Here is a 72,089-nt window from a genome sequence, read left to right as displayed (position 1 = left end):
AAAGGGCTGGAACTATACTGAAAACCACAAAAACTGGGACTTTAATTAAATATGTTGCCCTGGGTGCCAAACCACCATTATGAGAATCCAATCAAGACAAAATGAAGTATAGAAGAAAACAATATTGCAATGCATTGGCTATATGATAGCTTACTTAATATCTAGATGGAAACAAAAAGGTTGTGAGAGATGAAAAAATAAATTACTTTCTAAATACATTACTGGAATGCCAGTCAAAATCAAGTATAAAAAACAAGCAGCACTCAACTCAAACCACTTCTCCTTGCAGTGCAATTCTAATTATAATTTATATTCAGCTTTATAAAAGTACCAAGTAACATGCTGAAAGTAGTAATCTTTGTGATACCCCCACTTGTAAAAATGTCTCCTATCCAAAAAAGACCTGCTGCCTGACAGCAGCTATCTACTTTTTTCATGGGGAAAACATGATCAAAGTAAAAAATGAACAGCAAACAAGAAGCAAGCTCATGATAAATTGCTTAAAGCATTACTGCACATGTTATGGACTACACATGATAGATTGGCATTCTGTTTAGTTTATGGGTAAAGCCTACAAAGATAACTGCTAGTCTCCAACAAATGTAATGAGCTTCTGAAAATACTGTAATCCTGGCTTTTACTACAAATACCGTCATATGCATTTCAATACCAAAGGCTTATACGTTATCTAGTTATGTAAATATTCTCTGCATGGCAACAGCAAAAAAGGCCTTCAATGTTGGTAATTCTTTAACAGTATGCCTATTAAAGCTTACTAGCGTCTTTCAATCTCAGACAAGCGTACCTGATGGTCATTAAAGCATTGCTACTTAAACACAGAGCAACAGACACTGCAACAACCTGCATTTTCTGAATAATACAAATCATAAATCAACAGTATAAAAATATGACAAAAAAACAGAACATTCTGCAAATTCAAGGACAGATGAAAAGCCACTGTATTACATGTGTCTACCTTGGATGGGGGGATACTCTGCACACTTACACTTCATAACTGCTCCTTGCCATGATTGGACACATCCAGAGTCACTACATGGGGGAGTGGGATGCAACAAGTATGGCACAATTTGAAATGTCTCTGGCTGACAGTGATGGCCCCGACACATTTGTCATACCTCTCAACCTCAGAGCAAGAAATCTGGACAAAGCCATAAATAGAAGTGGGACAAAGGCCCAAAAATAAGGACAATTTTTAAATATTGCTCTTATAAACTTACAAAGATAATAGAATAGTAGGTCTTGCATTAGTATGAATTTTCTGAAGGGTATGAAATCTGAACCTCAAATCTTTGTCATTATTTTCTAACTTCAATCTTTTTGCTACTAAGTCACCAGAAAACCACAATTTTATGAAAAACAGACCAAAAATGTGATGCAGAAAAATAAAATAGCCACACAATACAGCTTGGGAACCTGTCAAAGGAGGATCACTTTTTTAATATTAGTACTGTTAAGTTGAGCAGCTGACAAACTAAGAGACTCGACATGCATTTCTGAAATAAAGGTAATCTACAACTCTGATCATTGCAATTATTTGTTAATTGTAAACCCTCCACATTTTCTTCCAAAATTGCTATTTTGCAGAGGGACTAGTGGGGGGACAGCAACATTTTTTTGCCAAACTCAGGGACAGTTGAGAGGTTTGGATATACCTAATTTTATAAAGCAATTTATTTGCATGTACCTCTTAACCTCTTAACACAGGAAATCTGGACAAGGCCAATTATATTAGTGGAACATATGGACAGCACTAAAATTACTCTTGTATAAACTTAGACAGCTAATAGAATAACAGGTCTTGTTTAGTATGTATTTTTCCTGAAGGGTATGAAGTCTGAAACTCAATGTCTGTCATTATTTAGTGACTTCATTCCCAAATGATTTATGAGGAACAAATGAAAAATAAAAAGCAAAAATCTATTCATTCTGCAAAAATCTGGACAGTTGAGAGGTATATTTCAGCTGGGGCTGTCTTTGGGTTTGCCACCTCCCCACCTCACAAAACCATGGTTGAATGGGGCCTCCCCCCTGCAGCCATTCCAATGTCCCATCACTTGCTATTTTGCCCCATTTACCATAAACATTGTAATGTGCATACTGCTTTACTTCTATGATGATTTGGATTTCATTTAAGTTTTATTTTACATTTTACAGTGCAAACACTAATGGATATCTGCTAAACAAAAGCAATGCAGTCTCACAATGAAAATAGACTTAGCATTAAAACTTCTCTGCCCTTGAAACTCGCATTCATTGAAACAACATTGAAACCCATATTCAAAGAAAATACATCTAGCCAGTGGCAGATAAAGATTAACTTTGAGCTGTTTTCAAATCATAGGCCCCTTGCACACAAAACATACATGTGTTCTTTGATACACCTTCCTGATTGTATTAAATTATATTCCTTGTATAATGCAGTAGAGTTGTCAGGGGGCATTTTAAATCTATTGTTTTGAACATTGTACCAGTAAGCAATGAAACAAAATGCATGCACCAATAATGACAAAACTGCCCAATTCAGAACATTTCCATCATAAAAATCTACTCAAATTTCTACAATCTAAAGTATCAGTAAATATGCACAATCTCTGCAGAAGTAAAAGTCATCTGAATAATCCCACATTAAAGAGATCTGTAACAAATGAAGAAGTTGCTGCTAACAAACAATGTTATATTTCATTGCTTCATTTACAAATAAAGTGCCTGTTGCCCTTCAGGAATACATTGCTCATTATAAATTAAAACATGATAAGCTAGTAATATTGCAATAGGGAATGGATGGCAAATTGATAACATATTCATAGTTACAAGGTATCTCCACCAAATAGGACATTTTCTGGATTGCAACATCCACCCCCTTTAAAAGTACAACACAGTACAGTAATGCATGTACATACTGCTTCCTGCAATGAAAGCAAATCCACTACCTGTTGTGCTATTAAGAATGCAAACTGACTCAGCATAAGCAGCATAAACTTATCTTCCCCTGAAGCTCTTAGCTTCTTGTAAAATCCATTCGACACTCAACTGTATCTCTCAACTTTGCAACACACGAGCACAAGAAATCTGGAAAAAGCCAAAATGTATTTGGGGGGGGGGCAAAAACCAGGGACACATTTTAAACATTGCTTGTATAATCTTGGAAAGTTGCTAGAATCAAATGCTGTTACCACTGTGCATTGCACTGCCAAGACTTGAACCTAAGACCCTGTGCACTAGAGTCAGACCAACATACCACTATGCCAAATCAGCTATTTTGTGAAAGACAGGAAGACTGAAACTTAAATGGCTATTATTTAGTGAATTCAGTTCTCACCATAGTTCTCAACCTCTTAGAACAAAACACTTGGACAAAGCCAATAATGGAGAATACAGCCCCCAAACATATTCAGTGAATTCAGTTCTCACCATAGCTCTCAGCCTCTCAGCACAAAAAATCTGGACAATGCCAATAATGGGGGAATACAGCCCCCCCCAAAAATGACACATTTCAAATATTAATCTTATAAACTTAAAATATTGCTAGAATAAAATGTGCTGTGTTACCATGTACTTTCTGAAGAATATGAAGTCTGAAATTCAAATGTCTGTCATTATTTAGTGAATTAAAAATCCAGAAAACCACAGATTTTATGAGGAACAGAACAGAAGGAAAATATGAGGCAAAAATCTGAACACTTTTCACAAGTGGTGGTGGGTAGGGAATTCAAGCTCTTGCTACCTACACCCAAGGTACAGGATCTGAGCCTGAGTTATTCTCTCTAGTCACCAGGTATATTTAACTGGAGCATTTTACACAAACACTGAGAACACATGCTGAATCCAGTCTGCAGTCCAAGCACGCATGCACTAGCTACCATCCGCAGACATTGCAGCCCGATCCCCAATCCCCATCTAGTCTATGCAGTTGTAACTGCATAGACTTCTGGGGCATCTGTAGACTGATGCCTTCTTTCCTAATCTGGACTGGTTAAACAGTAGTCCAGATTCGAGATCCAAGCATGCATGCACAGAGTTCCGGGACTTGCTAATTATTTTTTATTTATTTATTTATTTACAGCTGGGGGGACGCAGTGCTGCAGTCCAATAGCAGCAGGAGCCACCAATGTGGTTTACCATCATGACAGAAGGCCTTGTGTCATTATGTCACACAATGTGATATCTGCATAAGATAAGTTTGTCCCTTTATGTAGCATTAAATTGTTGCTCAGTGTGACATCATAGTGCAGTACCATATCCTCTGGTGTGGCAGTAAGATATTACAGCATAGACTATGTTGTTTAAGACTACCATTTAAAGGCAATGTTGCACTAAGTTGTTGCACTGTGTGACAGCTTAGAATGCTATTGTGACAGCATGTTGCTATAAAGTGATTCATGTCATATACTTTCAGTCTGTTGTCATACCCTAAGGAAATGATGTGATAGAATCCATGTGATACAATGTCACTGGTTGCCCATAATGAGGGAAGAGATGACCCATAAAGCTACAGAAATCATATGAGAAAAAATGGCATACATTATTAAAGCATTCACATACAGGATTAAATGCCTTATGGTATATATATATATATATATATATATATATATATATATATATATATATATATATATATATATATATATATATATATATATATATATATATATAGCATCTTTGTTTGTTGTCATATATACAATAAACAAAATCAAAAGACACCAACATTGTACACCACATTGTATGAGAAATATCTAACTATGTGTATTTTTAAGCATATTTAAGACTTTTTTGAAACTACCTTTTTCATAGTCAGAGTAACATTAATTCTTCAGAGTAAAAATATTTGTCCTCACCTGGATACTGAGATACAGGTACCTAAAATCTCATTTTCACATTGCCTTCTAACATACTTTAGCTTCACTTTATCAATTTATGGTCTCAGACTGAAAAAGATTAAAAAACAGCCAGCTTCAGAGATATAGAGCAATAAACCAGTTAGGACAGTCTAGCTACTACTGGATCATTCATCTTGTATGATACTTAGCCTGCAAGACCTGGAAGCTGTTTCTCTGCCTTCCACCTGACTCTGCCATAGGGGAATTAATGGGCTGATAGGGCTGACTGTGCAGGAATGAATGGGCCATGTGGCTCTCATGTAGCCTGGTGATACCTGTCTCTCTCTCTTCCCCATATAGGGAATGGGCAATAGGGCTGCTAACTAGCCTGGAATTACTAGTCTCTCTTCCCCTCATAACGAATGGGCCATGGGGCTCTCACCACACCTTGTGTTACCTGTCTCTCTCCCCCACATAATGAATGGGCATTGGGGCTCTCACCACACCTCATGCTGCCTGGCTATGGGGCTCTGACCACACCTTGTGTTACCTGTCTCTCTCCCCCTCATAATGAATGGGTCCCGAGGCTCTCACCATACCTGGTGATGACTGCCCCCCACACACACACACACACACACATAACAAATGGGCTGATTTGATACATGGTAATAATACATCAGGCTGGTCCTGTGGAGATAAAAATCATTAAAATACATTTGTTTCTACAGCAGTAGTTGCATTCAAGTATATACAAGGTGAGAGTCTGACAGATGCTAGAGCAGAGTCATAACTAGGGAAGGGTGAAAAAGGCAACTGTGCTAGGTGCAAGCACTGTGGATGTGCAATTGGCAGCTACCAATGGTGTAGTAGTGCAGAAACCTCATTTATTTATGAAGCAACAAGTATATCATAGCTTCATAAATTAATGCTTATACTGTATTTGTGGTCACAACTGAAGTTCTGAAGTGCTCAGTTTGTGACTATGTGAGAGTGTTAACTGCAGCAAGCTGCCTGCTACTTCAACTTGTTTTGCAGGGGAGCTTTGTTTTTCTTTGCTTTTTTTTGTTTTGTTTGCTCTTCAAGTTTAGAAGAATTGTTGCTCTTCAAATTAAGAAGACTGTTTTTTTTTTTTTGCTGCATAAGGCAACACATGATCCAGCTATGGTTCTGAGTCTAAGATGGAGCATAGATTAGGTGCCTTGGGAAAAGTGAGAGATACTGGAAGCAGTTAAAATCCAGCATAATTTTCTGCATGAATTTGTTACTGTGAACTGAATAATGATGCACAAGCAAATAAGCAGCTGTCTATATGGGCACACACACACACACACACACACACACACACACACACACACACACACACACACACACACACACACACAAATACACACAAAGTAGGGTTTTGAAGAACTGCACATTTACCGCATGACTTAGCTCTGACTCTGGGTCTGAAAAGGAGCAGAGATAATGTCGCTGGAGAAAAGTTAGAGGTAGTAGTGTCTAGCAAACACCAACATGATGTTTTCCATTAATTTGTTACTGTGAATTGATGTACAAAGTTGCTGCCAAGGAAACAGTGATGGAAGGGCAGGTATGCAGCTGTCTGTACACATAGATGTATACACACACACACACACACACACACACACACACACACACACACACACACACACACACACACACACACACACACTTACTTGCAAGGCTATCGATCCATGAGTATCTTTAGCAGTCCAGCCATACATTCCCATGAAGTTTTTTAGCCCTTATATTTTAAGTACAAATAACTCGGATATGAGCAGAACATTTGCATGTTACTCTTATCCAAGAGGAAAAAACAAGAGGTGAATTTGCAGTTATACATCCATTCATGCAGATTACATTTAAATAAGGTAAGACAATTATTTGCTTCTGGTGGAAAGGAAGTTGTTTCCAAAAACCGGCATTCTCTGTGATAAATATCCATCCATCTAACATGTTATGTTTATTTTTCAAAAGAGAATAAGATCTGTTGTGTAGGTGTTTATGTCCCAATTGGAAATGTGAATATGCAGCAGATCTATTAGGACAGCGTCTGCTAAGAAGAAATACCCAGGGAATTGTTATGGGTAGGCATGTATAGGCCCTAGGGCTGATAGCCTAGTAACAGCCTATGAACCTATGAACCTATACGACTGTGTATGCATACAGATATTAAATCTCAGTAGCCTGAATAACTCTGAGAAGAGAAGTTTGAAGCTTTGAAATGGAATGCATAGCTGTTTTTGATTTAAGTCACTGATTTTCATAGTAAAAAGTGCTGTCGCCACTGATGTCATGTCAGATGTTTGGAAAAGAGCATCCAGAAAGAGTTGCTACACTCAGTGACCAAGCTGATGAGTTCCAAATTCACTGGAATGATCATATTCCTGGACCTGGATGCCATACCCTTTGTTTTAAGTTATACAATGAAAAACGTTTCTTAAAATAGTGGATACAAGATAATGACATGATAGTTTATTGTGCTGTAGAGGGTCTCAAGTCCCTAAGTACTGGATCAACTTTCAGGGGTATGTCATCAATGTAGGTCTATATTATAACATCAAAGTCTTAAAATGTTGAATGTTATAATATCAAACCCTATGCACCGAAAGCTGAAAATAGCGAAGCTGCAGAATATCGAATACTGTCCTAAGGAAAGTATTCGGTGGGCTGTTTCTTCAGCTTTGTTATTTCCTCGACTGTGGAGCAAAGGTTATGGACCGGGTTAAGGTAAGTGTGCGAACAGATCGGGTTAAGGTGAGTGTGTAATAGTTAGGAACCTTAGGGTTAGGGAGCTGGTAAGGTGAGTGTGCGATAGGGACCTTAGGGTCAGGGAGCGGGTAAGGTGAGTGTGGGATAGGGACCTTAGGGTTAGGAAGTGGGTAAGATGACTGTGAGACAGGGACATTAGACTTAGGGAGTGGGTAAGGTGAGTGTGCGATAGGGACTTTAGGGTTAGGGAGCAGGTAAGGTGAGTGTGCAATAGTTAAGAACCTTAGGTTAGGGAGCTGGTAAGGTGAGTGTGCTGCAGATATGGACCTTAGGGTTAGGGTTGCGTTAAGGTAAATGGATAGCTAATAGTGTATGTATGGTTTAGTGTAGGGTTTTGTGAAGTGTATGTGTGTGGATTATTTATTTTTGTGTGCTTGTGTTGTGTGTATGTTTGCCGGAACAGTGAATTTTTTCCCTTGGAAAAAAAATGTGCTATTCTGAGTGTTCGATGTTATAGTCTTTTGATCGAAATTGTTCAATATTATAACATTTGAAGTTTTAAGACTTCAATGTTATAATATAGACCCCGCAATGTATATCCAAAGTAACTTCTTGCTTGACAAAGGAAACTATTATACATTTCTTGGCAAGTTTTAGTGCATGATTTTGACATCAGCTATTGGTTTGGGAAATGGCCTCTTGGAAAATCTTGACATCGTCTGAGAAGTTAATGATGGCACTAAGTGTACAGTCATCTGTAGACTTGGTGAGCCATAAACCCTTCACAGTAACTTTGACCTCTGAGAAGTAAAAGGAGATCTCTCTCTCACACACACACACACACACACACACACACACACACACACACACACACAGTCTCTTGTTCTCTTTTATAGTTTGATTTCATATTTTTATCATTGGCAAATGTACTGGAGTTGATAGTGACTTCTCTAACTCCTTAGAAAAAGCAAGAAAAGGGCACAAATGGTAAAAGCATAACTCTTCACGTGATTGTTAACCATCTTATCCATGAAGAATATATTTTCACCCAGTTTACCTATATATCATTTCATTGTTTTTTTTTTAATTTGCTAGAGCAAAATAGGCTCCTTTATGTCATTTTTTTAAATTGAATTAGCTTGAAACCTCTGTGTGTATGGTATACAAGCATGAGATTTTCATGAAATAATCAAGTGCCAAATGTGTTATATTTTAATTTCAGCTTATCATATACTTACCAAAATTAAATTAGTCCGTGCACTTTGTGAAACAAAAAAATGCATTATGCAATGACCCCCCCCCCATTAATAGTCTAAAACGTGCACTCTGATTGGTCAGCATGCATGTTGTAAACCAGACTTATACTAATGGAAAAAGGTCTGGTCGCCCGGACATTTTCCATTAGTATAAGTCTTTTTTTACAGCAACGGAGACTGCAAGATCTCCGTTGCACACTGTCTCGCTACGTTAAAGGAGTTTAACATAGCGAGACAGCTTTAAAAAAAGCAATGGAGATCTTGCTTTCTCTGTTGCTTCCACCCACAGCTCTGATGTACTGCGTAAGCATATGCATGCGCAGTACATCAAAACTGCCACAGAATACCAGACAGCTGTGGAAGGGCAGCAAGGAGGCATTATACAATGCCATTATTTAAAAAAAGTAATTTTTTTTTCTTAAATAATGCCATTGTATAATATTTGCCCTTGTGACCAAACCATACCAACAGTGGGTAAATCTAGCATTACCCACACCCAGGCTTGGGTTATTGCTATATTATTGTTTCATTTTTATATCACAGAGCAGTACAGTACCTAGTTGATATTTTATTGCATGGATGTTTTGAAACTACCTTGTTTTCAATCATAAGAATATAATTTTCCCTTAAAAGATGATTGCTATTTTACAGGTTTCAAAGCTCAAATTTATACAGACTGCTTTCTTTGGTTCTTCATATTTCAAAGGGATTGCCCAAAACTTCAAACAATATGAAATAGCAGCTTAAAGAGAAGGCAATGACAGCATTCCCTTGATACAAAAGAATGTGGTTTTTATTTGACACATTTTATGCACATACTTAATCAAAGAATTTCATGAGAAATGAGTCGCTAAATTATTGTACAAACCACTACATGTTAAATATTTTCTTAAGATGGCATGAGAAAATGTAACTGATCTTTTTCAGTGTAATACAAGTTTAAAATAACGAGTTTCGTTTTTCTTCTGAATTTGTAAAGAACTGAAAACTTTGACAGTTTATTCAATAATCTGATATTACATTGTAAAGACAAAATGAATGTGGAACTTAAGAGATAAAACTGGTATAAATATATATATATATATATATATATATATATATATATATATATATATATATATATGTATGTATTTACTTCACTGGGTTCTCATTTGTTCTGCTTTGTAAATGGCAAATCATGTCTCCTCATACCTGTTGAGTTCTTTGAAAGGGTTATTGAGGCTATGGATATGGGACATACAGACTACACTATTATATGGACCAGACCAAAGTCTTTGATACTATCTCCCATGCTGGGAATATGGGATTATTGAAAACTCTCCCAGCTCAAAATGAATGCTGACATAGTTCTGTGGATGGGTAGTAAGCTGTCTGACAGAACCCATACCATTAAGTCCAGGGTATTTGTTCTACAAAGAAAGCATGTCAGCAGGGTATCCTATACGGCTGTCTCTTTGGTCACTGTTCTTTGGAATATAGTTTTTTGATATCAGACCAATTTCAAAGGACTATGACTGACCAAGTTTGCTGACTGTTGCAAACTGGATAGTTACTAAATCCCATTCAGATATTCACATTCTCTAACAAGGGCTGGACCACACCACATCCTTGGAGTATTACTCATGGACTCACCCTCAAAACCAAGTAATACACTAAAGTTTGATTGGACAAATCTAGCATGACTACTGCTCACCATATAAACAACATCCATCTTCAGTTTGATGGGGACTTGGGATCGTACATTGATAGTATGCTCTTCTTTTACCCCCATGTCCCTGGGGTGGTTAGAAAATCCTTCATGTTTGTACAACATACCCTTTGTGATATCTCCTCAATGTCCTAAGAAAATAGAGCCCAGATTTAATTATCCATTATCAAACCCATCTTTGAATATAAAGCACCCTTCAGAATGTATTTTGCTAATTAACTAAACTAGTTTGAAAACGCCTCAACATTTCTTCTTCAAAAAGATATCTAGTCTAATCACCCTTAACTTGACTTGTAGATATAAAGTAGAGTTTTATTGATCTTCTGATAAAAATCTATTAGACAATTATACGCATTACAAAAACTATGGTCAAAGCCTGTACTCACACTGTGTAGCAAAAGTCTGGGAAACAACCCATGCACCATTCAGGACAATAGATAACATTCATTTATTTAAGCCACGACTAAAATAATTCTCAAACTCCTCGCTTTGCACACACTGCTGTCCTGGCTAATAATTTTAGCTTCTGTACCTCTGATACTTGTATGCAACCTGTCTCCTACTGTTCCTTGTTTTATTTCTTTTACGCTTACTCTTATTTCCCTTATTTCTACTTTTCACCTATAACAAATACTTATTCCTCACTCCGTCTTCCCTTCCTCTCCTCTTTCTTATCCACGTTTTGAATGTCATAATATGGCATTTGCTTTCTGAGTGAATAATAAACTTACTCACTTGTAACATGGCAACACATTTCTGTCGTACATATATTGAATTTGCTTGAAATTTCTATATTTATGTTATACAAGCATGACATTTCCATGAAATATTCAAGTGCCAAATTTGTCATATGTTAATTTCAGCTTATAATACACTTATCCAAATTAAATTAGTTCATGCATTAAGTGAAATAAAAATGTATTATTGTTTCATTTTTATATCACGAAACATTATGATAAATGTACTCACTTATAGCATGGCAACACATTTCGGTCCTACATGATATTGTATTTATCTTGCTTTACTGATGACAGTTGTGTGTTATTCTACATGTCAAATGTGCATTAATATTTGTTAATCTGTGCATTTACCCGAAATATAATGTGACGCCCACCACTGGCCCAGTAATCAAGCAACCTCAATCCTCACCACTAGCAGTAGTGGTTACATTGGGAGGATGACAGGGACACACACACAGTATTTCCAAATGCAGCTCTCCGCATCAAGTGGCATGTCCCTTAAGAGAAACAGAAAACACACTCAGTCCAGGGCTATTTTTTCCCTCTTTCTCAAGACCCCCAATAAAACTCCCCACTGTCAAAACTATAGGGCTAAGATCTCAGCTGAGTGGCCAAGCCAAGACCTACAGCACCCTTTCTGTCTAACCAGTGCTTCATGTCCCTGCCCAAATAGCTGACACACACACACACACACACACACACACACACACACACACACACACACACACACACACACACACACACACACACACACACACACATACACACACACACACACACACACACACTTTGAGATTTGATTTATACATGCAAACACACCTGGGAAAGGCTGGCACACATTTACTAGCTATGCCTCCTTCTGCCTAGACTCTAAGGTAGTTATCACTGCCACCAGCCATGTCCTTATCAGCTACTTTAAGGCCCTTAACAAAGGGTGTCCAATCTTACTGAATAATGTTACTATCAATAGAAATGGTAGTTTGACCAACAGTAAGGGTATTAGGAGTGCCCACGGAGTCACTAAATAAATATACAATTATTTCCAAAACTAAAATATGTCTCACAAATACCAGACACAATAAAAGGTTTAAATATATTTAATAATAAACAATAAAAGAACAAAAATACTCAGTATATGATAACAGTAACATCAGAGTCCAACTTCAAAGGAAACATTTAAAACAACATGGCAGTCTTCAATAAATAAAGAAAACATTTAAACTATAATTCACTATATTCCTGACTGAATCTAAGAGAATTACTACACCCTAGTTAACTTACTTACAGAACAAGCAAGACAGATGTGGTGAGTTGGCCTTCCAGCTGATGTTGCCAGGTCAAAGAAAAATACAGAATGCTACCTCTCTCTCTCTCTCTCTCTCTCTCTCTCTATCTCTCTCTCAGATACTTCCCAAATTAATATCCCAAATATTACTGCTGTGATACTTGCAGAATTACATTACTTCTTGCCATCTGACACTATCCCAGTTGAAAAACAACCATTGATGCAGCTGGTAGCATTTTGCATCTACCTGTGAAAATACCTACACAAGGGCTTTTCCTCAAATCTTGGTAGTTGCTGGAATTCATAAAACAATAAAACATTGCAAGACAATACAGAGAACCTCTAGTTCTAGACAATGTGTATGTTACTGCGCTGAAGCTGAAAGATGACATGTTTTTATTATGTGGTCATAAAGTCATTTAAATGTTCAGCTATTTTTCTGAAATTAACCTCCTGTGTTTCAGTTTCCATTGTTAAAATATATACATCTGAACAGTTACTATAGTGTATGTACATTTCTGTTCTGTTCCAGTAGGGTACACTGTGGATACATTTTTAAAGTTCAGTACATTACAGCCCTTCTCAACATACACAATCATGTTACATGAAGCATGTTGATATTTACATATGGCATATCATTATTTACAGAATTACAGATAGCTGGGCTGGCAGTATCTTTTTTCGTGGCATTTCTCCCCACCTCAATGACTCAAGCTAGTTTTTCATGTGACCCATGAGAAACATTGCTTAAGGAAGGTTGAGTCTGCCCTGGAATACCTTACCTGATTCCCTGTCTTGAGATCCCAGCTGCCTTGGCATAGCTGCCCCCCAGTATATTGCTGCACCATCCTAACATAAGCCTGCTACCTTTAGGCTCCACCATAGTAATTTGGGATTTTGCTAATTGGCTCCCTGTAGCCACATATATCCCTCAGACTTCTACTTCCTCCTACTGCCAATATTTAGCCGCAGGTCCTCCCTATCATAGTAAGGCTTCATCATGTTCACATGGTACAGTTTGTGCCCCTGCCTCCTGCCTACCAGTTCTACCATGTAGTTAACATCACTGACCTTCCTTACCACTTTGAAGGATCCCTCCCCAGCTGCCTGCAGCTTATTGTGTCTGACAGGAACGAGAACCATTACCTGCTGCCCTACAGGATACTCTCTAGCTCGAGCATTCCTGTCATTCCAGACCTTTTTCTGCTGTTGGGCTTCTGCCAGGTTCTCCTGGGCCAAGCCAATGAGTTCCCCGAGTCTTGTCCTGAGATGTAGGAGATATGCCACAACAGAATCCTTGTGGGATTCACACTCACCCTCCTACTCATCACAAATCAAATCTAGAGGTCCCCTCACCCTATGCCCATACAGCAACTGAAAGGGTGAAACACCTGTGGATTCCTGGGGCACCTCCCTGTAAGCAAACAAAAGATGTGGCAAATATTTGTCCCACTCCCTCTTAAAGTGGTCTGCAAATGCCTGTAGCATGGTCTTTAGTGTATTGTTTAACCACTCAACTGAACCATTAGTGTGGTGGCAGTAGGTGGTTGTCTTTAGGTGCCTCACCCTACAGTGCTTCCACAGATAAGCTAGCAGGTCTGACATTAAACAAGTACCTCTTTCCGTCAGAATTTCTTTTGGGAAACATTCCCTACTGAAAATCTCTAAAAAGCATTTGTCACCTTTCTGCCTCAATGAAGGACAGAACCACCACCTCAGGGTATGTGGTAACATAATCTACTACCACTAGGATCTACATTTTGCCTGTAGAGCTGGGGGTACTTAGAGCTGCCACAATATCCATAGCTACCCTCTGAAATGGCTCCTTAATGACAGGCAAAAGCATCAAAGGAGCCTTGACCTTGTCTCCTGCCTTGCCTACCTTTTGGCACTGCTCACAGGTCCTATAGTACCCTGTTACATCTCTGGAAATACCAAGCCAATAAAAGTTCTGCATAATATGTCCCTCTGTGCACTTTATGCCCATATGACCTGCAAAGGGAAAGTCATGAGCTATGGCTAGAAGTGCCAGACAGTAGGCTCTTGGTACTTCCAACTGCTGTATTCTCTTACCCTCTATCCCTCCCTCAGGGGTCCACTCTCTACACAGTAACCCTTTGTCCCAGTATATAGATTCCCCCTTTCCTTGAGAATCAGGTGCCTCACAGGCTACCTCCCTCAAGCCTTGAAATGCAGGGTCTGAGAGTTTAACTTGTCTCAACTCTCTCTTTGTAACCCTTTCCAGCTCCCCTTCCACAGGAAGACTGGTATTCTCTGGCAGTGGTGCCTCACTGTCATCCTGGGTACTACTACTCACCTCTGCCCTTGCAGTCATTCTGTACAAGCGAACATCAGTACCCACAAGAAGCTGTGGCTCACCTTAAGTCTGACTGCTAAAGGGTAGCTCCCTCCCTGAAGTAACCAGCACACCAGTCCTGCCTTCAAGTGTGCAGTCTGTCTGGCTCATCCCAGGCTGCCAGACCCACATGTTTGTTTCCAAGCCTGACTGTGTATAACTGCATGCGGACAAGGTACTGCATTATCACAACCATTTCCTAACAGGACATCTGTAGAGATATCCTCAAACACACCTACTTGCTTGCTTCCTTTTCCATGCTCCCAGTCAATGTGAATCCTAGCCAAAGGTATTTGGAATATGGTCCCTCTTAAAGCTCTGACTGGAGTAGATTGCCCAAGCAAGTAGTGCTCCTCTTTAAACATTTCAGGCTTCACAATGGTTATGTCAAAGACTGTTTTCTCTTAGTAATGGCCTGTTTCCCATCCTCTAAGATAAGATATAACACTTGTTGTAGTTTGGTACCCTTGTTGTCTCCAGACAACTTACTGCTGGCATTTTGTCACTCCCACTTACTGGCTGTCCCACCTTTTCTTCCCCACCTTGCATCCATGGACATCTATATGCTACATGACCCCCACTGGTTGCATTTAAAACATTTCACCCTTGGTCCTGGCTGTGTACCTGGACTAGTGGCTTCCCTTGCTCCTGGCAGAATTTGTTGGAGTGGCTTAGACTTCCAATCATGGGTTCCCTTTGACCCATGAGCAGCACTGGGTATCCTTTTGCTGTGAAGTGATGTCCTTCTTGCTAGGTATAGGTCTACTTTTTTCCCTAACTCATCTATGGTATTACATTGTATATCTGCCAACCAGATTTTCATGTCCTCAGGCAAAGTGCTAAGGGATTGTTCCCTCACCAAAAAGTCTGCCAGCCCATCAAAACAGGTGACCTGACACTCACTCACCCATCTATGAAAAATAAGTTCTTAACTCAGCAATATATTCACATAACCTTTCATCTGCTTTGTGTCTATGCTCACAAAACTTTTTTCTATAAGCTTCAGGTGTTAACTTACAACACTCTAATAAACAATTTTTAACATTATAATTTAAGCAATCAGTATCAGACAATTTAGAAGCAGCATTTACAGATTTCCCATGGATTAAGGTGGTCAGGAACCGTACCCAAAGCCCTTGTTCAACATTATACTATTTACATACCCTTTCAAACATATGAATAAAACTGCCAGAATTATCACCCTCTGTAAATTGTGAAAGAAATCTACTGACCATTGTTGATTCTGGAGTTCGGTTATTCCCTTCCACATTGCCTCCATGACCCTGGCGAAGAATCAGCATCTCCTTTTCATGTTGCCTCTGCCTCTCATTCTCCTCAGCTTCCAGACATCTCAGTTTCTCTCTTAGGCCTCCAAGCATCTCCGTCTCTCTGCTGATTCTATTTCCAAATGTTTGGGCTTAGTTCAAGTCTCTATAAATCCACATGGATTCTTAAGTCCTCTGTGGAAAGGTTGAACTGTCCATTTTCTGAGAGTTGTACATCCCCAAAGCCAATCTGATTGTCCTCCTGTTTGCTGGTTTGTGATACACCTGTGACTAAGGCTGCAATCATTTCTGCTTTATTCAGGTTGGCAAACCCCAGTCATTTCGCTTGGCACATCTCAGCCTTGTTAGCTTGCATTATTACTTTACTGACATCCTTGCCTGCTCTCCCTGACTAACTAAGCTAACAAAAAATAAATAAAACTATTGTGATGTGAAACTCTGAATGTTCACTGTGTGACTGATTGAGAGTACAAACAACTTGTTCAGTGACCACGGTTTATAAGCTACAGGAATTCAATATCCACACATCTGAATCCTAATATGTGGATATCCCGCCACTGCCAACCAATATCTGTGATGTGAATATCCCAGCTCTTCCCACCAATATATGTAATGCCTCCCACTGGTTCAGTAATCAAGGCACCTCAATCCTCACCACTAGCACCAGTAGGGGACATACAGTGGGAGGATGACAGGTACACACACAGTATTTCTAGATGCAGCTCTCTGCATCAAGTGCCATGTCCCTTAAGAGAACACAGAGACCACAGCCAGTCTGGGGCTGTTTTTTTTCCCTCTTTCTTTAGATCGCCAATAAGATTCCCTACTGGTACAACTATAGGGTTGAGATCTCAGCTGATTGGCCAAGTCATGACCTCCAGCACCCTCTCTCTCCAACCAGTGCTTCATGTCTCTTTCCAAGTAGCTGACACACACACACACACACACACACACACACACACACACACACACACACACACACACACACACACACAAACAACACACACTTACTTTGAGGTTTGATTTACACACACACACACACACACACACACACACAACACACACCTACTTTGAGGTTTGATTTACACACACACACAAAGACACACACACACACACACACACACACACACACACACACACACACACACACACACACACACACACACACATGCTCACACGCACACACACACACACACACACACACACACACACACACACACACACACACACACACACACACACACCTAGAAAAGGCTGGTGCAGGTTTACTACCTATGCCCCTTCTGCCCAGACTATAAAATAGTTCTCACAGTGACATCCTTATCAGCTACTTTAAGGCCCTTAACAGATGGTGTCCAATCTTACTGTACAATGTTACTATCAATACAAATGGTAGTTTGACCAAGATCAAGGCTATTAGGAGTGGCCCACAGTGTCACCAAATAAATGTGCAAGTATTTCCAAAACTTAAATATGTCTCACAAATATCAGCCACAATGAAAGGTTTAAATATATTTAATAATAAATAATAAAAGAATAAGAAAATGTACAGTATATGATTACAGTAACAGTAGAGTTCAAAAGCACAGGAAATATTTAAAACAACATCGCAGAACAGACTCAAATAAATAAAGAAAACATCTAAACTATACTTCACTTTATCCCTGACTGAATCTAAGAGAATTACGACACCCTAGTTAACTTACTTACAGAACAAGCAAGACAGATGTGGTGAGTAAGCCTTCCAGCTGATGTTGTCAGGTCAAAGAAAAATAGGGAATGCTATCTTTCTCTCTCTCTGTCTCTCTCTCTCTTTCAGATACTTCCCAAATTAATATCCTAAATATTACTGCCTGGATACTTGCAGAATTACATCACTTATTGCCATTTGACACTATCGCAGGTGAAAAACAACCACTGACAGCTGGTAGCCTTTAGCATCTACCTGTGAAAATACATACACAAGGGCTTTTCCTCAAACCTTTGTACTTGCTGGAAGTCATAAAACAATAAAACATTTAGAAGACAATACAGAGAACCACTAGTTCTAGATAATGTGTCTGTTACTGCACTGAAATTGAAAGATAACACCCTTTTATTATGTGGTTATAAAGTAATTTAACTGTTCTGCTATTTTTCTGAAATTAACCTCCTGTGTTCCAGTTTCCATTGTTAAAATATATACATCTAAACAGTTACAATAGTGTATGCACATTTCTGCTCTGTTCCAGAAGGGTACACTCTGAATACAGTTTTAAAGCTCAGTACTTTACAACCCTTTTCCACACACACACTTCTATACCAGCAGTTTGATATACACATAGCATACAGTTCTAATAAGGTTGCAGCACAAGCATCTTACATGAAGCATGTTGATATTCGCAAATAACATATAATTATTTACAAAATTCCAGATAGCTGGGCTGGCAGTATGTCCTTCAATGACAGCTCTACTGAGGGACATACATACTTTAGATGGGTGATTTCTGATTAGGCCTTAGTGCTATTAATATCTTTGTACTGTTTGAGCTCCTTCACCAAAATAGACCCAGTGGTAAAGCATACCTGTTGTAGAGACCCATACCTAGACTATGACATCAATAACACCAGATGGCATGAGAGATACCTAAACAATTTTTTTCCCTATTTCAGGATTAACCTGCCCATTCCTATAAAACAGAGTACATCCATTGCAGCCTTTCAAAATATTTCACTGGGGATATTAGAGGAAAGTCTTTTGAAGTAATTCACTCCAATGGTGCTCAGGACGTTTACACTCTTACTTCCAATGGGCGGAGCCTAAACCTTTAGACAAAATCGAAATATGTCCTCACATTTCAAACAAATGTTCATATTTCCGGAACCATAGGTGTTATGAAAGAAGTATGAATGGCAAACTCTTCAGCACAAACCCTTTTTATAGTGATAGTATTCTTTAGCTTCTATGTTGTAAACTGGATTTTATAAGTCACACTAAACACAGTAGTATTACGTTTATAATATTTTGTAAATAACTTACAATAACTTAGCAACCACTCAAGTTGCACACATATTGTCAGCAGTATATTATTTATGTAGCTGAGAGCTTTCATAAGATGTTAAGGAATTCTGTCTGTGTCACCTGGTTGTTGGGATATGTAGAAAAATGTGAAAATAATATCTATATAAATTAATACAAAAAAAGAACAGTTAATATCCTCCCTTTACCTGCACTAGACAGAGGTCAAATATTAATGCAGTTGAGTTTGCCATTGTGTAAGCTTTAAGATGAAATAATTTAAAAATTGATACATAACATGTTTCTGGAATTATAGATGCAAATATGAACAATTAATATTTGGCACCTAGAGGCATCGATAGGAGTTAACTGCAAATGCATCTAGAGGCATCACTTGAAAATTTAATTGTCTCCCACCAGTATTGGACTATGTGGCTGAGACTGTTGATAGTCTCCTTGAAGCTATGAACCAAGAACCTGTCCTTAGCTGATCTCATTGCATCTGTCTCAAACAACTTCATGAAATGTTTAAATGTTTATATCATTCTGGATAATTGTATTTCAGATTATGTCCCTGTCAGCTATAACTACAATAAACACTAATTCCACCTAAAACGTGGCTTTTCAGTGCTTCTGTGGATCCCTAGTGATATCTGCATTGCTTACTGTACTTATTTCCTTGTTTCACTTGAAAGAAAGTTACTGTTTGTCATTTTTGCATTTAAGTTACCTGTAACACATTGCATTTACATTACCTGGCACTTGCTCACTAAGTCAGCACTAAAAAAGTTAAAAGCACTACACCCTCACAAACTCCCCTTGTGTACCTTGTTCCCCATTGGCCCTTTTTTCAATTATAAAGGAATTCCCAATACTATTCTACCATGTCCAAAGGTCAGTTGTCAATCTCCTCTCTGGTCCAGCTGGTGAATCTGGGAATCTTGAGGCAATGTTACAACTGCCTCATATACACAGACAACCCTCTCCTCCTCCCAACAAATTCCAACACATGTGAGAGATGAAACCATATAGCCAAACTGGAGGCTAAGCTCTCTCATCTCAGTACTGGCGTAACCAGTCAGGAGGAGAAGGAAACCACACTCACTACAATTCCAGTCTCACATCGACCTACCACGACAGCAAACCAAACACATAAACACACAAAAACATACTCGGAGGCTCTAAATAAAAATCTGCCTAAGCAGCAGAGACCTCCAAAGCAGAAAGCCAAGCAACCGCTACCCCAAAACAAAACACGTGCAACACATAGCACACAAAGCCAATGTGCCAAACAGTCACAGCCCTTAAGGCTAAACAACACACCTGATACACTTGTAATAGGTGACTCTATTGTCAGGCACACTGACGTCCTGCTCACCAGGCTGAACAAGGAGAAGGTCATGGTGAGCTGCCTGTCGGGTGCTAGGATCCGCCACATAACACAAGCACTCAGGTCACTCCAAGGCAAGTACAAATATGACTCAGTCATTGTCCATGCTGGTGTGAATGACCTGAGATGTACCTCCCTGGACTACATGAAAAGAGACATAGAGGAGCTCTCTGTGCATGTAGCCCTGGCCAGTATGACACTGACCTTGAGTAGCATCTTACCCTCACCAAGAATGATGCCACAATATGAAGACAAGATGATCAATTTCAACAACTGACTTAAGTATTGGTGTCATTCAAAGGGGTTCCAATGCCTGTCAGCCTGGAATGACATGCTCGACAAGCCACGATGCTTCGCTAGGGACGGCTTGCACCTGTCACCCCTGGGTTTTTGGATATTGGCAAAGGCTCTTGCTACCCCCATAGTGCCTTTTTTTGGTGAGGCTCAAAAGAAAAACCCACCTCCATAGGTATCACAAGGGATAAGAAACTAAGAGTAATGCTACTCAACGCCAGAAGTCTAAACCTCAAGATGCACGCACTCGAAACTCTCCTTAGCATGGAGAACATCGATATCTGGGCAGTAACAGAAACCTGGTTCTAGGCTCCCGAGAGCACCCCAGCACTACCAGGTTATACCTCATACCATGCTTTTCGGCCCCAAAACTTGGACCGAACCACAAAAGGAGGGGGAGTATCAATATTTGTCAAAGATACCCACACCTCCAGGTTGGTGGCACAGCACGAAGCATCAGAGACTATCCATGTGCAACTAACAGTGGGTAAAACTGCCTTTCAGTTTACAGCCTGATACAGACCACCCTCCCAAACCCAGGAACCCCACTCGGCCTTCCTGAGAAAAACACCATTATATTGGGCGACTTCAACTACCCAAACATAGACTGGGAGCATTACTCTAGCTCCAACACCCTAGCCCAAAGGTTCCTACAATTTATAAACTCAAATGATATGGAACAACTTGTTACTACTCCCACAAGAGGGAAAACATACTGGACCTGATCATCACCAACATGGGGACTCTATGCTCCAGACCAGAAGTGTATCCCTCACTGGTAAGATCAGACCATAAACTAATCTCACTGGATATTCACATCCCAACCCCACCCCCTGCCCAGAAAACCACAGTGAAAAACTTCTCTAAAGCAAATTTCACACTCCTCAAAACCGAGGTGGAATCCTTCAAAGCCCCCGGGCCTGTGGAAAATACGGCCCAGACCGCAGAATCCTTTATAAACGCTTTCTATGAACACCTTCAGGAATGCATGGATCATGCAATCCCAAATAAAACCAAGACCCAATCCTCCAAAGGCAGACGTCCTGTCTGGTGGACCCCAGCCATAAACAAACTATACAATAGAAGGAGGAAGCTACTACATGATAGAGCAAAATCCCAAAAAGGGAAGGCATCTCTGATCAGTATTAGCAAAAAACTGCGGGCACTCATAAAATCATCTAAGGCCAGCTTCGACAGAAAAATTGCACAGGACACTAAGGATAATCACAAGGCTTTCTTTAGTTATGTTAGGAACCTGGGTGGGAATTCCCAGATATGCTCAGAATTAGTCCAAAATGACAAAAAATACACCGAACCCACAGACATTGCCAACATCCTAGCTGACAGGTTCAGCGCAAACTTCTCCACCCCTCCCCTCCCCACCAAAAGGGCAAATATCTATCCCAGCAGAGTGCTGCCCCCCTGACATCCCAGATGCTCAGGTAAGAGCCGCCCTCTTCAAAGAAAAAAACACAGCATCAATGGAACCAGACGGTGTCCCGGGCTGTGTCCTACATGAACTCCAAAAAGAACTAAACCCAAACATAAAACTACTGTTCAGTCTCAGCCTTACTACAGGATATGTACCCAAAGAGTGGCGTACAGCAACAGTGGTCCCTCTCTACAAAGGTGGTGCCTCAACGGATCCTTGAAACTATCGCCCCATAAACCTGACTAGCTTGGTCTGCAAAGCTATGGAAAGGATCATCATGGACCTCATAAATAAAGATATTGGGGACCTACAGACACTGGATCCTACCCAGTTTGGCTTTGTTAAGGGCAGATCTTGCCTCTTAAACCTGGCTGATTTCTTTAAAACAGTCACCAAGGCCATTGACGAGGGGAAGGTGGTCCACACAGCCTACCTGGACCTCGCAAAAGCCTTCGATACAATTCCCCACTCAGGCATTATAGATAAGCTCACCAGCTTAAATATAAACCCCTATGTCACTAGATGAGTTGCAAACTGGCTCAAGGACAGAACCCACATGGTTAGAATTGCTGGAACCATGTCAGACTCCAAACCAGTTACAAGTGGTGTCCCACAAAGCTCAGTCCTGGGACCTCTCTTGTTCGGTATATATTTCTCGGAGGTACAGGCCAACACAGAAGGACTGTGGCTGACCAAGTTCGCAGATGACTGCAAACTGGGCACCATAATCGACTCTCCAGCCGACACAAGCATCCTCCAAAAGGGCCTCATAGAAACAGATAACTGGTGCCAGAGCCATGGCCTTAAGCTAAATGCCAAAAAGTGTATAGTCATCCCCTTTGGCAAAAACAAAGTGCCCACAAATTACCACATAGGTGGTAATCCATTAAGTACAGAAGAAGTAATTAGGGACCTGGGGACCCAAGTTGATAGCAATCTCTCATTTGACAACCACGTGGCCAAAGTGGTTAGAAAAACATTTTATATAGCCCACCTAATCATGAAGGGATTCACATCTAGATCAGGGGAGGTCATCGTGCCTCTTTACTCATCCCTCATCAGGCCCATAATTGAGTACAATGCCCCTTTTGGGATGTACCTTACCAGACACCTGCAGCAACTGGAAAGACCCCAAAAGTACCTCACCAAGAGGATCAAAGGGCTCAAACAGATGCCATACGCTGCCCGGTTAAAGAAACTCCAGCTCTACTCAGTGGCATACCGCCTGCTCCGAGGCGATCTGTGCCTGATGTATAAAGCCATGCCCAACCTGGAATTAATGGACATGCTGCACCTCAGAAAATCCAAATCCCATCGAGCTACGCGCTCGAGAGATTTGAACCTCAGCACTGAAATAAATAGGACATGCTGGAGGGACAGATTCATAACCCAGAGGCTCCCTTCACTCTGGAATAAAATCCCAGTCCAGGTTAGGCAGAGTCCCTCATTGACTCTCTTCAAGAGGAATCTTGATGAGTGGATGGGAGATCGTAGGTTTACCCCGGGTATCACTTCTGTGTCACTGTTAGACAGAGGCACAGTATACTAACCTCAAAAAAGGGCATAGCAAAATTCATTTAAAATGGGTGGTGAAAGCCAAACACACTCTGGCTAGGCTTATAAATGCCCTAGGGCAGATAGCCTAGTATGAACCTATGAACCTATGAACCTATAAACAATTTCAAAAGAAGTTCAAGTTGCAACATTGCAAAACAAACAAGCAGCAAAAGTAAAGGAACAAAATAAATATTTTATTTAACCTATAAAATGCAAACACATTCATAAAGCCAGAATAATGAACCAAAGTCTTTGGCAAAAGAAAGTCCTATTTTGACATTACATTTTCTAATAAGACTGGACATTTATATAAGGAAAACACCCACTAATGTAGCATCAGTGAGGTAAATGATTAAACATACTTTGAACTTCAAGGTATTTCCAATATTCTTGTGAACATTTTTATAGCTAATTTCAGTATGCTGCTAATATGACCATTATTTTGTTGCACTCATATTTTGACACCCTATTTTGACACTCTCCCAAACATACCTTATGATCAAATGGAAACAGCCCTCATAAGGACATTGTCACAAGCCTGGAATATACCCCTGTTAGCTCTGTTAATGCTTTTAAACATAGAATAGTACCACCCCATTATATCTTCTTAAACAAAAACTTTCTTTGGACTTCATTTCATGGGAGCAAACCAAGGTAAAGCCTTTTCAAAAGGGTGGCTGTTCAAGCAATCCAGGAAGGTATACAGACAGCAGTCTCAACACTATCATTTGCAAGGAACATTGCGGAAATATTTCAAAGGGTTATAGGTGGTCTTTTGTTTCTAGATAAAAAACAGTATGAGTGGTAAAGAAGTAGGTCATTCCTACTTAGGTAAGTTATTTTTTAACGTGTTATGGCAGCCTCAAATTACATTTTCTTTTTACACAGTCTCGATACATATTGTCAACATTTTTGACACTATGATAAGTAAAACTTTAGGAATTAACTCATCTTGCCTTTTAACAGTTTCACTCCCTTGACACATTCATAAAAATTAAGTAAATAATTGAGCACCTGTACATTTTAATATGGTACAGTGGCAAACAATCTTCATGAAATCCTCTAGAACTTAAACTTATTATGCACCATGAAATTACGACAAAACTTCATTTTATGTAATGATTTTAATAAAATGACACCATATACCAGTAACTTTTGTTTCTCTTAAGTCATATATGTCTTCCTATTTATTTTCATCAATGTTTTACCCATATGATTGTAAATCTGATAGACTATGTGTATATCCAAACCTACATACCTACTTTTCTCAGTATTTGGTTATTTAGCTATCCCATTCTTTCTGTAAAGTATAACATATTGTATATTGTAAGGAGTAAAAAAACATTACTTTAGGTTCACTTTGCTTTTGTAAACCAAACAAATGCAGATTTATAGCTATATGCTTCATCTTTGCCATATATTATTTAAAACTAGCACATTAGAATTATTACAAGGAAAATCAATTTTTTGTTGCCTTTATGGTACCCCATACTTTTTGGGAAATGTTTTTGGAAATTAAAAGCTTTTGAGTTTATTTGGTTCATGTTCCTTAGTAGAATACATTTAGTTGTTGTAAAGTTGGTAATGAGACAGACATATTATTAATAAAATTGTGGTGCCAAAATGGCGATGAATCTCTTGAGCACTGTTGATATACAGATATACTCATATGAACGCCACACGTGCATATCTTTGAATAGTTTAAATAAGTAGTTGTAAATATTTAGTACAGCCAAGCATTGATATTTAATGAATCAATAAAATGCAAACAGGGAAATCATAAAGGATACTTACATGAAAAGAGCACATGTGTTTTGTAATGAATGGAGACCCTCGGTTATGCTCCAAAATTGGGGAAAACCTGGCATATTAAGAACCATTGGGAAGGTTTTTTATCTTAATAAAAAATTGTTTGCTGCTTGTTAGGCACCTGTCACTGCTGATAATCCCTAGGCACATGCAAGAGCATTAATAGTGGTCAGCAGGTCAGTAGTCACCATGGAACAGTGATAATATTTCTTTTTAAATACTTCATTTGGACTTTAAAGAAGTCAGAATTAAGTGTAGTACTGTATTCAGACTTAAAAATGTCTGATCGAAGTCTTTAAACAACTCTTTTCTGGTGCTCGCTTGCAGAAGTTGTAAGTGTGTTAGCTGTCAAAGGTGTAAAACTCTTAGTGCAATAAAACTTGTTTCTTAAAATTTTGTACTACATGGAACCAGGTTAAGCTCTATGCACAACAAAAAATTATGACAGGGTCGCCAATCATATACTACCTTGTTATGCCTTCTCAGCATGGATGTCAACATTCATGTCTTGAGCTTCACACTTGGAATTAATTTTATGGCATCCATTTCTCAAACACATAACAAGCTGGTTATGATCAGAGACCTGATTATAATCTTCTACTTTGTAATGGGAATGCAGTACTAATATATTCACTATAAAATATGGTCTTAAATATCAAATGTCTAAATTGGTATGAAAAATGGAATCTCTGTCTTTCTTAAGAATTAAAGCGACTTCATTGCGCTGTCAGCAAGTCTGACACAGCTGTTTACTGTTCCTCACAGTCGTTCATGTTCAGTAGAATTTAGGCTTAAGTTGCTTCCTTCATGCTCTATAGTGTAGATTACACCTGAATAATCAAGTATTGGATCAGTTACTTCCTTTGAGAATGACCAAGGCATGAATATTTATAAACCAGTTCTTTGATCACAACTGTTTGAGAACATTACTTATTTAACAACTACCCATTTATCAAAAATAGTACTTTTGAGGGGTAAATCTCATTGCATTCCTACACCACCATCCTTATATAGTCTAGCCCCACAATTGCACCCCAGTGAGGAACAGAGAAACTTCCTAGTGCATAGTAGTCTCATACAAAGAGTAACCCCACAGTGCCTTCTTCACAATCATGTGACATTCAGACAACTGTGGATTTAAATAGCTGTCCTGAAGTACTTAGAACAAATGTCAAATGATTAGCAGGGAATCCAGGCCATTTACATTACTCAACTAAATGCAGAGAAAACTGTAATCCGAAGATTGATGATTTATTATTTTGACATTCATAGCCTATCTCATTGTCACTGTCATGGGCTTTACATATTGCATAGTATTACAGACTTCATTGAGTTCACATCATATTAACTGCAGCTTTTAGAAGAACCAGAGATGTTTTATGCATTGCACAAGCACAGGCATCTTCACAAAAGAATGGTTTCAACCTCTTTTATCATGGGTCATTGCAAGATTTACAGTCCAGTGGACCTCAGACAGGCTATGTCCAGTTGCCTCCAAGTGTTGTCTGGTTCAGTAACTTGCTCAAGTTCACACGGCAGACAAATGCATGAAAGGAATTACAGTCCACGTCCTTACAGTCCACGTCTTTAACCCTCTGTACCAACTGCCAGACTGCATGACTGAGTCAATGATTTCTTTTTAATATTTGTATTATTGTTTTGCTGCTAGGTAACAAAAGTCACTTTAGAAAGTATGGGAAGAAAATAGATTTAGTGAAATAAATTTAGTATCGGATGAAAAGCAAGATATCATTGTGGAATTCAATGCAACAACTGTAAATAAGAAGAAGAAGAATATTTTAATATAGGCTAGCAAAAGACAGAGTATAAGTGGTTGTTTGATATCATTGCTAAAAATGTTTTATTTAGAGGTTGTTATTCATGCTTAATTCAAGTTAAATTAATAATATCAGTATCATTTTATTTTTATTCACTTAATTGCTTTATAAAATTAATCTTGGAACATTGAATTTGGCCTAAGCAGTATCTCATACAACAAATTTGTACTTAGTTTACTCACTAATGTTATCTGGCAGATATACAATGATGCTTAATAACAGTAGAAAGTGTGCTACCTACTTTAAATTATCCTTCTAACCTGAAATAATCTAACAAGTTAAGTCTTGCAAAGCTTAGCTTTTGTTATTTATTACATGTTGTCATAATCATGATCACTAAAATTGTAGAACAATTACAGAACAATGTAATATAGCTTGATTATCCCTTACAAGGATGATGTTATATGACTTTAGTGGATGCTGATGCTAAGACAGCTGCTGTTTCTAATACAAGGGAATTGAATAGGTTATAACTAATCACAAATGCAGTGATGCAAAAGCTGTAAACACAAACTCCTTGCAAAACAAAAACAAAATGGCTCTAAGTTGTTCACCAAGAGCTATAAAAAAGATGTGCAGAACAATGCTTATTTAGATAATAGTAGTATGCATGCTAAGAAAAACTAAATGTAATGTAAGTAAAGGACAGCTATTGCGAGCTAATAGATTAACAAACAAAGACCTGGAGCTATTAGAAGGGGATATTGTTTGCAGCAAATTTGCAAGTATGGGGTATCCAGTGAAAATGGTTAAAGAAAAAATTTTAAAAAGTCCTCAGTCCGAGAAATAAGGTGAGGTGAACCCTAGAAAAAAAATAATGCCAAGTATAGTATATCCATGAAGGTTACTACTAGTACTTATGAGTAAGCTATTAAAAATATAATTGCCAACAACTGGAAATTTTTAATTAGTTTTCCAGAAGTGAAGGATGTAATTGGGGAGAAACCTTTATTTGTTCAAAAGAGGGGCAAAAGTTTCAAGACCTATTTTCAATTAAAATTAAGTTTACCTAGGACAAGATACAATAAGGTTGAAATGAACGGGTGTCACATTTGCAACAATTGTCAGTTTTTATATAATGGGAACTGATACAGTGGATATTAATGGGGTTAAAATTAAAATCAATGGCAGCTATTCATGTAGATCTAAGTTGGTGTATATTTAATTATGTATAGTTGTTGTAGTTCATTTTATGTGAGACATACTACCGAAGAGTTATACAAGATGTTGTATAAACACAAGTTTAGCTATCTCAGAGGTGGAATGAAACTAATGCACTGAGCAAGCACTACAAAACCAGTAAATGCAAAGCTGATTTTAAGTGTGTAGTTATTGAACAAATAGAGGGGTATCCAAACATGTTCAATGCTGAAGAAGGACTTGATTGGACAGGATATTTTTGGCAAGTGAAGCTCAATGCATGTTACACCCCAGGTTTGAACGACAAAAAAAAAAAACATTAAAGTATATTTGAAAAGGAAATGGTTAATGCGTTATTTTATCATGTGACTTTCAAATTTTTTTAAATAGTGCGAATGTTTAAAGTTATTTCAGTCTGATGAAGTCTTGTGTAGCAAGACAAATGCATTTACTATATTTTAATTGAATAAAAAAGTCTGTTTGGAACCATTTTGTTTTTGTTTTACAAACTAGTTTATAACTAACTAACCCTATAACTTGCTCTAATGTTGTGCTTTACAAAGTAAGTATAGTCATATTTCACATCTGCCAATTATAATAAAATTGGTGATGTTTACATCTGATTTACTTTCCAATTCCAACAAAACATTTTGTGTTTTCTAACATAAGGGAAATTAATATTCCTCAGTTGCCAATTCCAGCATGTTTGATATTGAGTGGAGAAAAAAAAATGTAACCAAGTCTACACAAGGATCTGGAAAGCTGTACAGCTTTTGTACAATCAGAAGAAATGGTCCAAAGTTTGTCCTCATAAATACTTTTGTAGTTAAGTGAATTATATAAGCTGAATTGCAGTCGCAATGTAGGAATTGTCTTATGTTTACTGACAACTACCTACTACTTAATACATTTACTCGATGTGTGACAGAAATTTATTTATATAATCTCAAGGAGGCAAAGCTCTTACACATAGCTGCTACAAATAACAAGCAATTTGTCAGTGTCACACAACACCAAACTAAACTAACCATACACAGCTCAGACCAAGCACAAAGACCTACATATGCTGAGGATCTCAAAAGTAATGTAACTGAATCACAAAGGACTCCTAAATATAACCTATGAAACAGGTACTCTTATCAAACCCCAATACACAATGCACACAGCACACAGCATGAAACATACATCCAAGAGTAACATTGTCTCATGTTAAAAGCCCATAAGATAAACCATGGTACAAATTTAATATTTTATTTATCGCTTACTCCATAGTGAGACACAACAATGTGCCACTCACTGGGGTGTGAAAGTTCAGGGTCAAAGTCAGTTGTCTATCACACACCAGGATCACTCAGATCACTCAAGCACTCAAGCCCTTGTACTAGAAGTATGCAGTCATTGTACATGTGGGTATAAAAGATTTGAGATATAGCTCCCTGGACTTCAGGAAAAGAGACATGATGGAGTTCTCAGAATATGTGTTTATGTGTATGAGCCTAGCCAAGAGCAGTATTCTAACATCACCAAGAATGGTGCCACAATATGAACAAAGGTTAATTGACTTTAACAATTGGGTTAGGTATTATTGTCATTCAAAGGGGGTATAACAAATATTAGCCTAGGAGGAGATGGTAAACAGTCCTAACAGCTTTGCCAGGGATGACCTACACCTCTTTTCCTAAGGTTTCTGTATATTGGCTAGAACATTGTCCACCCTCATAGCACCTTTTTCAGGCAATGAGAGTCATCTAAAGCTTCTAACATACTTAACAAAAAACAGACAACATTAAGGTATCACTGCTCAATGTTAAGAGCCTAAACAAAAAAACTCCAGTCCCTGCACGCCCTACTTACTCTGGAAAATGTTGAGCCATGCATCCTCACACAGACTTTTTTTTTTAGATCAATAAAAGCACATTATTGGTTCAGGAATTTACAGCCTTTCACTCATACTCAATGTGTTAGACAAAGACACGAAAAGTGGAGGTGCCGCTATATTCATACAAAAAAAAAAAAAAAAAATCAGCACCAGACTTGCTAAACATGATAATGAACTGCGGTGGTGGTGCTGCGGTAGCGTTGTTGCCTCACAGTAAGACGATGTCCCGTTCGATTCTCAGCTAGAGCGTCTTCTTTGTAGAGACATACGTGAATGGGCGTGCCTTCATTGAAGGTTGTGCATCAGGGCTGGTAACCTGGTACGTAAAAATCCACTACCAATCATTAGCGGACCGGAGTTCTGCTGTGGCGACCCCTAACCGGGAAAAGCCGAAAGACACAAACAAACAAACTTGCTTAACATGATAATGACCTGGAATTCCTCCATATCCAGCTTACTTTTAACAAAATCCCTTATCACATCATAGCTAATTGTAGGACACACTCTAAATCTCACCATGCCCAGTTACGGACAGTTACACCCTGAATTATTGAGACACTGGCAGCTCCTTAATCTTGAATGTAGTGCGAGGTACTTGCAGTTGTTGGTTGAATTTTTCAACCCTGAGAAATCTGCACTATTAAGGACATACAGAGAATGCAAAATGAAATGCTTACACACATTTCTGCTGATCTTGTAGCTGAGCAACTTGACAGCCTACATTAAAATATTTCTATGTATGAAAAGAGGCTATCAAGTGTCAAGACTAAGAAAATACAAAGAAATCTTAGTGATTTTGCACCTGGGAACATTTTTTCTTGGAATAGGGAAGGGAAATATGTTGAAGCACCTCCTAAGAGTACAGGAAGAGGACATAACACCTATCATAGTAATGCTGAGACTGTGTCAGCAGTAACTCCATCCTGTATGCCCTTAAATGCTCCTACAGGAGTAATGACAAACAATTCAAATGCTGCTGTATCGACTCCAGTTTGTCCAGGTTCACTTGTGCTAAGCTTGCCTTAACTGATCAGGGCATGCATGCAGTAACTAATGATATAAATAGAACTGCAACATCAAAAGAAACAGCAAGCATTAATGATGTCAATATATCTGCAGTTAGACCCAAGGAACCGAGTATAGCTTCAGGTAGCAAAGACTACGGTAATAATGGAAAAAAATCTGCTCTACTTTTGCAGAAGTTATACTTAATACAACACAGAATAATTTTTTATTTCAAAGGCCACTGCCTATCAGAAGGAGATCCAGGAATCGTGTATTCAATGGGAAAACATTGCGACGACCACACAGTGTCGACGAGCAAATGCGGAATGGCAAGAGGGCCAAGCAGGTTAATTTTTAATATTTCATCATATGTTTTAACTGATACACAAAAGACTTTGCTTGATAGAGGCCTGAGCTTTATACCAGCTCAAATGGCTGACCTGGTTAATGTCTTGAAAGAACTGAGGTTGTTTGGTAGGACTTTAACTCTTAAAACAATGTTTCAAGGTAATACACAAGAACAATGTGTTTTTAAAAAAACAAGTGTATATATCCCCCCAATAATCCTACTATTGATGTATTTGTAGATGTATGTGAGAAAAAGATTAGAGAAAGACTTTCTATGAATCATAACAATGGTTTTAATAACTTGTCTGTTGCTGAAAAACAAGCACTTGTTGATTTGAAAGCATTAACATGCATAGAGATGCATCCAGCAGATAAAGGGGGAGGGATAGTGATTCTTGACAGGGACATTTATATACAAGGTATGATGGACTTAATAATGTTGGGACCTACCAGTTCATTTCATTTGCTGTGGTTAAAGCAGTTAGTGACAAAGTACAATTGTTAGTCTTTGACCTTCTTATTACAGGTATGGTTACACAGTCACTTTTTGAGTATTTTTCCACTGGTTCCCACCATTTATGGGTTACCGAAAATTCATAAACAACTTGCTAATCCCCCCTATGCGCCCAAATGTGTCCAGTAGGGGATGGGCTACAGAGCCTCTCTTAATTTTTATAGAGAATACCCTAAATCCTATCTTGAGTGGATGCACAACTGTGTTGAAGGACACTAAGGATTTCCTTATACAGATAGGTGCACTCCTTCAAGCACTTGCAGATCCATGCTGGCTGGTTACATTAGCCATAGAATCACTTTTTACAACAATCCCAAATGACTGGGGTATTGAAAGTGTTAGAGACCTTTTACATACAAAGGAGATGCAACCTAATAAGATTAGTTTAGGGTGTGCACTATTTGAGATTATCCTAGAAAACAACATTTTTATGTTCAGAGATGAATATTATATACAGAAGGTTGGCGTGGCTATGGGTACTGCCTGTGCCAACAGCTACACCATCCTCTCTCTTGCTCAATGGGAGGTTAATCATGTGATTAACAACAATGAATTTGCTACATCCATTGCCTGGTATAAACGTTTTGTGGACAATATCTTCCTTTTGTGGCATGATACAGAGGAGCGCCTTAAGGAATTTATTGCATACATCAACAATGTGACTACATTCCTTAAATATACTCATAAATATTTTGATAGGGAGATAGAGTTTCTAGATGTCAAGGTTAGTAGAGATGCATTTCATTTAGTATCTACTACTTTGTATAAGAAACCCATCAAGAAGAATACTGTACTTCATAACAGCAATATGCACCCTAAACATACTAGAGCAAATGTTCTGAAAGGGCAAATTTATTGTGTTATGCATTTGCATAATGATGATAATGCTTTACAATCAGCACAATTTGTGCTAAAACAAGAATTTATGTCAAGAGGGTATAGAGAGCACGATATAGACACACAACTGGAGCTAGCATGGGGAGAGAGAAGTGGTAGGTGTAAACCATATTATAATACGCAAGTTGGAGTATGTAGTAGTGATAACATCTATACAGGCCCTAATAATACTACTGAGATGGATGCACTTAGAATGCCACTCACATATGCTAGTAATATTAATATAGTGTGCAATATTATTAAGAATAATTGGGACATTCTTTCTAATGTTAAAGAATTAAATGGAGTTATAGGACATGAACCTAGATTCACCTTTAGGAACAACAGGTCCTTGAAAAGACAGCTCTGCTACAAGATTGACAATGTACAACAATATAATCAATCTGACAGGTTAGGTACGCACTGTTGTAGGAGGTGTACAGCCTGTCAATATATACATGTAAGAGTCCACTTTTTACATCTACACAAGAGGTTTACCTTTGAGTCTAATTTTTATGCTGATTGTCAAAAGAAGAATGTGGTTTACTTTAGTTATTGCACAATCTAATATGCTTTTTACACAGGAAAGACCAATCGTCCTTTGAAAGACAGAATACTGGAGCATATAAGGGATGTTAGGAATGTTAAGGAAAGCAGTGCACTTGCAATGCACGTCAAAAAAGAAGGTCACACACTTGGTTTTAAGCTTTTTGTACTTAAAATAGTCCCTGTCAATAAAAGAGGAGATAATTTGAATAGTCGTACAGAAGGTGTTGAGTAGGAATGGATACTCATATTCCAGCCGGATGTACCACCTGGACATAATAATAAAGTATCCTTAAAACCTTTTTTAAGAGCAAGATCACTGAAACATTAATATTTGTATGTAATATATATATATACAATATATACTTTTAGTAATATTTACTGTGCTTAGCCTCTGTCTATATATTTTTATACTTTTTATATGTATTCCATTTTTTGAACACACAGATTACATACTTATGTATTTTATGAATATATTTGTGTGTTTTATACATATATATATATATATATATATATATAAAATTTCAATACATGGCTTTATGAAGGTATTATTAGAGTTTTAAATAGTTAGGATATTTGTATAGTTGTTGACTATTTCATTTTATAACATTAGCATCTTGGTGTGCTAGCACTTTAATTTGTACTCCACATGCCTTCATGTCTTGTTTTTATTGGTTGCTGTGTGATTCATGAGTCTATTTAAAATGTTTTGTTAAACCTGTTTAATGTTAGTCTGATGAAGCGGGAGTTGTCTGCGAAAGAGCTTACTTTCTCTGTGTTCTACTATATTAAATGTACTTTTGCTAACGTACCTGCTGTGTGCTACCAATGTTTTTTCTCTGGATATTTACAATTTTACATCGTTGGCTGCAGAATCCAGGTGAAGATTCTTTCTTGTGTAAAGTTCCTGTCATCATGGCTGCACAGGTAAAAACCACACTCTCCAAAGCCAAGAACACAGCATCCATGGGACCAGACAACATCCCAGGCTGCGTTCTACATGAACTACAGAACAAACTGGCACCCCACCTAAGTACCAGGTTCAATCATAGCCTCACCTCAGGCTTTGTGCCCTCTGAATGGTGCACAGCAATGGTTATCCCACTCCACAAGGGGGGAGCCACCACAGACCTCAGGAACTACCACCCCATTAGCCTGACAAGCCTGATCTGCAAGGCCATGGAACGTATCATCATGGAACTTATAAACAAAGACACTGGTAATCTCCAAACTCTGGACCCCACCCAGTTCGGGTTTGTAAAAGGCAGGTCATGTCTCCTAGACCTGATAGACTTCTTTGAAATAGTCACCAAAGCCATAGATGAGGGTAAGGTGGTTCACATAGCCTATCTAGATCTCGCCAAGGTGTTCAACACCATCCCCCACTCTGGAATTATAGATAAACTCACTAAACTAGGTATAAATCCCTATCTCACAAGATGGGTTACCAACTGGCTCACTGACAGAAACCACACTGTGAAAGTAGCAGACTCCAAATCTGACATCAGACCAGTGACAAATGAAGTACCACAGGGTTCAGTCCTGGGTCCTCTCCTGTTTGGTATCTACTTCTCTGAAGTACAGGGTAACACAGAAGGTTTTTGGCTAATGAAGTTCACAGATGACTGCAAACTAGGAGCCATAATCGAAACTCCTAACGATGTGGACAGCCTAAAAAAGGTCCTCACTGAGATAGATGCCTGGTGTTAAAGCCATGGCCTCAAGCTCAATGCCAAAAAGTGCATTGTTATCCCCTTTGGTAAAAACTCTGTACCCATGAACTACAACATAGGTGGTAGTATACTTAACACCAAAAGTGTGATAAGAGACCTTGAGACACAGGTGGACAGTAGTCTCTCCTTGGATAATCACATCGCCACAGTAGTCAGGAAATCCTTCTATGTGGCACACCTCATCACAAAAGGTTTTGCATCCAGAAAAAAAGAGGTCATTGTTCCCCTCTACTCATCACTCATTAGACTCATTATAGAGTACAATGTCCCTTTTGGTATGTACCTCACAAGACTTCTACGACAAATGGAAAGGCCACAGAAATACCTCACAAAGTGGATTACTGGCATCAAACAGATGCCCTATGCAGACTGTCTCAAAAAACTCCAGCTTTACTCTGTTGCATATTGCCTACTCAGAGGTAATCTCTGCCTAAAATACAAAGCTATGTCAGACCCAGAGCTGCTGGACATGCTCCACTTAAAGAAATCCCAATCCCTCTGAGATACATGCTCTAGTGACCTTAATCTTGTCACCACAATGAACAGAACATGTAGGAGGGATAGATTCCTGTCTCAGAGACTTCCCATACTCTGGAATAAACTACCTATCTATGTCAAACAAAGCACCTCATTAGCACTCTTCAAAAAAATCTTGATGATTGGATGGAAAATAGGAAATTCACCCCAGGCATCACTTCTGTGGATCAGCTCAACAGTGGCACAGGAAAATAATTTTCTTGGGTGGCAAAAGCCAGGGTACCTTTTAGGCTGGGCTTGTATAGGCCCTAGGGCTGATAGCCTAGAATCTACCTATGAATCTATGAATCTATGAATCATGCACAGACCCTGTTCTATCACACCTATCACATATTTGCAAGTTGAATGTTAACATGCACACCCACTCTAGAGACCTCAATCACTTTTACAAAATTAATAGAACGTATTGGAGAGACAAGTACATATCAAAAATACTGCTCCTGTGGAGCCATCTTCAGCTCCACATTAAGCAGAGAAATTCTCTTATTCTCTTCAAATGTAATTTGGATGAATGGATGGCTAACCACAGTAGTCTCTACTGGAAGTAACAACAAAGAAGATATTATATTCACTATCAGTGATTGGAAGGCTAACACTTGATGTCAAATAATATCTAAAATAATTTGCAAATTTGTTTCTGGATTATGAAAAAGTGGGGCATCGATTCATAGAATTCTGTTATGATGACTCACTAATCATTAGGAACACACTCTCTCTCAACACATTGAGGCATAACATAATAACAACACATAGACACTTCATACCACATGGATACTATCAAATGATGAATGTCAAGATTAAATTGACTATGTATTATTAAGTCAGAGAGACAAAACTGCTCTACACTACAAAAATAAGACCCTTAGCTGGATGTGTCTCAGATCATCAGCATTTTATGATAAAATTTGGAATAAAATAAGGAAAACAAGAAAAGCCTCCAGACCAAGTAGACATGAGCTAAATAATATTACAAATGAATATGTATTTTAGGGGAAGAACAGATTTAATGGGTTAGACCTACTAGAACTAGTAAATAGAGAACCTGAAGAACTGTCAAGAGAAGGTCAAGATAGTGTCCAGATCTAGACTCAGACATGTGCAGAGTGAAGTTTAATGTGGGAAGAAAGGCTTTCTAATAACACTGCCACAGGCAGGGATGGACTTTAAGCTAAATTGTATAAAATCTTGTGAAATGGTGCTGCTACCATGTTGTTTGGGATTTCACAGAGAACGTGACAACACAACAGCGGCCAACAATGGATTGGAAAAGATCAATTTATAGTTTAATTCTAAAAGGGACAATACTAAAGAGGGGTAAAAGTATCAAGCAATTTTGCTTGCATCATGAACTAGCAAGGTAAGGCTCAATAAACCACCTCAGTAAACCACAAGCGAGAATACAGCACTCTATCACCCAAGAACTGCTAAATGTAAAAGCTAGTTTTCAAATGGGCAATTTTACCTGGGATCAAACCATTAACATCCTCTGTGTAATATATTAAGTAAGGAAGCCACATAAAACATTTAGTTTGAATTTTCTGACAACTCTATAAAGCCATTTCTGTGTGGGTCATAGCAATCTGTGGGAAGTTTTTAGAGGAAGGGGATACAAGATCACCTCATGTGCCTCTCAAGGAATTAGTATGCAGAACAAAAAACAAAAGTTATAAACAGATATGGAAATGACAGTCTCAATATTGGGAAAAAAAGCACAGTATGACTGCATATTGTCATGACATTTGATTTCATGCATTCCTGAATAAACAAAGACTTTTTGTTAGCTCCAAAACATACAATTGATAAGAGCATCTAGTTGGTGAACTGCACCAAGCTCTACACTATAAAAGCTACCTACAGCTCTGACCCAACACAAGAATAGCTATAATTATGTAATTTAACATTATCAGTTCTTCGGGCTCAAAAATCTCTGTTGATGGTAATTGCAACCATGAAATTAAAAGATGCTTGCTTCCCCTTAGAAAACCTATAAATAATCTGTATAAACTTTTAAAGACTGAAAACATATTGCCAGTAACAGCTTGTATTCTCAACGCTATGGTAGTCTCAGTAATAATGCGTCTATATCATATTATCATACGATGTAAATAGTGAATGTTATTTCATCGTACTGATAATATCGAAACAACAAAATATCGAACAAACGGAACAGCAAATTTTTTCACAGGGAAAAAATTCGCTGCTCCATAAAAAAAAAAAAAAAACTTAAATACTAATTTAAGTGAAGGGGGCTCTGCCCTCCCCCACATCCCCCCACACCACCCTACTTAAATATGCCAACTCCGAGATCGCACCATAGTGGAAGAAATGGCAAAGTCCAAAAGACATCCCATCACATTTTTTCCCTGGGAAAAAATGTGATGTTCCGTGACTTTGCTATTTTGCCATTTCGACAGTATTGGATTGACTAAATAGCATTCGCTATTTAGTCCATTCGATAGCATCATATAGACCCATAATAATATATGGCTATGATAGTGATCAACCAATCCTTAACCTCTTCAACAGAAAGGTGTCCCCGTGGCTCTATTCAGGCAGCATTCTTCTTGCCTATCTGCATTAACAAGCTTCCTTTTGACTTTCTAAAAACAACAACTTACCCACTTCTGTGTGTGTGAATCTTCAAAACCAAAATCAGAAAATACACATATTACGATACAAGACATTTAATAAGCACATTCGTCCACAACATTAAAATGGACTTCATCAGAATAACAGAAATAACATAACAATCAGTATAAATATATTTCTCAATTAACAGATAATAATCAAGTAAATAACAATTAAAACCAAATAATCACAACTTTTTAGGTCTTCTATTTTTAAGAAAACGTAATATTTACAACCCAGTTCAAACCTTGGAATTTGTGTGCTCCCATTCTCATTTGCCATAAATGTTCCCTCTGCTCAGTGCTATTCTTAAAATGTTTTGTGTTCAGGAAACATTGTTAAATGTATGTACAAAGCATTATCAGTATTGGCAGTTTTTATCATAGTTATCCTTCAAAAATTATTTTAAGGAATTTCCTAAATGTCATGCCTATATGATAGGCTTGACAGCATTGACAAGCAGCAGCATAAACTAACCTTTCTGTATCTCAAGTGAATCTTTTATTAGCATAAATGATAACATTTTGATGTTTAAAGGTAATAAATTTACTCTTACTTCTAAAACAACAAGCTTTGTGCATCTCACAGGAAAAATTACTGTTATTTTTATTAGTAGTACTTCTCTATCTAAATTTTTTTTTAATTATTTCTCTTTTGGTCTGTTATATTCTATCTTAAATAATTTGGGATTCCCCTCCAATAACATCCCAATTATTATCTGAAATGTAAGACAAGAGAATAGTGTTCTGTGACATATCTAATACACAAGATAGTATGCAATATATCATGTCATATTCTTCATTATTGTATTTATTAAAAAGCAAACTCTTAAAATAGTCAGTTTCCTTATCCGTTATCCCTTTTATTTAAAACTTCATCTGTTATTTTATTTAAAGCATTAGCCTTAGAGTTTCTGTCTAAAAACATATTTTTCATTTTATTAAATTATTCTAAAAGAAGACTTTCATCCATAGTAAGTATTGAGGTTCTAATAAATTGATTCTTGCCAATAGTATCCTTCATATATCTCAAATGGTTACTATCATAAGATAAATAGATATTAACCACTGTATCCTTTCTAAACAGACATCTATAAAATAAATTAGTATGTTTGTTGATTTTAATATTAATGTCAAGAAAATTAACTTCATTATCACACTCACTACCTTCTACATTAAAAAAATGGTACTTTCATTCATTTCATCAAAAAATAATTCACTGTCTTTAAAAGAACCATCCCACACACACAAGAAAAAAATCATCAACATGGTTGGAATAAAATGTTAACATGACTATAGTACATTAACTTAACCAAAACTTTGGGTTCCCACCATCACAGGACAATATTCACATAGGATGGTGCAATAGCTACCCCCGATGACAACTCCTTGTATTTCTTGATAATAGTTTGTATTAAAAATAAAAGAAAAAATATTATTCAAAATAACATCCATAAGAAGACAGCTAGTATTAACTTTAGATTTTTCCCAATTGGTGTACTTAGTTAAAAATAATCTGAAAAAATCAAGCCCTTTAATGGTGGAAATAACAATAAATAAAGACTGAATACCAACTGTAAAGAAAAACATCAACCATCATTTGAGTTAAATAACTTTAGTTTGCTTAATAAATCCCAAGAATCCTTGACATAAGATTTAAAATTGTGTACTAATGGATTAATCAAGGAATCAACATAAATTCAGTAATGAACCAGTCTGTAGATAAAAGAGGTCTTAAAGGTGGATTTAAAACATAGTTATGTAAGTTTAGAATCATGACTAAAACTGCAATTACTGTTTTTTTAACCACAAAAAAATTTATGGGTCTATACCAGTTAATCAAATCGACTATTCTGCTAACACCTCGCCTTCAAACCAAGTTTAAATGAAACTTAATCCATCAAAGGATCATTTAAACAAAAACTTTGCCAGGGTAAAAAAACACCTGGCCAACCCAGCAACTGCAACAAAAACAGTGCTATTTAAAACCCACTCTGGCAGGGGGCTACTCCCCATACACTCCCCCTAACTTAATATACCAACTCAGAGATCACACTACAGGGGCAAAAAGGGCAAATCCCCAATGATTGCCCACTGTTTTTTTCCAATGGGGATAAACTTCTATATAACAGTTGTTCGATTAACTGATAGGGACCTAAAATTCATAGGTAGCAAGATCAATATAAACTTGTTCCCACAATTCAAGTAATACATTATGAATATAATTATATTATTTGTATATAACAAACAATGAAACCTTGTTTATATTCAACTGTGTAACATATTTTCTATGGCATTAACATAAACAACAGTGTACATAATAAACATCCCTTCATTTATTGGATTTCATAAAATGCAAATCCATCCTGTTCACAAGTTGTTGCAAGACCACATTCATTGTCAGACATTAATAATGTCGATCTACAAGAATGTACCATATTATATTAGGATTATGTGGTACATATAAGCTGCTCTGTTATTATAATCATCAATGTCCCTTTTATTTATTTTTTATTTTTTTGGGTTATATTGGCTTTCTTCTCATTTTCAACTTTAGGAAATATAGCTTCATGGCCATTATACATAACAGGTGTTTACTAGACAGTAAAAAAGAGATTACAACAGGCCTAAAGCATAAACTTGTTAAACATTTTTATAATGTTAGTGCTGAAGAAAATGTAGTCTTGTAACAACTTGTAAACAGGATTGATTTGTGTTTATTATATACACTGTTGACTGCGTTAATGTCACAGAATATATGCTAGTCAATATTGCTGCATATAAAATGTTGTATTGTCTGTTATACACAAACAGTACAATTATATTCATAATGTATTACTTGAGTTATTGGAACAAGTGCATATTGATCTTGCTACCTATGAATTTCTTGTAGTTAAGAACCAGTAATTGTGGCTTTATTTGGTATTCCATAATTACATTAAAAACTTTTTTAAATCCATCTTTCAGATCTATTATATCTTCAGCAGGGTCTGTTGTCAAAAGTCCTTCTATTTACATTGATTCTTTGATTAATCCATTAATGTAAAAATTGTAATATTAAGCAAACTTAACTTATTTAACTGAACTGATGGTTGATAAATGTTTACAGTTGTTCAGTTTTTATTTACAATTATTCCCACCATTGAAGAGCTTGATTTTTTTTTATTATTTTTAAATACGTACAGCAATTGGGAAACAGCTGAAGGTAATGCTATTTGTCTTCTTATGGATGTTATTTTGAATATTTTATCAACAAATACAATAAGTCACCATGGGGCTAGCTGTAGCTCTGTCTTATGCAATTTTTGTTCTGGGATGATGGGAATATGATATTCTGGTTAGGTTAAAGTATTATAGTTGTGTTAAATTTTATTCTAGGATTGTTGATAATTTGTTTTTGCATGGGATGGTTCTTCAGAAGACTGTAAATTATTTTTGGATGAAATGAATGGAAGTATGAGGCCTTTTAAAATTTGCAGGTAGTAGGGGTGATTATGGAGCTAATTTTCTTGACATTAATATTAAACAGATTCATCTATTTTATAGTTATTTGTTTATAAATAATACAGCAGCTAATAATTATTTATCTTATGATAGTAACAATCCATAATTTATGAAATATTATATTCCTAAGAATAAAATTATTAGAGCATCTAGACTTAATATGAATGAAATTAATCTTTTAGAAGAATGTAATAAAATCAAAAATATGTTTATAGACAGAGGCTATAAAGCTAATATTTTAAATAAAATAAGTGATGAAGTTTTAAATAAAAGGAATAAGGTACTGAGGACATTTTAAGAGATTGTTTTGTTAATATATCTAAAAATGAAAAATATGACATGACATCTAGCATACTATCTTGTGTACTAGATATGCTACTAGACAATAATCACTTGTGTTCCATTTTAGATGGCAACTGGAATATTTTTAGAGGGAATCCTGAGTTATTTAAGGTAGCTGGTGATAAACCAAAATAGAACTAATAAAAAAAAAACATTTTAGATAGAGACACTCTACTAATAAAGATAATGAGACTTTTTCCTGTAGGGTGTGCAAAGCTTGGCATTTTAAGAGTAAGAGTATATCTGTTATTTTTGAACATCAAAATGTTACCATTTATGCTACTAATAGATTCCCTTGAGATACAGAAGGATTAGTTTATACTGCTACGTGCCAAGGCTGTTAAGCCTATTATATAGGCATGACATCTAAGAAATTCCAGAAATTGCATAAAAGAATTTTGGAGTATAACTCTGATATAAAAAGTGGCAATACTGATAATGCTTTGCACAGACATTTAGCAATGCTTTCTGAACATAAAAAAGGTTTATTTTTCATGGTCTAGAATTAGTTTGCAGAGGTTTAAGAGGAAAGGATTTAAAGAACAGCATTGAACAAAAGGAAAGTTTAGGACAAATGAGAATGGGAGTGGATAAATTCCCAGGTTTGAATGGGATTGCAAATATTAAATATTTTCTTAAAAACAGAAGACTGAAAAAGTTGTGATTGTTTGGTTTTAATTGTTAATTACTTGATTATTGTATGTTAATTGAAAAATATATTTAGATTGATTATGTCATTTCCTGTTACTCTGATGAAGTCAGTTTTAATGTTAATGGATGAAAGCGTATAATAAATGTCTCATTTCTTGATTTGTGTATTTCTGGTTTTCTTTTTGACTTACCCTATCTTCCTATCCTGCTTTATGTTGATGACATGGTCCTATTCTTCTCCATCAACTTTGTATCTTCTCCTGAGCTCAATCTTCAGGCTAATTGTCATTCCTTTATTCAATGGGTCACTGAAAAATACCACTGCTAAAGTCTTCTAAAACAAAAGCATTGCTTTTTGGCCTTAGGCAAAAGCTCACTTCTATCTCCCTGCTTCTAAAAATCCTCATTTATCTTTTTAACACTATTGGAAAAGTCACTTCATTCAAATTTCTAGGGATTTGGTTGGTCTCCTTTTGAAATTTCCAACTCCACCTGGACTGCACACATGAACAAAATCAACACTCTCCTATTCTGGGCTAATAGGATCTCCCTTTTTCTATTCAGTCTCTGTAGAAATGTTATAGGTAAAGGTATCTTAATGTCGCTGCTAGAATATTGTTTCCCTCTAAGTACTGCAGCCTCTAAAGAAATGTTTCCAACCATTCATTCAATCGCACATGCCATTTATAGATTCATCACTCTCTCCAAAAAATGAACACAAATGCAAAACCATTTAAAAAGCTAACTACCCATGAAACAAAGTGCTCATTTTCTACTTGCCTCTAAACTATGTAAACTTATCAAGAATGACACCTACCCCAACAGACTATTCTGATATGCATCAACATACAACCTTAGGCATCTAAACCACTAATGCCCTCTCCTCCAAACCCCACAAACTAGACTTCACTGCACAGACCATGCTCTCTCAATCCTTAGTCCCAAACTGTGGGAATATCTCTCTTCCTTTCTAAAATATTCTTTTCTTACCCCATTTTCCAATCAGAAATAAAACCATACTTCAAGATTCTAGGAAAATGGAACTGCAATTTCTTTGGTTAAACAAAATATTTTTTCCCTTCTTTCATCTACATATTTGGCTCTGTCCTTACTTTTGACTGTAATTATTTCAGCATGCCAGTTCTAATTTCTACTCTTACTCTGTATATAATGTCATTTGTCTACAGCCTTTACACCCTCAAGCCACCTATGCTATGCATTTTGTATATACTATATGTATATATTGCATTTTGTCATTCAACCTGTGTGTAATGTCATGTATCAGTTGTGTTTACCCTGGGAGTAGAGCAAAATAGGTCTAGTGGGATCAGTCCTCTGCAATGGTTAACACATTCAAAACGCAATATTATAAAAAGTTGGACTATAAATAAGACTGTACTCCAGAAAATCAATGCAATTTGACTGTTGGTCTGGAGAAAACATTTGAGAAGTCCATCAATTACAAGAAAATCAAATCAGTTAATATTCTGGAAATAAAGCCAGATAATTCACTGGAAGGTCAGACAGTAAAACTAAAGCTTACTTACTTTGCCCAAATAATGCAAAAACAGGATATACTAGAGAATGTAGTAATGCTGGGGAAAAGTGAAGCAAAGGTAGAAGGGAGCAACACAGGCCAGGATAGACAGACAACATTACTAAGGTAAGGAATATGTATTAAAAAAACCTTATTGACAGACCTAGTGCACTAAAGTCTTTGATGTCACAAAGAATTGGACCTGACTAAATGACAAAGCAATAACAACAAGATTCAGAAACAGAAGGTGGTATTGATCTGTTAAATAAGTTATTCATCACTTGATCTAGATATTAACTGGGATTCTAAACATAATTAAATAATGTAAGCCAATCAATTGTTAATCATACATTGTGACGAAAATCATCTTCATCCTGTGTATGATGGCAATAATGGGTAAAGTAAAAATTAAATTTTTTTTTTTTTTTGTTACACTGGTCTTTTTCTTTCAATGAGTTGTGGATATTAAGTTAAGCTACAGTTTAAGTCAGTCATTGGCTTAATTGTTTTAAATTTTGTAACATTGCCTTTTTCCTAGCAATCCAGTAAAACTGTAGAAAATAGTATCTAGGCAGAGAGAAACAGAGAGACAGGGACAGAAAGATTGAGAGGGACCTGGTCACCCTATTCACGTTTTATCGCTAGACAGTGCCAATGCTGAATTTTGGCCTGCACTCATTTACAGTGCTCAAGCCTTTCTGAGGAAACATGATAAGAGAGGTGCCTTTATGTAAAAGAATTGTCACTTTCTGAGAATATTGTATATATTAGGAATACACAATGCAGCTCCTTTTATTTGACAAGGTTTTGTATGTTTGCTTACTTCTGAATTAATTCAGCAAGTCTCTGCTAATATTCCTGTTTTGATACTTAATTTCTTGGATGTCCTTCTAGTCCCATGTTGCAGAATTAATAGCATGAGGGATTCCCCACCTAGGCAATCATTACATCAGGCCAGTATAACAAAGACTTAAGCTAATGCTAGGTACGTGCAACATTGCACAGGATGCAGCAGACGTAGACCATAAAGGTGATGTCTGCATGTTCCATCCTCAAAACTTCTGTGCCTTCATTCTGAATGACAGCTTCTACCATTCGTCTGATTGCCAAAGTTACTCTACTTTTAGATAAGTGCCCCACTGGGGAACTTTTATTTGAGCTTTTGCTACTGCATGTTTGTCATAGATTAATGCCATCCAAGAAGGGCAAGTGCCACTGTGGAAGACAGATTCCACACAAAGACAATCACTATCAGTGTATTTTCTGCCTGGAGTCTGCTCAGGACTGCAAGGTCTGTACCATTTGTCAGGCATTTGTTCCTATGAAAACCTACAGTTGTATTTTGGCCCTTAATATTTACCTAGAAAACCAGAAGTTAAAGTGATTAATGAATGCTATGGAAGGTGTCTGGGGTTCGTTGGGTGAGCATCTGAGGAAGAAGGTGAAAAAGGTAAGGACTGACCATTCAGCTAGGACTCTGATCCCGGACATCCCTCTGGAGGCCAATGAAGGCCCACAGGTCTGTATGGTGTCTGTTCCTTTTCCCTCATTGGGAACTAATTTAGAAGATGTTAAGGAGAGTTCCTTAAGCATGTCTATGGATGCCTCACAGGCATCCATTGCAGATGATAAGGGGGCACTACAGCTCTTTCCTTCAGAAATACCTCACAGTATCTGTCCTGCCTTACTGATAGAGGATTTGCTGATGTCAGTGCTGGAGCATAGGATTAATCCAGCCCAACCTTCCCAGCTAGAGGCAGATCCTCCATAGAAGAAGAAACAAAACAAAATCGTCTTTCTCCTTCACAGGATCCTTCCCCAGATTGGCAAGCCTTTTCTCAGGGAATCCTGAATGCCTTTTTAGCACTTAAGCCATCCTCTACTCAGCCACCTCCTCTCCTCCTGTGTCACATCGAGCTCCTTTGGTTAGGAGTACTACTGAAGAACAAGAGGCCTCTGAAGAAGAGGACTCATCTTCAGATGAGACTCTGGCATACTCCACATAGATTGACCCCCCCCCCCCCCGGTTATGCTTCCCCTGAAGTTAACTCTAATGGTGGGGGCTCAACTAAGAAAGATATTTCCTTTGGTGAAACTATTTCAAAGATGAGGGATTTTTTTCAAGTGGGAATGCTCTCAGGTTTCAGAAGTACAACAGGGGTACTATGATCTCTTACAAAGAGACTCCCATTCACCTTCTCCTATCCTACCTGTGTTACCAGCCTTTCAGGATGCTTTCCTTTCAGCAACCAAAAGCTCTGTTCCTCAATCTCCTGCACCCAAAAGACCACACAGGTTTTATAAAATCCCTGAGGACAGAAAGTTTCTGTAAAAATGCCTTTATGCAGACCAAGATGCAATTTCAGTCTCTGCATATAAAGCCTCTAGGCTGCTGCCTTCCATTACCCTACCGACCTCAGATAAGGACAGTAAAATGATGGAGAGCCTAGGGAAAAAAAGGTCTACACATTTTCTTCTCTGGCTTTTAGGGCAATTAATTATCAGACACATATGTACAAGTATGTACTTTCTCAGGCCTCTAAATTGCTTCAAAACTTAGCAGCCAAGTCCCAACTCTCATCACTCCTGACACTTTCTCCCCAAGTTACCAGACAGTCCAGTAAATGCAGTTATGACATTGCAGAGATCTCTGCTAGATCTGGATCTGTCCTCAGGACGTACTTAGGAGGTACTCCTGGCTAAGGCTTCAGCCATTGCCTGTAGATTTCAAGGCAAAAATTATGGACGCACCCCTGGACAACTCTGCCCTTTTTGGGGGAAATGCTGCTGTCATCCTCAAAACACTCCAAAAGAAAGGGAAAGAACTCTAGGAACTGAAACATATTCTTGTCTCTCCAGTTCCAAAATATATCATAGAAATTACCATTCCAAGCCTTACTTTATAAGGAAAAGAACCCCAGCTTTTTCTTAACCTCACAAGAAGAGCTCACATGAACACATTCCAACTGGGTCTCAGCCATCTTCTGCCCATATAACTCTCTATCCAGATATGCCAGGTAGTCTGTGACTACCTTGCCATACTCACAAAAATCCATGTCTCCCAGTGCCTCTCTCACTCCCTATCTACCTGGACAAACATTATCACAAACAAATGGGTCATGTTCATTGTACAAAATGGTTATTTCATGACCTGGAAATCCATTACTCCCTTTATGGGCATCCCACAACCCACAAGGAACCAGATGCAACTCTTTCCACAGGTGACTCAGGACATGATCTAACAGGGGACCATTCACAAAGTTCCCTCCATGGAAAAAGGAAAAGGCTTCTATTCCAATATGTTCTTAGTCCTCAGGAAAGATGGTCCTTAGAGACCGATTTTAGATTTGTCCCAGCTCAATCTTTCCCTACAAGTTAGCACCTTCAGGATGGTCACACTACAAACTCTGTTTCCTCTCTTACTCCCTCAGGCTTTCCTTGTTTGCCTAGACATCAAAAATGCATACCTTCATATTCCCATTCACCCTCAGTTCAGGTAATTCTTATGGTTTTCTTGCTTCCTCTCATTTTCAGTTTTGCTCTTTTCCCTTTAGACTCTCTAAAGCTCCAAGGGTGTTCACAAAGTGTTTGACTCCTGTCATTGCCTTTTGCACACTACAGGGAATTCTCATCTATATTTACCTGGATAACCTGCTTATCCAAGCAAATCATCCAGACATCCTGTACCAGAACTTTCAATCCACCATCTCTTTGCTTTTAAGTCTAGTATTCACTATCAAGTATAACAAGTCTTCTTTAACCCCTTCCCAAAATCAGGTCTTCCTGAGCTGTAGGTTAAGAACAGACCTTATGATGGCCTTTTTGCCATTGCAAATGATGCATTCTCTGCTGACCCTCTTCCAGCAGTTGCTTCCTCTTACCTATTTTATAGCCAGAGAGTTTCTCAGGATGTTAGTGTTCATGGCTTCTGTTATACCAATGCTGTCCCTAGCCAGACTTCACATGCAAAAGTTCCAGTGGTACTTGAAAACATTTGGGTTTCAGCATGCTCATCCTCTGGAGTTTGTTATTCTACTTCTGCCATGCTTTTAAAATGAATTACATTGGTAAAGTCAACAAATATCTCAGATTCCAGGACCCCCCCCTTCAGCCACTAGACCCCATTCAGCAGCTGTTTACCATGCTTCAGGCTTGGGGTGAGGAGAAACTTTTGGGGACTAAAGTAACACGGACTGTGGTCTGTTTCGATAAGAAAATAACACATCAACATCAAGGAGATGAGAGCTCTGATTCTGGAACTTCAAGTCTTCCATTCATCTCTTAACCAGGCCCCTTGAAACTGTTCACAGACAACACTACAGTTCTTTGGTATGTGAACAAATGCAGTGGGGGGGGGGGGGTCAGACCTTCACTGCAGGTTCTGCAGTTTAAGTCTAAAAGCTTGGGAGATTGCCTTACAAGCAAATGTAACCTAGATAGTGGTCTACATCCCCTCAGAACAAAATATTCCAGCAGACACACTTACCATCCATGACACAAGCCCACAAATGGATGATCCACAGGGATTGTTTCTGGACATTCTCCACCAATGTGTACTCCTCAAATGGATCTTTTTGCCTCCCCTCTGAACAAACAACTCCCAAAATGTTGTGCCAGAGCTCCACACCCTGTGATATGGAAGGTGGACACCCTTTCTTTCTCATGGAAGGGGATGTTTCTCTATGCATCTCCCATCCCACTTACTCATAAAGTCTTGCTTAAGATTCAGCAAGTCACCCCAAAAATCTTGCTGGTGACCCCATTTTGGCCAAGACAGTATTGGTTCCCTCTTCTTCTCCAATTAGTCAATGGCAATCACAAGTTACCTCACATGGTAGATCTTCTCACACAAGACAAGGGCTTTCTCATTCACCCACATCTAGCAATGCTGAATTTGACACAGTGGGTAATAGGCTTTTGATTCCTTTCAGACACCTTTTCTCTGAGGATGTGCTTCTAGTCCTGCAGGAGGTCAGGAAATCCTATTTGTCCAAATGGAAGAGGTTCTCCATCTGGTGTCTTAACAAGTGACTAAATCCATTTTCAGTGGCTGTTCTACTAGTCCTGTCTTACTTGTGTAAGCTTCTCAAGGCTTGATTAGCTTTTTCTTCAGTTAAAGCCAATTTATCAGCCATTTCTGCATGTCTGCCATAATCTCCCCCTTAGCGTATAGGTTAGAAGTTACGCTTTTCTTAAAAGGTGTCCTGCACATCAGACCACCCAGGAAACCTGCACCTTCACCCTGTGATTTGAATTTTGTTCTGGAAAACCTGAATCAGACACCCGTTGAACCTGCAGATTCTGCTTCTTTAAAACTTTGCATGTGGAAAACTGTTTACTTGATGCCATCACCTCCGCTAGGAAAGTTTCTGAGCTTCAAGCCATAATGGCTTCTCAACCTTTTTTAATTTTCCACAGGGATGGGGTTTCTCTTCATACCGATCCTTATTTCATTCCTAAAGTGGTTAATGACTTGTCCCTTAACCAATCCATTCATTTACCTACCTTTTTCCCTAGCCCTCAAAACTCTAGTGAGAGGGTACGCCGCACTTTGGATGTACATTGACAACTCAGATTCTACCTGGATAAGATCAAATCCATTAGGAAGTCTGAGCAGTTGTCCTTTTCACCTCAGAGTGCTGGCGAAATCTGTCTATAAACAGACAATCTCCTTTTGGATATCAAAAGCCATTTCTTTCTGCTACGTGTCTAAGGGGAAAACACTTTCTTCCTCAGTTAAGGCCCATTCTACTAGGTCTGTAGTTTCCTCTGGGGCCTTCTTAAAGGGTCTCACACTGCCTCTATCCAGGAAGCAGCTACTTGGTCCTCTGTTCATACCTTCACTAAACACTACACGTTGGGTTCTGCCTCCAGATCTAGAGCAGGTTTTGCCAGGGCAATTCTGCATGGATTTTATGGAGACTTCCAATGCTCCAACCTCCCTTTCCCACTCATGAGCTTTGGTATTCTCCCTCATGTTATGAATACTGCAACATGAGAATAGAAGCTTATAGAATAGTTGTGTAAAATCTTACCATAACCATAGATGCCCTTCTCTTCCATGTTGCAGTATTCTATCCCAGCCACCTTCCCCTTGGTTCATGTTCTTCTTTTGATGATAAATGCCTTTTATCTTATCCTTGTGGATGGTAAATGTGATCTTCAGAAATGAAAAAAATTAAGTGTGATTATGGGAAAATAATACACTAAGTTCAAAAGTTTCTGACTCGGGCATTCAGTTCTGAGGATGGCACATGCAGATATCACCTTTATGACCTATGCCGGCTGCATCCTGTGTACAACGTCACACATACCTAGCAGTAGCTTAAGTCTTTGGAATACTGGCTGGACTTTTGGGTCACCTAGGCAGGGAATACATCATGTTATGAATACTGCAACATGGAAGAGAAGGACATCTATGGCTATGGTAAGATTTTACACGACTATTCTTTATATCTTTCATACATGTGTAAAACTATGTTACATATATTATTTTAAATTAACCATTCCTTGATAAACAAATAGATTTATTTTAATAAATGCATTTCAGACAAGGTCCAGTGGGTCTGGTTCACTGACCTACTCCTTCTCTGGGGAAGCAATTGTCTGATTAAACCTTCTAATTAAGGAATACATGGGCCAGGGAACTGTCATACACATTGGAAAGCACCTGATTGTCTTCCTAAGAGTGAAACTAATTGGTTAGTGAGGTGAAAGAAGGGGAGCCTCTAGGCAAGACTTAGGAGATGAGGAGGGAAGGATAATATTACTTTTCTCTTAATGACCATGCTGAGTTAAACAAACAATGCAACTTACTCTATCGCATATCAGTTTAATAGCTTTTTGTTTTCCTGTACATTTGGTGATGAAATTGATTTTTTTTGGCAAACTGCAAGCTTGGTGGTTTTATGGTTCCCTATTGGAAGATTGAGACACATTAGTCTGGGTACTAAAACTAAGAAACTCAATTTAGGTGAAGTAATTGTGAAAGACGAAAGTTACTGCTAGGTATTACAAGCAGTTTTTGCAAGGGCATGCCTCTCTGCAATCCTTGTTTGAGGACTGTACCCCTCATTCCTGCACTGCTTGTATATACTATTTCAGGGACTGCTGTTCCTCACAGAAGAAACAAATTTTCCAAAATACAGAAACTTTTGAACTAAGTTTATTATTTTCCCATAATCACACTTTAATTTTTGCATTTTTGAGTATCATATTTACCATCCTCAAACTTACAACTGGAATTGTGTTTTTCTTTAATGAACTAAAGTTCTACTCACTATTGTCTTTTACTGCATGATATTAGATGGCACAGATTCAGCCACTGCCTTACTTTCATACAACTACTCTTGGCTTTGAAGATTTGTCTACTATCTTAACTGTCCATTATTATCTAACATTATTACTTACAGGCAGGTAAACTATCAAGCTAGACAAAGTGGTCCATAGTACCCCCCCACCATGCTCCCCACTTCCCACGCCCACACACATGATCTTGCATCCCCTAGGTCCTCTCCTCTCCTAGCCTTCCTATACTATTCAGGTTAACATTTTCTTGCTTTTCTCACAGTTTGTCTTACTGTTCTTCTTCTTTTTTTCTTGCACTCATTTGGTCATTCAACACATCGTAACTAGACAAGATTGCACTCAGGTAACTGTGGAGGAAATAACTACATTAAACCCAGAATCTGGGGAATATTAGGCACATGGAAGCCATGGGGTTTGTAGATGATCTGAGATGCATTTAAGAGTATTTTATAAAAACATTTTCATCCAATTATAGCCTGAACCAAAATTATGATTAAGTAAACAAATTCAATCTTGCTTTAATTTGTTGTTTTTCTGCATACCCTAACTGACCAAGACTTCTTCTTCTTCTTTCGGCTTTTCCCGGTTAGGGGTCACCATAGCAGATCACCTGTCTGCTCATGATTAGCAGTGGAGTTTTACAGTGTCAAGTTGGCAGCCCGGCAACCAACACACACACACACACACACACACACACACACACACACACACACACACACACACACACACACACACACACACACACACACACACACACTCACACTAGTGCCAATTTAGAGTGTCCAATCCACCTGCAGCATGTCTTTGGGATGTGGGAGGAAACCGGAGCACCCGGATGAAACCCACACGACCACAGGGAGGACATGCAGACTCCGCACAGAAGGCACCCCAGCCGAGGATCGAACCGGAGAATCTCTTGCTGTGAGGCGACAGTGCTAACCACTGGACCACCATGGTGTAGAGGGCAATAACTAAATTAAGCTGGGGTCTAGAGGATAGGTCTAGAAGCCATGGCGTTACAGATGTTCCAACATGCGTTTTAGAACTTTTTCCATGGCCTGAACAAAAAAAATAATTATAAGTTGTAGAAAAGGCTTAATACTCAAAGCTGATACAATGACAGGTCATAATAAACAAAAAGGCCTATGGGGATACACAAACCACTTCAGGAACAATTACCTGCCTCGTTAACCCCCTAACTAACAAAATAATAAACAAACAATAAGAAAGGTAATTACCTTTTGTGTAACCCCCCCATCCCCCGCTGTTAGATTGGGTGAAAATGAAGGTGCAAAAGGCCATAGTCATGTATTTCAAGTTGCTGCTATCATGTGTGTATACAGCATGCTTCATCAGTCCTGCCACCAAAAGATAGCCATTGTCTGTGTATTCCTCTGATGTGAGATTGGATTAGACTAAATCGAGGATATAGCATATAACATATTTCAACCTGTTGCTATTAGACATATATAAGCAGTATGTTTCCTTACTCTCCCCCAAAAGACAGCCACCAGTATGTGCAGCTGATGTTTGATTGTAAAGAAAGCGAAAAAAGTAATGATTACAAGAATGTATTCTAAATTGTGACTGTTAGACAGTGCACTTCCTCTATACAGCTGTAGTGACCTTCTGTATACACCTTTGACATTTCTTGGGAAAGATAAGTAAATAAGCACATTGGGTCTGATTCCAAAATATCTGCTGTCAGTTTAAGTGACCACTTACACTAAGAGCAGGATGAGAGCATGTCTTTTGACATTTGGCTCCTGCAGCAAGCCTGACTGTCGATTGGCCTTAAACTGAAGTTGGTCACTTACACTGGGAGCAAGTTTTTCAGAATCAGGGCAGACATACTGAGAGCAATTCTTTTGGAATCTGGCCCAATGTCCAGAGACGCAAACACAAGATAAAATAACTTTCTGTGTACCTCTCTGAGATTTGTGAAGAAAGTTGAAGAAATAATGGCCACACTGTCCTTAACCCCCACCACACACACACACACACACACACACACACACACACACACACACACACACACACACACACACACACACACACAAACTATTATAACCTTTTGTGTACATCTCTGCAGTTTGGCAGTGAGGAAAATTAAATAAATAATGATCATATCTTCCCCAGACTCCAGTCCATTCTACAGCAGCCTTCTGTACATACCTCTAAGCAGGGATAGGTGGAGTTATGGACGTAAGCTGCTACTAAGACCATGTCAAAATCTATTTACACAGTTTAGGCAATGAGGTTCTCCAGGCTCATAGAAGGTCTGGATGTTCAATGATGCACTCTATGCCTTGTCTTGGAAAGATATTGACTTGTTAAGTTTTTTTTTTTTTTTTTTTTTTGTTACCCAGAAGAGTTATATCGGTGTTCAGTAGTATAGTGTGTGCCCACAGAGATGCACTGATTTTTCACTTACACACACACATACGCTGACCCTGACAAGTCAGGTCTAACACAAGATGTGCAAACACACACAAGCACACACACACATTTAATGCTCAACTTCAGCTTAAATGCTTAACTTTTCTCACCAGGCAAATTGGAAGAATCCTGAATCACCTACAGCATGTCTTTGTGGTATTGGGAGAAACAAGAGCACATGGATAAAGTCACACAGTGAAAGGGAAGCATGCAGAATCCATACAAAAGAAATGACAGCCAGTTACTCAAACAGAAGCACTTGCTGAAATAGCATTACTACTCACTGTGTCACCGTGCGAATGTGCACTTGCTTTCATGTACATTCTGCTCACTCCTGCCAAACAACCAAAAAGAGTCACCTGCCATGTGCAAGTCTGATGTTTACAATATATAAGTATTAGCCATAGCAATAGTTACTTATTTACTGTTTGTTAATCAGGTGAGTAGACTGCTACACAACCCTTTTCAGCCACATGCCAAGCTATAAGAAATAAATGTTACAACTACAAACATAAGGCCAAAAAGGTAAAACATTGCTATTACACTGGAATTTATTGTAGTTGTAGATAAATGCGAAGATGTTTTCAGTCACCTCTTGAATATTAAGGCAGAAAGATAACAGTTATATACATTGGAATGTACTACTGACATCAGAGTCAAATAATTAGTGAGAGAAAACTACAGAAACCTTTAGAGATGTAAATGGAAGATATGATTAATAACAGAGTGATAACTGTAAGGCACTGAAGGCAAGGAACCAAGTATACAAATTTACTAAAATGATAAAAAGCACTATACTGTTGATAAATTTTCAATACATACAGACTGCTTGAGAAAGCTACAAAGTCTTGAAAAGCTACTATTTACATGTTGCATATGCCATTTGGATCTTATGGATTGCTGTATATTGATTACAATGACTTTAGCAAGTAAAATACAGTGTGTGACACCCACATGGGAAGTTCAAAGGGGCTTCTACCCTACGAAAATGTTGGAAATAGTGTTCACGGAAACCAGCTTATAGTGATTTTTTTGTTAGTATTTTGTCTATCTAACAAAAATATTAGGATAACTGTGACAACGCAATAACAGTGGCAAGTCATTTTTATCCAGGGATGGTCTCCATATCCATCAATTCCATCCAATTTAGTGAAGTGTACACTTCTAATGATTAATTGCAGTAAGAAAATCAGTAAAATAGTCATGGTCTAGTGCTGTACAGGTTAAAGTTGTTGCCTCACAGCAAGAGGTTCGATTTTCAGCTGGGGTGACTTCTGTGTAGAGTCTGCATGTCCTTACTGCAATCATGTGGGTTTTCTCTGGGTACTCTGGTTTCCTTCCTTATTCTAAAGACATGCATCTGGATTGTTTCTCCCTGGCTCTCCATGGAAAACAGGCTCTGTCCTATTTGACTTTCCTGCTCAACAAATATAAAAAGTAATTCAATGTCAGTTTCATACAAAATGACAGTAAGGTATTTCATCTACTTTACATAAATGCAGATTTGGCCTAAAACACAGAATTTGTGACATTCTGAACAGAGCAAATGACAAGCATGTTAGCCATTTTCATCTGCAGACTGCTCCTAACCATACCCAGCAGTCATACCTACTTCAGATGTCTAATTGTCATAAAAATGATGACCATGTAATGTATTTGTACTACATTCCACACAAACTATACCCACATATTAGATGTATTCCAAATTGCTTCACACAGATCACATTAGTCTTGTAAATCCAGAATAACCAGCAAACAAGTGTTGCTTCCTCCATAGACAGCAACCAGCAATTATAGATAACTGTGTATTTCTCAGATGCACAACTTTTATAAAATAAGTAAAAGATCCACAAAAGTATATGTTCAATAACTGTCAATCCCTTTCCACAGGAACCAGGAAAACAGCCCAAAGTCAGGGACTTATTTTACATATTGTGCTTACGTATTTAGAACATTGAACAGCATAGTTATGCACTAGCATGCATTTTCTGAAGGATATAAAGTTGAAACTCACATATCTATCATTGACTCATCACCCTATGATTTACCAGAAAACCAAAACTTTTACTAGGATATGAACAAAATATGAAACAAAGTCAGGGACATTCTGCAAAATCAGAGGCAATTGATTGATATGAACTTTGGTTGTTTGCCTGTCAGAGACATTAAAGAAAAAAAGCTCCCACATCATTCTGTGTAGATGCACTCTGACCATGGTTTTCTTGTTCAGACTCTCCACATGCCCTCACTGTACTGTCAGTTACAAAGTCCAGATGCTCTTAAGGCAATCATGTGCCATCATTCCAAGTTTCCTGGTTTCTGCTTGTTCCTACCTACCTACCATGATCAAGATAATTAATATCAGATCCTCACAGAGTCATAAGGCTTTTGATTCATTTTACATATGGAAGGTAGGACTACACAGAAAGCCAAACATTAAGATGAGTGCAGTGCTTCGCTTGTAAGGCACTTCAGTCAGGGGTGCTTGAAGCAGTCCCAGACTGTCCACCTATAAACAACAAAATATGTACAAAGACTCTTAAAAGGAAGATAAATCTAGTCATAAATCTCATTATATTCTGAATAATACAAAATGCAAAATACAAATATATCCCATTAAGGAATGTATTAGGGACCACCTATATTGTATAAGGAAAGGACAGAATTATAGTGCCCTGATAAAGCATACCCTGTCTAAGGGTGATGAGCATACATTCCTGTTTCAAGTGCTGCATGTACGGAGCACAAGTAGTAGGATGGGGACATAGTAAATTTAATAGAAAATATGGAAGTCCAATGGATTTTGAGACTGGGAGCACATAGAGGGTTAGGTCTAAATGGCTGTGTCCCTCTTAAGTCAGCTCTAAAATCTAGGAAACTGGAGTGATTCCAATACACTATAATAATAACATCAGTAGAGTATGAAGTTTAAATGTATTTTTATATTTTTTATATATGTTTCTACATATTAACATTAGTGTTTTTAAGTGTACATATGTACTAGAATACAAGTTTTAACATTTGATTTTTACAAGTTAGGATCCAGTCGCTTTAATTGTGCATGTAGTAATCAGGGTAATTAATTATATGTGACAGGATTGGCCAGTTTGAGTTTGGTGAGAATATAAGCATTATTTGTTTGTTAGTTCTTTGTCTGAAGAAGCAATGTTGACCATTGCAAAAGCGCTTACGTTTATTCATTAAACTAGTGTATTTTATGCTGCTGCTGTTTTATTTCCTTCAGTTATTGTGGTGAATTTATTCCAGTTGCCTTCCATCTGGATTTTTATCAAATATTCTGAATAATATATAACTCTTCCCACCAACAATAGGTTTGTGGGATAACAATTAGAAATACAAGTTTAAAAAAAAAAAACAAGAGGGACAAATGATGCAAAACTACAAGCTTAATATCAAAAACATACATTTGTACATGTTAATGAATGATACTTTAAAAATGTACCTCACAGAGTTTAGTTGAAAGGTCAATAAATTAAAAATAAAATACATAAAATGTCATGACAGCCTATGATTCAGTGCTGTGATTCATGCTGTACCACTAATTACAGTATAGTTAAAAGGTGCATGGTACCTTTTATTTTGATAGAGAGAAAAAAGAAGAATTAGAAGAGCTCCCTTGATTGAATGCTGCCTTAGCTAGCCACCTTGGGTGCCTATGAGTAAGGCAGGTCAGGCTTATAGTCCCTCTACACTATGCCCTAGGCAAACTGTTCACTAGCTGGCATGTATTCTTATGTATGTCAGTAAAAACAGTGCTTCTTACCTGAACTGACAAATGTTGAAGCAAATTCTCTCCAAAGATAATAACTACTATCAAAAGGCACACATTCAAAGTCTTCTTCTCATATTTTGTTTGATCTTAGCCTGTTCTAGCCCACTGTGGTTTCAGTGGTGTTCTCTTGATTCTAAATTGCTTTTTATCTGAATATCACATACTTTTCTCTATACAAATTTTGTTTGGTTTGAGCCTGCTCTGGCCTAGTGTGGAGACCATCTTGGAGAAAGTATCGGTTATTATTATTATGGGGGAAGATTAGTTGCTGCTATTCCTAAGTAGCAGTGCACTACTGATTTGAACTTAATAGCAATTTTTCATTGGTTGCATTATATACTGCACACAGCTGAATATTGGGCAATGCAAAACACAAATCTGTCCCTATTCTCATATCTTCATAGGTAGGTACAAGGCTATTGGCCATAGGGCCTATATAAGCCTAGCCAAACAGGTACTCTGGCTTTCGCCACCCAAGAAAATTATTTTCCTGTGCCCCTGTCAAGCAGAACCACAGAAGTGATCCTAGGTGTGAATTTCCTATCTCCCATCCAATCATCAAGATTTTTCTTGAAGAGTGCTAATAAGGAGCTTTGTTTGATATAGATAGGTAGTTTGTTCCAGAGTATGGGAAGTCTCTGGGACAGGACTCTATCCCTCCAGCATGTTCTGTTTATTGTGATGACAAGGTTTAGGTCCCTAAAGCGTGAAGCTTGGAGGGATTGGGATTTCTTTAAGTCGAGCATGTCCAACAGCTCTGGGTTTGACATAGCTTTGTATGTTAGGCAGAGATCACCTCTGAGTAGGTGATATGCGATGGAGTAAAGCTGGAGTTTTTTTAGATGGTCTGCATAGGGCATCTGTTTGAGGCAAGTAATCCTCTTTGTTAGGTATGTCTGTGTCCTTTCTAGTTGTTGTAGATGTCTTGTGAGGTACATATCAAAAGGGGTGTTGTACTCTATAATGGGAATAATGAGTGATGAGTAGAGGGGAACAATGACCTCTTTTTTTTCCGTGATGAGAAACCTTTTGTGATGAGGTGTGCCATGTAGAAGGATTTTCTGACTACTGTGACAATGTGATTATCAAAGGGGAGACTACTGTCCACCTGTGTCCCAGGTCTCTTATCACACTTTCAATGTTAAGTATACTGCTGCCTATATGGTAGCTCATGGGTACAGAGTTTTTACCGAGAGGGCTGACAATGCACTTTTCTGAGGCCATGGCTTTGACACCAGGCATCTGTCTCAGTGAGGCCCTTTTGTAGGATGTCCACATCATTAGAAGTTTTGATTATGGCTCCTGGTTTGCAGTCATCTGTGAACTTCATTAGCCAAAGACCTTCTCTGTTAGCCTGTACTTCTGAGAAGTAGATACCAAACAGGAGAGGACCTTGGACTAAACCCTGTGGTACTCCACTTGTCACTGGTCTGAAGTCAGATATGGAGTTTGCTACTTTCACAGTGTAGGATCTGTCAGTGAGCCAGTTGGCAACCCATCTTGTGACATACAGATTTATACCTAGTTTAGTGAGATTATCTATAATTCCAGAGTGGGGGATGGTGTTGAAAGCCTTGGCAAGATCTAGATAGGCTGTGTAAACCACGTTACCCTCATCTAAGGCTTTAGTGACCCCTTCAAAGAAGTCTGTCAGGTTTAGGAGACATGATCTGCCTTTTACAAACCCGAACTGGGTGGGATCCAGAGTTTGGAGATTACCAATATCATTGTTTATAAGTTCCATGAAGATACGTTCCATAGCCTTACAGACCAGGCTAGTCAGGCTAATGGGGCAGTAGTTCCTGGGGTCTGTGCTGGCTCCTCCTTTGTGGAGTGGGATATCCGTCACTCTGCACCATTCAGTGGGCACAAAGCCTGAGGTGAGGCTATGATTGAACATGGTACTTAGGTGGGGTGCCAGTTCATTCTGTAGTTCATGTAGAATGCAGCCTGGGATGTTGTCAGGTCCCATGGATGCTGTGTTCTTGGCTTTGGAGAGTATGTTTCTTACCTTTGCAGCTGTGATTACAGGAACTTTGCATTCTTCTGGTATAGAGATGGGCCCTTTAGGGGGTGAGAGGGGGTAAAGTTAGCACTGAACTTATCTGCCAGGATGTTGGTAATATCAGTTGATTCTGTATATTTAGTGCCATTGTGCTGTAACTCAGAGCAGATCTGAGTGTTGCCATTGAGATTCTTGACATAGCTGTAGAATGCTTTGTGGTTGTCATTAGAATCAGTAGTAATTTTGTTTTCGTAACTAGATTTTGAGGATTTTATGAGGGATCTCAGCTTTTTACTGAGGCTGAGCAGGGAGTTCCTCCAATTATGGGATTTCACTCTTTTTTGCAGCAGTTTTTTCTTCTGTTGTAGAGTTTGTTTATAGCAGAGGACCACCAGATTGGCTTCCTTTTTTTGGAGGATAGCATCTTGGTTTTGTTAGGGATTGCATGATCCATGCACTTGTGTAAGTGCTTATAAAGTGCATTTGTGTAGGATTTAGCAGTCGTACCTCTATTGTCCATCTGCATGGGTGTCGTGAAGTTTGCCACTTCTGTCTTAAGAAGCATGAAGTTAGCTTTGGAGAAATTTTTTACGGTGGTTTCCCTAATTGGGGTGGGGGTGGGATGTGGATGTCTAGGGTTATTAGCTTGTGGTTGGATCTGACCAGCGAGGAATTGGCCTCTGGTGTGGAACACCGGTTGCCCATGTTGGTAATAAACCAGGTCTAGGATATTGCTACCACTGGTGGGGGTGTGGATAGGTTCATCCAAAGCATTGGAATTTATGAATTCCAGAAAACATTGAGCAAAAGGGTTGGTACATGAGTAGTTTTCCCAGTTAATGGTGAGGTAGTTGAAATCTCCCATTGTTAGGGTGATAGGTTGTACCCTAATATTTTCCAGTGCATCAAGAAATGAGGAGTGAGAATCCTGGGGCATGGTGGGGGATCTGTAACAAGCTACAGTTTGGATTGTGGTCTTGCCCAGAGTTGGTTGCACTTGGATAATCTCAGATGCTTTATGCTGAGCAACTAGCCTGGAGGTGTGGATATCCTTAATGAACATGGACATGCCTCCGCCTTTAGTGTTTTGGTCCAGGTTTGGTGGCCGAAAGATGGGGTATGAAATATAACCTGGTAATGCAGGGGTGCTCTCTGGAGCCTTGAACCAGGTCTCTGCACAGATGTTGATGTTCTCCATTTTAAGAAGTGCCTCGAGTGAGTGAATTTTGAGGTTTACACTTCTAGCATTAAGTAGCATTACCCTCAGATTTTGCTTGCTTGTACCTGTTATGGTGGTGAGTTTGTCATTTGAACCTTGCCTAAAAAAGGCACTATAGGGGTGGCAAGAGCCTTAGCCAGTCTCCGGAATCCCAAGGGTGACAGGTGCAGGCCATCCCTGGCAAAGCATTGTGGTCTGTCTGGGCTACAAAATCAGACAGCTTCTTCATGTCTCTTTGCATGTAGTCCAGGAAGGTACATCTCAGGCCATTCACACCAGCATGGAAAATGACAGAGTCATGTTTGTACTTGTTGTGGAGTGACTTGAGTGCATGCATTATGTGGTGGATCCTGGCACCCAACAGGCACCTGACAGTAACTTTCTCCTTGTTTAGCCCGGTGAGTGGAACATCAGTGTGCCTTACTATAGTAGAGTGTTGAATATGTTGCTATGCCTTATGGGCTGTGGTTGAGTGGTACACTGAGTTTATGGGCTATGTGTCATTTGGGTTGGGTTGGGGGTGGAGGTTGCTTGTGTTTCTGCTTTGGAGGTCCCTGTTGCTTGGGCAGATTTGTATTGAGAGCATCTGTGATTGTAGGTGTGTGTTTTGTGTTTCTATATGTGTGTTTTGGTGGTGTACGTTTTGAGGGACTATGTGATGAGTGTGGTGTGGTGCAAGTGTTTACCCTCTCCTCTTGACTGTCTAGTCCAGTCTTGGGTGAAGTGCGCTTTGCTTCCAGTTTGGCTATATAAGTGCATGTCTCACAGGTTGTAGTGTTGGGTGGTAAGAAGAGAGGGTTGTCTATGTCCATGAGGCCCAGATTCATCAGGTAGACAGGAGAAAACACCAGGAGGTGACCCTTAGACATGTCTGGATAGGTGCTTATTTATTATGTACTAAAACCTGCTTTCCTCTAGACATGTGAGGATAGTTGAGTGTTGTAGTAATTTTTAGCTTATTTAGTGCTTACAGTGAGTTCTGAACAAGTGCTGAGCTCAAAGAAACAGATTTGATTGTATTGCTAAAACTAAAAAAATGGCTAGTTCTAAGGGAAAATTTGAAGAGCAGACTTTATGGCGCAGGGAATAGTTTACCCCTAGCTAAGCTGTGGGGGTTCAGAAGCTTACAAACAGTCCTGGATACAGCAAATCTGTATCTGGACTAGACTTCTTACAGGAAAGGCAGGAAACAAGCTTAGATTTTTTTTTTTGTAAAGTAGAAAGTGATTAAGGAAGAGCAGAAGATATCTCAAGGTTAAGAACTAAGTGGGTTGGCCTTCTCAAATGTTCTCCCTGTATTAGGTAGAATGAGGTAATGACACTAAACTGGGTGGAGTGTCCCAGATCAAATTTACAGTATGGGTGGGCAACTGCAAAGCCACCAAGTATAAGAAAAGGATACCAATAGGGAGGTAGATTGGGAGACAAAAATCAGAACAAACAAACCCAAACAGGTGCTTAACAAATGTAGAAAATTTCCAGTTAATATCTCACACACAGTGAAAGTAGCTAGAAACGTATGCAACAGACAATAAAAGTGCTATAAATAGGTCATAAAAATAAGCAAAAAACAGGATACTTAATGTTATATATTGCAGCTCAGGGTTTGCTCAGTGTCCTTCCTCTGATTAGGTCAGTGTGAAATGGCAAAAACACTCACAAGTTAACTTCTTAAGTAATAGAAAGTTGAAACCTGAAACAATTTAAAAAAAACGCTCGAAAGAACCAATGAGGTGCTTACTCCAAGCCATAGTCCTGGTAACCCCAATCAGCCAATGACCATAAACACCACCCTCTCACTGAAATACAAGAATGGCTTTGGCTAAACTAGGACGGCCTGGAACATGTGCTCAGACACACAGCCTCTACAAAAAACAACTTTCACATTTAACTGTTATTCGGTAAGTATGAAGTTTGATTATCCTCTATGCCTAAAAACTGACCTGAAGTATATGCAGCCCTTATGTGTTATGGATTGTAAAAAACAGCACAGTTGTGAGCTAAACTGTCTGGTGTATCAACTTTTAAACATTAGTATCCAGTCATCTTCTTCATCTACACATTACTGTCTCCCCAAACAGTCTTATTAAAATATACCTTTGTAGTCCTACTGAAAAATCCCAAAAAGTATAATCCCTTCAATAGTTTGCTCAAACAGTCTAACTTATATAAGCATCTGTCTATACTTCTTTAATTATTAACAGTGCCGTTCTCATTTGCCAGCACTAGGTATCATGAAGAGATGACAATCCTTTCATCGCCAGCCTTATACTGCCTGGCATCTTAATGCAGTGCAATAACCGTCTCATGCTTGCTGTTAGCAAACTTCCATTTAACCTAGTAAGTCCCATCTGTGGGAGGTGCAAATAATTTAGTAGTCTGAAAGCACATTGGTCACTGTCCACTACTTGCAGTGAGTATGGTACCAACATACCACCACCAATGTAAATTCATTGTTATTATGCTAATAATACAACTGTCTCGCACTGATGCTGTTAAAGATCTCTACCAAAGCCTTCTAGAACATTTAAGATTAGGCATTAATGTAAATCCCTAACTACATCTACTCCACATATATCCATATCAACACCTCCATCAATGTTTCCAGATGCAAACCATGCCTATATCTAATAGGCATAATTCAGATATTGGGAATGCCTTAATTATTGCTTACTCTGTTGTTAAGCACACAAACTCTACATTCACTATACTGAACAAATGCAGAGTTTCAGTCAACTGCATCTCAAGACCCAGTTAGTGGACATAACTAGAACCCTAACCATACTGTCCTCCAGCAAGTCTGATAACAACATGATAGTAGTTTATGTGGGGGTAAATGACCTGGATTACAAACCCCATAACACCATGCAGAAGGATATATTGAAGCTCACCTTGCTAGCTTCAACTAAGAGTAAAACTCTGGCTCTCAGTTAAGTCCTCCTTCCATCTAGAATAATGCCTAAAATTCAACATAAAGATAATTGGGTTCAACAACTGGCTAAGTTGCTCATGTTATTCCTAGGGGATCCCATATGTATCAACCTTGGACAAGATGATTGACAGTATATGTTGTTTAGCAAATTATAGTTTACATTCCTCATTTATGGACTTCCCTACACTGGCTAAAGCTTTTTCTACCTCCACTGTACCTGTTTTATGCAGATGTCATCTAATGAACATCCCAACTTGGCAAACACCACAATTCCCAAGCTAGATGTTATTGCAGTGTCTCTACTCAGTGCCAGACATCTTAGCAATAAAATGCCTGGCCACAAGCCATTTTTTCAAAAGGAATGCATCCATGTATGAGTTATTAATGTGACATAGTTCAAATCCTTTGTCTGGACTTTGTGTTGTTACATCTTCAGAACTGTTGGTAACTGCAACAGAGCTTCTGTGCACATAAGGGATAATATCCCTTCAAAACTATTACCTAAATTACCTACAGCCCCACCCCCTGTGAGCTTACTGAACTTCAACTCACCTTAGGGAAATTGTGTCTAACACTTGTTCTCCTGTTGATCACTCTCCATGGCCCTAGATGACCATAATACATTCCTGGCATTCTTAGAGGATGTCCCTATAGGCAAGGATTCTTTAATTTAATCCTTGGTGATTTCAATTATCTTTACATTAACTGAAATGCCTTCACATACAATATTGTGTGCACTCAGAAATTCTTAGATTGGGCAAACAAAAATTTCCTGTATCAGATTTTCCTCAAACCCGGCAGGGGTGTACACATTCTTGACTTGATACTCACAAACTTGGCGCCTGTCTGTTCCAGTCCCATGGTCAATCCTTTATTAGAAAAGTCTGACCATAATTAATTTACCTTTATCTTCAGAATGTCGACTCCCTCCATAACCAGTAACTGCCTGGTTAGAGACTTCAGAAATGGCCAACCTCAGGGGGTGTGGCCAAGATGTACTTTGAGTAGCAGCTGCTCTGTCTGTTCAGATCTTTTATGACAGGATTTTTTTGGAAATACTATTCTTTTTGTAGTTATTTTTTATTCATTTGATACATCTTAATATAGAATTGGATAATATATAAAAAAAATCTTGAAATCAGAATATTTTCCTGTCAAAACATACAGTAATAAGTTCTTCTTCATCAGAAAACAGACTGAGCTTCACCAACTCTTCCCATCAAGATACAACCTTTAAAAAAAACTGCAATCCCTGCTGTCTACATTCAAGATTTAACTAGTAAAATAGACAAAATGGATATGAAACTGGATACTTTTAAAGAAAGAAGTACTAAACAAATTGATACCTTACGTGAAGATATGCAGCAACAGAAACATCTTATTTCTGGGATTGAATCAGCCTTGAATGATATGGACACTAGGATACAGGAAGGTGAACGTAATATTGAATTTTTATTGAAGCAAAATACCCTGCTTCAAACAAAAGTAGATGATCTTGAGAATAGATCACACCATAAAGACATTAGAATATTTGGTTTGCCTGAAAATATAGAAAATAATAACATGGAAAAATTCCTGTCTTCATGGCTACCATAAATCTTAGAGTTACCTGAAGCTCTTTCCTTTGGGATAAAGAGAGCCCACAGATCCCTGGTTTCCTCTAAAAGCAGCAAAAGCACTTCAACAAGATCTGTAATTGTTAAATTTTTATCCTCCCATGACAAAGAAATTGTTTTAAAGACTGCCTCGGCAAAATCTCCTATCAAAATAAAATATACTCTAATCCATTTTGATAATGACTATTCCCCTATGGTAATTTCCAAATGAAAAGTGTTCCTGCCTTTGATCAAAGAATTAAAAAAAAATCAAATAAAGTCTCATTTATTATTCCTGGCAAGGCTGAAGTTCTTTAATCAGAACGCTACAAACATATTTGAAGATGTAGACTCTGCTCTTTCTTTTATCAAAACAAACAGAATATTAGATAAAATTGAAGACATGGAGTGGGCAAATCCTAGTTCAGAAAGAGTTGCTGAAAATGAAACCTGGAAATCATTTCAGCAAAAAAAGAAACCCCAAAAATTATGTCTTTCCAATTATAAAATGCTCTTAACAATATCCAATATTGTTACAGCCATACCTTGAGTTGGGGAGAATGAAACTGAGACAACTGATAAGTTATTAAATTATAAAATTAATATTTTGATTTATTGGTGCTTTTATTACTGGCTTAATATAATATGTTACATTAATGTGGCTTATTGTTGTTGCTATTATCTGTTTGAAAGGTAAAGGGAAAATATATAGTATTTGTTGTTGCACATTTTAATCTGAATAAGATTTAAAAGTGGGTAGCACAGACTAAGTTTAAATGATTTTTCCAAAATACAAATGTTTGCAGATGATATACCTATTACTTTAGAAGGGAATAACAACTCAATTAGAGCTGTTTTTATAGATATCGATTATTTAAAAAAATCAGACCTAACCTTTAATAATAAAAAAACACAAATATTGACAATTGGCCCTACGAAATTTAAATTACATGATGATTTTAGAAAATATCTGACACAATCTGATGAACTCGTTTATTTGGGTTTTATAATTGCTAAAATATTGAAGATATTATTCGAATAAATGATAATAATAGTCTAATAGCAATAGAAAACCTTATTAATAAGCAGAACAAGATCCCTTTCTCAATGGATGAAAAACTTTCAATAATTAAGATGATTCTATTTCCTAAAATCCTTTATATCATTTAATCAATTTCTTTACCTCCCCCAAATTATATAATTAAAAAATTTAACTCTATGATTCAAACATTTTTATGGTTTCCAACTAAACCCAGAATAGTGTTATCTTATCAAATGAGAAATTGGAATATTGGTGGTATAGCTATGCCTGATTTGGAAGTTTATTTAATTTCTTCAATGGCTAAAACTATCTCTCTTCTCATAGATGGATATTCAGCTAAATGGAAAAAGATTTTAGAAATTTTAGTATCCAATACAATAGGTAATAATAAATATCAGAAAATAAATCTATTAAACAATATTTTCATTTGGGTTCTAAAACAATATTTTATTTCCAATCTCACTCTGATTTTTAAATTTAATTATTTAAGTTTTCTCATAAAGTCCTTCAGAAATTACATTTATAAATAAAATATTTACAAAGATCCGTTATTTCTTCTATTTCCTATAGCCTATACACATGGGGTTATATTTTCCTCTGATTATACAAACATGTCTTCATTTCAGCAAAAGAATCTAATATTCTAGATTCAAATAATGTCAAACAATGAGTTGAAATCCATTTTGTTACTTAAATTGAGTATGTATGAGTACAATTCACTTTATTGTTTGGATTTACACGAAGCTAGGAAATATGTCACAAATAAAATTGATGCAATGTCATCAACAACTAACAAATCCATACCAAAATTAATCCAGTATATGAGTTTATATTTATAACACGAAACCCTGACTAAAAACATTTTGTCTATCTTATATAAGGCTTAATAAATAATCATCCTCCTACAAATAATGACAAAGTAAATATATTGCAGTCAGCAAATGTTACCACTTCATCTCCAAAATGGAAATTATTTACATGGAGATATTTATATAGATCACTTATCATCCTTTTTCTCTTAGTAAATTCAATAAATGTAATGCTAAATGTTGGAGATGTAATATGGAAAAAAGTGCTGACTGGGCACATATGGTTTTTGATTGTATAAAATTAAACAAATTTTGGGAAGATGTTATTTTTTTCAAGCTATTTTTGCAGATAACTTTATTCTCTCCAAATCTCTTGTTTTATTTAATAGTCCAGTTCCTGTTTCTGTTACAAAAGATAATCAACCTTTGATTTGGTCTATATTGTCAATTGCAAGAGAAACCATCACAAGAAACTGGAAATCAAATACTTCACCCTCATTCCAAGAATTTAAAAATATACTTCCTGAAGTCTGTAATCTAGAATACTTGACCATCAAATCAAGATCCTCCAGGAATACTACTAAATGTAATATGTGGAAGAAAGTGTATGACTTATTAGAAAAATAATTTAATAATTTTACAAATACTTGACAAACTGTATTTTCAATTAATTGATCATTTATACATGTAGATAATGTTTTTTTTGTGCATGTAGTTTATATTATTATATAGTTTGTTTTATTGTTATGATTTTACTTATTTGGAAAATGTTCATTTCTAATGTAAACAACTATCTATTAGTTCTAATATTAATAAAGCTGTTTAAAAAATGGCCAACCTCTTACAACTGAATGCTGAAATCTCTAAATTTACCCATATCAAAACCATGGCTAACTCCAGTAATGCAGCCAGCAGCACTAATGACTGTGCGTTTATTTAGATAAATGTATTAACCTGGCAGTCCCTTCCTAAAACAAATATGGTGGTAAATTCAAATATAAACCAGCCTGATGGCCTGGCAATATAAACAAACTATATAAAAAGTAAAAAACTCATTAATTCTTCCTTGTAGGCCAGAATTCTACAGTATTAGAACTGTACTAACAAACTCACTAAAAACTGTAGGCAAATACAAAGACTGGAAAAGTATCACACAAATTAATACTAGCAAAGAATAATCTCTAGTTATGTCAGAAAACTTTCAAAACTGTTCCAAGCTTGTCCATAATGGAGCCTCCAATTCAATCCCAAAAGACACTGCAAACATACTGGCTAGTAAGTTTGCAGTACGTTTCTCAACTGAACTTACCATTCTTCTTAAACCATCTCTGAGCCCTCCCCCATCCTTAGTGATCCAATTCTTCCTGACCTCCTTTTTTTGACATATCAAATTGTGCAGCCAATACTAGAACCAAAGATATCAACCCTCATCATGGAAAATATAAAACTTGGCAGAGAGAGATAGATTCATCACCGAGTACCACCCCTTGCTCTGGTACGGACTCCCATGTATGCCAAGCAATGTGATTCCTTGTCATCATTGAAACATAGCTTGTATAGCTGGATATGTGTCCTTAAATTTGATCCTGGACTTTTAGATGCTACCCTGTTTTTCCAACTGTGACATTACCAGCATATTATTTAACACGTGGTATACTAGATCTCCAGCTATATAAATCTCACTAATTATTTCCATATATCTGTTGTATCCAGCAAGTGGTTGGTTTAACCTATGCTAATATGTGCATAACTTTTGTATATAATCACAATATTTAAATGAATGCCTTTAGATGTTTGCAACTGTAGCAAGGAGCTAGTAAAAGCAGCTTTCTACAATTCTGCACTTAAAAGGATTGCTTTTATCCTTAGACATAGGACAGGATTGTTTATGGGATTTGAGGAAGGGGGCAATCTGGGAGATGGCCTTGGTGCTGTGGTTCTAAGACTATCACTACTGAAGGCAGGAATGTCAGCACTAATGTGTTATGGACATTGATGGGTGCAGCAACAAAGTTATCATAATTTGAATGAACTCTTTAGTATATTGTCAAAATATGAAACTTAACACACACACATACTCTGCTGGAGCAGCTATTGTGCAGCAGTCACATATTAATCCTATCATGTAAGTGAAACATGAGTCTACTACCAACATGGGAGACAATATAAGTAATTCCCCTAATTTAATATGGAAATGTTGAATATTTCTCAGTTATGCCTGGTGTTTCTGAATGTCTTTCAATCACATGGGGCCATGGAATGGACTGCAAAAATTTTAACAGCATAGCACTACCAGTAGAGTAGCTAACTTAACATTACATATTAAGACGTGATACCTGTGCATGTATGGTGTTCAGTTTACCATATACCATCCTGCATGTTGTACTAGAAGGGTAAATCATTTAAGTTACAACACCTCTGCATCATGCATTGAGAGGTATTGGGTGCTACCTCATTCAGAATCATTTGGGCAGATCAGCACATAGTGGAACAGCAGCATGAGATTCTTTCATGAACTGCTTTACTAAAAGGTTCAATAGATTTCTTGTCTATGTATATGACTGAGATTGCTTATCTGTTTGCTATTTTGTAATTTCAGCATAGTGTCACTTCATACCAGGATGTTTTCCTTACACAAGTTCACCACATTTTTTTTATTATTTGGTTTACCTTTTTTTGGACTGTGTTTGTGTACCCAATATTTTGTTTTTATGAATTGCAAACTGTGTGCTGCAGAAATGGAGTAGCTCTAATATATGGGAGTTCACATTATCTTTATGGAGCCAGTGAACAATACACATAGATGAATGTAATTAAAAACATTTTACAAGGGCAAATATCCTTTTACCTTAGTTACAGAATTATTCTAAGGCCTTGCTACCTAGAAAAGATATAACGTGGATTCACTATCCCTCCGTGCAGGACTAGCTTAGTCCTGCATGGAAGTGGCAGTTTAGGAGCAGAACAGCAGTGTGCCATGCATAGTAATGAAGGCACACTGCTTGAGCTCCTAAATGGACACGGAGCGTGTACAAGTGCAGGGGCATGTCTGAGAGCAGAGCTCATAGAATATACATGCCCCTGCAATCAAGGACAGCAGTGTAGGAGTAAGAATGAGCAAGACTGCTCATAGATGTTTGCATACCACCAGCAACATCCCCCCCAAGTGTACAAGAGCAATAGTTACAACATTTAAATATGAAGACTTTTTTTTAAGAAACAGATCAAATTTAACCATGAGTGCGTGGGTTTGCCCATAGCTTAGCTATGGTTAATGCAGCTTAAATGGCACAAGAGGATAAAAAACAAGGGGCAGGATTCAAGATGGCTTGCACGGAGTCTAATAGCCATTTAAGACTCCATGCAGCCATCGCGATCCAGGAACAGCCCGAAATCCCGTGTAAAAGAAAGCTAAAACGACTCTTACATGGGCAGGGTGTGGATATGCTAATCACCCCAATTGCAGCCGAAAGGCATGCAAATGAGGTAGATTAGCAATCCACAAAGCTGAAACCAGCCCGTGTAAGAGTCGTGTTAGTTGTAGAAATGTACTCAGTTGACAACTGAGTACGTTACTGCAAATAACATAACGGAGCCATGACAGCTCCAAATAAAGTGTGCAAATTGTACAGACAGCAAGCCAATGGCCAAATATGTGGCCATTGGCATGTTAAACTGATGCAAACATGAAAAAAATATATATATATTTTTTTTCGGAGATCGGCGATGTTTAAACGCAGCGCAGCCCGGCGCAAACGGGCTGCATTATATAAAACTGAAAAATAAAGGTTAGAAACCCACAAATGTGGGTTATATGTAATGCATGGATTTGCAATGCAGGGACTAGCAGACCAAAAACAAAATGGCCACCGTCTAGTGGTTGCTAAGGGGGGAAGCTGAGTTTAAAACATGTAACTAAGCATTAGTAGGCAATCCTATGTAAATGAATGGTAGGATAGTGAATCACACTGCCACATAGCAAATGAGCACAGTCCGTGTAGTGTAAGAGTTAGATAAGGGGGAGTAACAGAGTAGGAGATAGGTGACATCACAGGGGGGAATGTCAGGAAGAAAGCAAGCTCATTGGAGCAAAGTGGTATGTGAAATATATCAATCACACAGCAGAAAAAGAGGAGTGTCAACAGATAAGCATGGGAAAGTCAAGAAATGGAGGGTGCACACTGTGGC

This window comes from Protopterus annectens, chromosome 1.part2, assembly GCF_019279795.1.
Source record: "Protopterus annectens isolate FY-2018-M chromosome 1.part2, PAN1.0, whole genome shotgun sequence".
In the NCBI taxonomy this organism is placed as follows: domain Eukaryota; kingdom Metazoa; phylum Chordata; order Ceratodontiformes; family Protopteridae; genus Protopterus; species Protopterus annectens.
The sequence above is the reverse complement of the archived record's forward strand: the minus strand, read 5'-3'. Positions refer to the sequence as shown.